This window comes from Urocitellus parryii, chromosome 4 (assembly GCF_045843805.1).
Source record: "Urocitellus parryii isolate mUroPar1 chromosome 4, mUroPar1.hap1, whole genome shotgun sequence".
In the NCBI taxonomy this organism is placed as follows: domain Eukaryota; kingdom Metazoa; phylum Chordata; class Mammalia; order Rodentia; family Sciuridae; genus Urocitellus; species Urocitellus parryii.
This window is the reverse complement of record NC_135534.1, coordinates 137,302,901-137,374,989: the sequence shown is the minus strand read 5'-3', so window position 1 is coordinate 137,374,989 and position 72,089 is coordinate 137,302,901. Positions and strand designations below refer to the sequence as shown.

Sequence of the window (72,089 nt, the reverse complement as noted above, 5' to 3'; positions counted from 1 at the left end):
TATCATTGCTATAGCTCTTCTGAATTCTGTCTGTCCACATTTTGAACACTCTTTTCCTTTACCTTCTTATCACATTCCTTTCTCTTAATGAACTGTATTTTATCCTCTTTTAGAACAATTTAGTTAATGTAACTCCAACCCCCACCATTCACATTTGTGAAATTATTACTGCTATGAATGACACAGTTGACCCCTGCTGTAAGGCCACATCTAGCTGACAGTTATGTATTGTTTTTGCTATAGGCAATTGCTGACCACACTGTTCCTATTTTTGTGGTAACTAACGCTGTAGATGTCATATTGGGCACTGGGTATTTATTTGAATACTGTATCTTGCTTGATTCAGTTGCTGCTACTGTTTGTTTCCTCCTTTCCTCTGAGGTGATGGGAATCTACAAGGATACTACAAGTTCACAGGGAAGAGACTCTGCTACTGAACTAAATTCAGCCAAAATACAGCACACATGGCTCAACACCAAAATTAGAAACACTCCAACTCCTGCTATATATATTTTTTAATATTTATTGTTTAGTTATAGTTGGACACATATCTTTATTTTATTTATTTATTTTTATGTGGTGCTGAGGATCAAACCCAGAGCTTTGCACGGGCTTGGCAAGTGCTCTACTGCTGAGCCACAACCTCAGCCCCTGTTATACTTTAATACAAAATAATGAAGAGAGAAAAACCTCAACTAATAACCAGGCCCAAAGCAGAAACAGCTCGGGTGGGACCTCAGGTCTCACACACAGATATATCCATCCACTCCTGCAGCAAAAACAGAATTAGCACAAAGACTGTGGATACCATATCTCAGGTCTCAATTGAGATGTCTCTACAACACTTTGACAAGAGAAAGCTGTGCACTATCAAGGACCACAAATACAGTGGAAGAGTAACCCATCTGAATAGATACATAAAATCCTACGTAGGAATACAAAAATATGAAAAAAAACATATGATGCCTCCTAAAGCTCATAATTCATCAGCAATTGATTCCTAAGATATTAAAATAGATGAAATATCAGATAAAGAATTCAAAATAATATTTATAAAAATGATCAATGAATTCCAAGGAACACAGAAAAACAACTGAATGAACTAAGGAAGACAGTATAGGATGAATGCAAAAAAAAGAACCAAACAAAAATACTGGAAATAAAAGACACAATAAATCAAATAAAATATTCAGTTGAATTTCTCTCTGATGGAATACACCATGCTGCAGACAGAATCTCAGCTGAAAGACAAATAGGACAATCTTGAACAGACAGTATTAAAGAAAAGAAAATAAATAACCATGATCAAAATATATAAGAATGATGGAACAACATTAAGAGTCCATTGGAATTGAAAAGAGCTGTGAGATGCAGGCTAATGGAATGTAATTCCTGTTTAGGGAAATAATAACAGAAAAATTTCCAAACCTTGACAATGAGATATGGACATCCAGATACAGGAAGCATTCAGATCCCCAAATAAACAAGACAAAAATAACCTCTCCATACACATAATTAAAATGGCAAACACAAATAACAAGGGTAGAATCTTAAAAGATTCAATAGAAAACCAAAGGTATCCTTCAAAATCAAAATAGAAATAAAAACCTCTGACACACACCTGTAATTCCAGTGGCTCTGGAGGCAGAGGCAGGGAGATCTAAGTTTAAATGCAGTCTCAGAAACTTAGCAAGACCCTAAGCAACTCAGTGAGATCCTGTCTCTAAATAAAATACAAAAAAAGAGCTGGGGAAGTGACTCAGTGGTTAAGTGTCCCTTGGGTTCAATCTCTGCCACAGAAACAAAAACAAACAAAAAAATAAGCAAACAAACAAACAAACAAAAAAAAACCCTTCCAAGATAGGCAGAAACTAAAAGAATTTCTTACTACTAATCCGGCACTACAAAATTTACTTAAATAGTCCACACAAGAAGAAATCAAAACAAAACTCCAGAGCTCACAAGTGAACAAATCACATTTGAAGAATAGAAACAAAATCAAATTAAAAATTAAAAATAAATCAAAATGGCAGGAATTAATAAACATATCTCTATAATAACTTTTATTGTAAATGGTTTCAATTCTCCAATCAAAAAACATAGACTGGAAGAATGGACTAAAAAACAAGACCTAACTCTATGTTGTTTGCAAGAGGCTCAGCTTACAGGCAAAGACAGTCACAGGCTAAAAGGAAAAAGGGAGAAATTGATAGTCCATGCAAATGTATCCTGAAAATAAGCAGAAGTAGCTACTCTCATAGCCAACAAAGCAGAATTCAATCCAAAATTAATCAGAAGAGACAAAAAAGTTACTTTATATTAGTAAAAGAAAAAAATCCAGTAACAAGATATAATGACAGTAAATAGTTATGCCTCAGATGTTGGTGCACTTAAGTATATGAAAGAGAGTATCTGAATTAAAACCTCAATAAGCCCCAGTACAATAATACAGAGTGATTTAAATATGCCTCTCTTACAAATAGACAAGTCATCCAAATATAAACTCAGTGAAGATTCTCTGAACACAAAAAAATTACAAATCAAATGGACTTAATAGACATCTATAGAATATTTCATTTAACCACAGCCAAATGCTCTTTCTTTTCAGCAGTTTATGGAAAATTCTCTAAGACAGACCATATTTTAGGCCACAAAGCAACTCATAGCAAATATGAAAAAAATGATATAATCCCTTGCATCTTATTAGATTATAATGGAATAAAACTAGAAATCTATAACAAAAACCATATAGAAACTATATAAACACATGGAGATTGAACATTATACTTTTAAATGATGAACGGGTGATAGAGGAAATTGGGGAAAATTTTTAAATTCTAAGAATCAAACAAGCATAGTGATTCAACATACCAGGAACTCTGGGACACTATAAAGGCAGTTCTCAGAGGAACATTTGTAACTATGAGGGCCCACATAATATTAGAAAGATTCCAAATAATCAACCTAATGATGCATCTCAAAGCCCTTGAAAAAGATGAGCAAACCATTCCCAAACAAGTAGAAGAAAGGAAATAATTAGATCATAGCTAAAATAAATAAAATTGGAAATAAAAAACCACAAAGGGTCAATAAAATGAAGACTAGTTCTTTGAAATGATAAACAGCCCTTAGCCAAACTAACCAAAAGAAAAATAGAGATCAGGTACAGTAGTACATACCTGTAATCCTAGGGACTCGGGAGGCTGAGACAGGAGGATCACCAGTTCAAAGCCAGCCTCAGCAACAATGAGGCACTTAGCAATTCAGTGAGACTCTGTCTCTAAATAAAATACAAAGTAGGGTTGGGGATGTGGCTCAATGGTTGAGTGTCCCTGCATTCAATCCCCAGTAACCATCCCTGACAAAAAGAAGAAGAAAAAGAAAAAAGAGAGAAGGCCCAAATTAATGAAGTTAGACATTAAAAGAGGAGAAATAACAACAGACAGACATCATAGAAATCCAAAGGATCATTAGGGATGATTTTGAAAGTTTATACTCAAATAAGTTTGAAAAGCTAGAAGAAATGGATATTCTAGACACATACAATCTGCCAAGACTGAATCAAGAGGACATAGGAAACCTAAACAGATTAATAACCAGCAATGAGATAAATGCATTAATAAAAAGTGTTCCAACAAAGAAAAGCCCAGATGGATTCTCATCTGAATTCTATCAGACCTTTAAAGAAGAACTAATGCCAATGTGACTCAAATTATTATATAAAATAGAAAGAGATGTAATAGTTACAAATTCATTTTATAAAGCCAGTATCACTCATACCAAAACCAGATATGAACATATAAACAAAACTACAAATATATCTGATGAACTTAGATGCAAACATCCTTAATAAAATATTAGCAAATCATATTCAACAGCATTTAAGATGATTGTATATCATGTCCAAGTTGGTTTTATCCCAGAGATGCAAGGATGGTTTAACATATGCAAATCAGCAAATGTAATTCATCACATAATTAAGGACAAAAATCACCTGGTCATTGAAAAATTCAGCACCTATTTATGATAAAAAAAAATTCAAGAAACTAGGGATAGAAGGAACCTAATTCAACATCATACAGGTAATATAAAAAAAAAAAAAACCCAAAGCCAATGTCATAGTAAATGGGGAAAAACTGAAAGCATTTCTTTTTAAATCTGGAACAAGATAAGGATATCCAATCTCACCACTGCTATTTAATACAGTACTATAAATTCTAGCCAGAATGATTAGGCAATAGAAGCAAATTAAAGGGACAAATATAGGAGGGAAAAAAAGCCAAATTATCACTATTTTCAGATGATATTACTATATATTTATAAGATCCAAAAAGCTCCACTGGAAGATTGCTAGAGCTAATAAACAAATCTGGCAAAGTAGCAGATTATAAAATCAACATATAAAAATCAACAGCTTTCCTATATACCAACAATGAATCTGCTAAGAATGAAATCAGGGAAACAACCCCATTTACAATAACCTCAAAAAATAAATTAAAATGCTTAGGAATAAATCTAACCAAGGAGGTGAAGTCCTTCTATAATAAAAACTATAGAACACTAAAGAAAGAAATTGAAGACCTCAGAAGATGTATAGAACTCCCAAGTTCATTTTAAATAATTGTTAAAATGGCCATAATATCAAAAAGCAATATACAGATTCAGTGCAATCCCCATGAAAATATCAATGACATTCTTCACAGAACTAAAAAAAAAAAAAAAAAAAATCCTAGAATTCATCTGAAAGAATAAAAGACCCAGAATAGCTAAAAAATTCTAAGCCAAAAAACAAAAACAAAAACAAAAACAAAACCCCACAATGCTGGGGACATCACAATTATACTACAGAGCTAAGTAAAAACAATAACAAAACAAACAAACAAAAAAAACTCATTTTTTTAAGATGGCAAAGTACAGGAGGTCATTTTCCCATCTGCTCTGTGGAATGAAACCAAGAAAGCAGATAGGCAGTTTCTCTGCAAGGTGGGTGAACAAAAAAAAAAAAAAAAAAAAGTGGAGGGACTTTACTGGAATTTAAAACTGGACATTCAAAGCAGATTAGGGACTCAGGAGGTTGGATATAATAAAATAAGGAAGAAATCCCCAGTGGCACAGCCACTGCTGCCAGGCCAGAAACACCAGCCAGAGTGGTCCCTCCATGAACATAGTAGAGGGACAAGGGAATTAACAGAAGCTGCATTTTTAAACACTCCATATCTTGGATATGGAGTGTTTAGAAACCAAGGACATTACCAGGCAAACCTGAAAGTCACACTGCATAATATCAGTGTGCAAGGAAAGAGGCCGCCATATCTCCTGGCAGGGTGCAGAGGACAAAGGAAGTAACTACTTGCAGCTGCTGTGTGGGGGTTGAGGGGGCTGATTTCTGGCAAACCTGAGTTGGCCCAGTAAACACACTGCATGATAGAGTGTGCTTAAGTGACCGGGAGAAAGTCAAATGTAGAGAGGATTACACAGGGGACAACTGGTCATGGAAACCCACCCAACTCTACCACTCCCCTCCAATCTGACTGCTTGTGAGACCCACTGGGAGAGACACATCTGGCTGGGAACTCAGAAGGACAGGGACAGGAGATTTTTTTGAGACTGAACCCAAGACCCGGAATAGAGGGGTCTGAAAGTGACACAGGGGACTGAGAATTGGGTCCCCGGCCACACAAGTGGAACCCAGGGGAGATCCCTGCACAGTCTTCCAGTGTGGACCAGCAAGTACTGGGCACTGGAGGTATGCTGCTTTAAAATCTCCAGACCAATTTGCATTCAGTGAAGAGCATGGAGCCCACCTAACTCTAACCCTGCCTCCAGGAATTCTGCCTACAGGATAACCTCTCTCACTCCAGCAATCCAGAGGACCCCACCTAAAACTGCTGAGAAGAGAAACTGAGACTATTTTGAACTCCAAAGGAAAGAATTCTTTAACTTTTCATCAAAATTTTTGTAAAATTCTTTTTCTGTTTAATTCATCAACACTATAGTGGAAGAAATGTCAGAGAAGGAGTTTAGAACGCAGACAGTTCTTCCTTATCTGTGAAGGATGGTAAAAGAAATGAAACCAGAGAAAATACAGGAAGTGAAAAATCATTTCAATAAAGAGGCAGAGATTCTGAAAAGAAAAAAAAAAAAACACCAACACCACCAATCCTAAGAATGAAGGAAACAATAAACCAAATTAAAAATTCAATAGAAGGGCTGGGGTTTTGGCTCAGCGGTAGAGCGCTCACCTAGCACATGGAAGGCCCTGGGTTCGATCCTAAACACCACATAAAAATAAACAAAATAAAGGTATTGTGTACAACTAAGAAATAAATATTAAAAAAAAATTCAATAGAAAGCATCATCAACAGACTAGACCACTTGGAAGAAAGAACCTCAGGCAATGAAGACAAAATATATAATCATGAAAATAGAGTTGACCACAGAGAGAACATATTTAAAAACCATGAACAGAACTTCCAAGAACTATGGGATAACATGAAAAGACCAAATTAAAGATTTATCAGGATAAATGAAGGTGTAGATACAAACCAAAGAAATGCACAATGTTTTCTATGAAATAATATCAGAAAAATTCCCAAACCTATGGAATGACATGGAAAATCAAATACAAGAGGTTTACAGGACGCCCAAATGTGCACAATTACCACAGACCTACACCAAGACCCATTATAATGAAAATGCCTAACATACAGAATAAGAATAGAATTTTAAATGCTGCAAGAGAAAAATATCAAATTACATATAGGGGGGAACCAATTCAGATCTCAGTTGATTTCTCAACCCAGACACTCAAAGCTAGGATGTCCTGGAGTAACAAATACCAAGCTCTGAAAGAAAACGGATGCCAACCAAGAATCCTATATCCAGCAAAATTAAGCTTCAGATTTGAAGATGAAATACAAAGATTCCATGACAAACAAAAGTTAAAAAGAATTTACAGCTAGAAAGCCTGAACTATAGATAATTCTCAACAAAATATTCCATGAAGATAAAATTTTTAAAAAGTGAAAACTAGCCAAGGGAAGAACTACACTAAAGGAATAGTCAATCAAAGGAGAAACTAATGTAAATTAACAACTAGAAATAAATCCAAATGACCAAGAATACAAATCATATCTCAAAAATAACCTTGAATATTAATGGCTAAACTCATCAATCAAGAGACATAGACTGGCAGATTGAATTAAAAAACATGACCCAACAATATGCTGTCTCCAAGAGATTCATCTCATAGGCAAAGACATTTACATACTAAAGGTGAAAGGATGAGAAAAAGCATATCATTCACATGGATCATGTAAACATGATGGGGTTTCTATCCTCATATCAGATAAAGTGGACATAAAGCCAAAGTTGCTTAGAAGGGACAATGAGGGCCACTTCATACTGCTTAAAGGAATTATACATCAACAAGACCTAACAATTGTATATATTTATGTCCCAAACAATGGAGCATCTACATATATCAAACAAACCCTTCTCAGTTTCAAGAATCAAATAGACCATAACGCAGTAGTACTGGTTAACTTTAACATGCCTCTGTCACCACTAGATAGAGCCTCCAAACAAAAACTAAATAAAGAAGCTATAGAAGTAAAAAAATACAATTGATAATTTAGATTTAACATATACAGAATATTTCATCCATCAATGACTGAATACACTTTTATCTCAGCAACACATGGATCCTTCTCTAATATAGACCATGTTATATAAGCTATTACAGATGTTGCCATACAATTGTAATGTCACCTTAGTATATTTTTAGCATCTGTAGGATGTTTTTCTGTTGTTTTGTTTTGGTTTTGGTACCAGGGATTGAACTCAGAGGCACTTGACCACTGAGCCACAATGTAGAGTTATTTTGATAGGTCCCTTTCCATTGTTATTTTTTACCTTGATTAGACTTGTTTATCAAATTTTAGCTATTTCTCCTCTATTTCATATATTTCTGCTCCTACTCTTTTTTTTCCTTCCTACTACATAATTTGAAATATGGTTGTTATTTTATCTTCTTTCTGATGCAAGTACTTTTATGTTAAATGTTCATCTGAATACTATTTCATCCCAGAAATCCTGATATTTTAAGCTTTCATTATCACTTCGTTCAAAGCACTTTTTACTTACTTTTTTTGTGCTTTCTTCCTTGACCTCTGAGACATTTATAATTGTACCATTCAATTTTGAAATAGTTGACATGTTAGGATGGGGTCTGTATATCTTAAGGTGGTTGATTTCTAATGTAATAAATGTAATACATCATGCAGGAAACACAGTCTGCATGACTTCAAATTCTTAAAAAAGTAATGGAAAAATAAAGAAAAAAATTGCATTGCGCTACCATAAAACCAGACATATAGACCAATGGTACATTAGAAGACACGGAGACAAACCCACTTAGATACAGTCATCTGATCCTTGATGAAAAGGCCCAAAACACACATTGGAGAAAAGTCAGTCTTTTTAACAAATGATGCTGGGAAACTGGTTATCCATATGTGGAAGGATGAGACTAGACTCTTATCTCTCACCCTGAACAAAATTCAACTCAAAATGGATCAAATACCAGGGCTGTGGTACAGCACTTGCCTGGCATATGTGAGGCACTGAGTTTGATCCTCAGCACCACATAAAAATAAATATATTGTGTCCACCTACAACAACAAAATCAAATACCTATGCTTTAGACCAGAAACTATATAATTTCTGTAAGAAAACATTCCAACAAATAGGATGACTTCCTCTAAAGCCCAGGAAATGCCAAGAGTTAATAAATGGAATGGCATCAAATTTAAAAGCTTCTGCACAGCAAAGGAAACAAATACTAATGCGAAGAGAACCCCTACAGAATGGTAGAAAAATCATTCCTAGCTACTCTTCAGGGAGAGTTTTAATACCCAGAATATATAAAGAACTAAAAAAAAATTAACAAATGAGCAAATGAATGAAACAAACACTTCTCAAAAGAATACAAATGGCCAACAAATATATGAAAAAATATTCAACATCATTAGCAATTAAGGCAATGCAAATCAAATCTACCCTACCGTGAGATTTCATTTCATTCCAGTCAGAATGGCAGCCATCAAGAATACAAACAATAATAAATGCTGAAGATGATATAGAGAAAGAGACATTTATTACATTTCTGGTGGGACTGTACATTATGTATAACCACTATGGAAACTAGTATGGAGTTTCCTGAAAAGACTAGGAATAGAACCACCATACGATCCAGTTATACCAATCCTCAGTATTTATCCTAAAAACTTGAAGTCATCATTCTATAGTGATAGATGCACACCTATGTTCAGTGCAGCAATTCATAACAAATTATTGGACCTGCCTAGGTGTCCATCAATGCATGGAGAACATGTGGTATATATACACAATAATTTTATTCAGCTATAAAGAATGAAATTATGGGGCTGGGATTGTAGCTTAGTGGTAGAGCACTTGCCTAGCCTGTGTGAGGCACTGGGTTCAAACCTCAGTACCACATAAAATAAATAAATAAAAGTAATGTGCCCATATACAACTAAAAAATTATAAAAATTTATTATGGCTTTTTGCAGGAAAAAGGATAAACTTTAGAACATTAAGCAAACTCGGGTCAAGGGTCATGTTTTCTCTCATGTGGACACTAAAGAAGAAAAAGGAGAAGTAAAATGGGGGAGGGATCTCATAAAAATGGGAGATTAAAGTACAAGAGACCAGAGTGAGAGAGAATTGGAGGGAAAAGAGGAAATACTGGAGAATGATATTGTATACATTATACATACATTATATAATATGTATGTACAAGTATGCAACAAATTCCACCATTATGTACAACTATTATGCACCAATAAAAAAATGTGGAAAAAAATTTAACTATCTTATGTTCTAACAATCCCACTACTGGTTACATATCCAAAGGAAAAATAATCAGTATGCTAATGATATCTACAGTCTTGTGTTTATTGTAGCACTATTCACAAAAATGAAGATATATACAACAGGACTCCATTTAGCCATAAAAACAATTTAAAAATATAGAAAGTAGGTAATTGCCTTGGGCCAACAAGTGAAGCTGGAAGGTATGTGGAATGGCTACTAATGGTTATAAAGTTTATTATGTGATGAAAATGCTCTAGAATTGACCCTAATGGTTAGATACCTGTAAATATACTAAGAGCCATTGGATTATACACTTCAAATGGGTGAACTGCATATTAATCACAAGTCAATAAAGCTGCTAAAATGGCACAAAAGTTTATAGAAATGTGAAAGTACTTCTTATCCCATTATCCTTCTCAGAAATGTCAACATTTTTCTAGAGTTGATTATCCATAATTTGTTATGTACCTTCTGTCTTATTTTGTGTGCATATTTTAATGAATTCACTATGTATTACTCTGAAATTGTTCTTATCATCTACAAAATACTTCTTGAAGCTCTTTCCAGTCAATACATTTCAAATGACAGAATTCCATCATAGGGATTTTTTTCCTACCATCATGCAGAATTTAGATTATTTTTTAACACTTTACTATTTGATCTCTCCTGACCAAAAAAAACAAAAAACAAAAAAAAACAAAAAAAAAACTTTTTATGTACACATCTTTGGGCAAATAACCTAGTTTTGTAAGATATATTCAAAGAAGCAAACTTATTGGCAACACTTTATATTAACAGAGAATAAAATCCATTTGCTAATAGAATAATATGGTCTACTATGTGCCTGACACTTTTTTTGGCATTAGGAATACAATAGTTGGCAAAATAGATACATTTTCCTACACTTCCCGTTTTATTTTTTTAAAACTTCCTGTTTTATTTTTTTCCACAATTTCACTTCTTACCAAACTTTGAATAACAGTACACGTGAAATGAACAAACTACCATTATTCTAATGATCTTTTCAACCTACCTTAAGATAAGGTTGAAAATCAAACAAGATAATTCATGGAAAGTACTTAGAACATTGCTTGACGATAAGCAGTACGAGGTAGATACTATTTATTATTTCTCATTTTACAGGTTAGAAACCTGAGGCTTAGAGATGAAAAATAACTTGTTTAATGCTACATAGGTAGAAAGTGGCAGTACAGTCTTTAAAACCATTTCTAACCACAATGACAGACACTGTCTTCTGTTCTTATTGTCAACCTATATTTACATATTGCAGTACATACAAAATGTCAAAAATTTCCCCTTTAGAATTTACTACCTTTTCTGAATTTTGGATTTACTGTCATCACCAACAAAAAAATATACAAGTAAGGACAAGTTACTAAATTACAAAGCCAACATTCTGGATGCAGTACAAATGTTAATTAACTTAGTCATTGATACTTAACTACAAAACAAATTGCTTTATTTTTTTAACAATGAAAAGTGACAGCAACACTATAAATTACTTGTGACAAAGTCATCAATGGAGAATAATAAAAACAAAGCTAATTAACAGGCATTGCTTCAGTTCAAATTAGTAATTTCCTTTAAACAGGAATACTAACATTGATCTAGTGGTTCTCAACCCTGTCTGCACATGAAAGAAAGTTGTGTTTAAAAAAATAGTAATATCTAAGGCCCACCTCAGAATAATTGAACACCTCTAAAATGGGGCCCAGACAAAGATTTGTTAAGTGCTATCAGTGTTGAGAACTACAGGTCTAAAGTAATAAGCAAAAAAAAAAAAAAAAAACATGCCCTCAAATCAATTCAAAACCAACAAAGTGGTCATGATAAATTTCTTTCCTTTTATATTGGAAAAGGAGGAGGTGACCAAGAACTGACTTTTCATTTTTCTTTATCCATTTTTGATTAACCATAGTAGAGTTCAACAAATATCAAATATTGGAAGTTATTTAAACCCAAATTGAAATTCTTATTACTTTTCATTTTTACAAAACTATAAAAACAATACTAGCTTTCAAAGAATCCCCACATTTTAAGTTTGCATAGATGTTCAAGTCAGTTATTTGTTCAACTAAGAAGAGTCAGTAAGATGTATTAGAAATTATTTTATTAATAAGTTATTATAAAATGATATTCATGAGCCACAAACTTTTGGTGCAGATGAAAGATTTGAGTATTTTCCATGCATTCCTAAGACTTCTAGAATCCTTTTTTGTAAGATCAGTTTCTTAAAAGTCAGAACCTAAACAAAACTTGCTTCTTTAAAAATATATACGTAAATATTTTGCCTACCACTCTGCTATATTGATGACAAATCCCTATTAGTAGGTCAGTAGTAACTACAGGCATTTATCTTCAAAACAACCTTTCCTCATTTTTCAGGTTTGGAAATGATACATCAAGTAAGGAAAACAACTTTTTCCTAAAAAATACATGAATTCACTTAGAGATGTCTCCTCAAATTCAGGAAATCCCATTTCTTCAGCTCTTTATGTCAGGACTCCATGTCAATCTCAACCACTTCATTCTTGCCCTCAAGTGCTGCTTCTGACTGGTTGTTTCCACTCACATCTTCGATGTCTGACAGATCAATAGGTGGTAAAGGATTTCTCCAGTACTGGAAAGTATTATACTGCCAAAATTCTTCATTGTGCTTTAAGAAAAAGAGACAAAAATACACCAGTAACTCAGAAGGTTTCCCCTCCAAGAAACAAATTTCCTTGTTTTAAAAAAGCAAACTCAATAGACCTTGTAGTATTTCACTTTGCATTTTAAATGTATGCATTTTAAATTTTGTCTAATGAAAATACTTCATGTATTCAATTAAATCTGCACATTTTAGTATTTATGGGTTGTGAAAGTATTTGCTAATAGGGTAAATTTTTAAAAATTTCATCCACAAGTAGCTTTCTAGAATTTTCTAATTTTTCATCCAAAGAAAATGTTTGGCAGGGTGCGGCGGTGCATGCCTGTAATCCCAGCAGCTCAGGAGGCTGCGGCAGGGGGATCAAAGTTCAAAGCCAGCCTCAGAAACTTAGCAAGACCCTAAGCAACTCAGCGAGACCCTGTCTCTAAATAAAATATAAAAAAGAGGTCTGGGAATGTGGCTCAGTGATTAAGAACCCCTGGGTTCAATCTCTGGTACCCCCATCAAATGTCTAAAAATGATCTTAAATTTTAAATTTAATAAGAAAAATAAGATTTTATACACACACACACACACCCTTATAACTTAGTTTTGGTCTTTATTCTGAGGCTTGGTGTTTTAAAGCAGTGTAGGATATAAACATGGTGAACATAAAGAAAATGTTAAGTTGATCATTAAAGATATCCTTTCATAGAAGGTATAACTTTTAAATCAATATATCAAAATTTATCAATCCAAATGATGGCCTCTTAAAAATTTAACAGCTTACTCTAAATGACTAAAAAATTAATCCAAGTAATAGAAGTTAAAAATTGGCACAGAATTTTAAGCATCCCCAAAATACTCTCTGTAAAGAAAGTGGCACTGGAATTACATGAAGGCTTACAAGGTCATAATTCTAAAAATTAACACCATTCTCAGATCAATATCCAAATATATTCTACTATGTTGTGCTTTTATTTCAAGTTTATATTTGTTATAGCAGCAGTGTCTTAACAAAAATATCATGGGAATTACATATGTACTTTAAAATTTTCTAGTAACCAAAGCCAAAAAGAAAGAACCAGGGGAAATAATCATAACTTTTTTTTATAATATTTTTGGTACTGGGAACTAAACTCAAGGGTGCTTTACTACTAAAATACATTCCCAGTCCATTTTATTTTTTATTTTGTGACAAGAACTAAGTTGCCGTTGGCCTTGAACTTGTGATCCTCCTGACTCAGCTGCCCAAAATGCTGGGATTATAGGCACCACCATGCCCAGTTACCTTAACATCTTATTTCACTTAATATATCTAAAACATTAACATACCCAATATTTTTAAAATTAATATAATACATCCTTTCTAGGTTTTCAAACCTGGCATGCACTTTATACTTCCAGCACTATTCAGACCAGCCACACTTCCAATGCTTGTTGGCTATGGGTATTTAAGGATGATTGTACTGGAGAGCACAAGTTTACCAGAAAGTCTCAGAGGGAAGTTCATTCTGTGCCTTAAAATTTAAGGCTTAAAGAATCAAGCCTTTGGGGAATTTCTTAATATTGGGAAAAAAGATGTAACAAATCAAAAATTTATAAACTTTCACTTCAATAAACAAATGAGGTTAAAGTTCTAGTTCTCTTTTGGAAAATCCATTGTTAAAATTATCAACTTGTAAGCACAGATTAAAAAGGGTGTGTGTGTGGGGGGGTTTGTTAACATCAGTGGAACCTAGAGGATAAAAGCACAAACTTTGCCAGCAGACAGACAGACCTGGGTTTGGATAACTCTGAACTTGATTTCACTGGTAACTTTGGAGTAGGACCATTGTGGGAATTTAAGGGTAGCCCAGTTATTGCTCAATACTGCTAGGTATTACATTCCCAAAATGAATATAAAACATTAATCACCTTCTCCTTAGTGAAACATTCGTTTACTGTTAAAACAGCTATAACAGTCAACACTGATAGAGCAATGAATTTGCCTAAAATGACACTAATATGAAAAATGCGTATACTTAATATCTGACTTTTTAAGTTCTCCAATAAAAACCATATCTGAAACCAATGTAGGAAATATTCTAAGGTTTCAGCACAGAAAAGAAGGACCTTGTTGCACACAGTGACCCATGCCTGTAATCCCAGGAACTCTGGAAGCCAAGGCAGGAGGACAGAGGTTTGAGACCAGCCCCAGAAACTCAATAACACCCGAAGCAAATTAGGGAGACCCTGTCTCAAAATTAATAAGATCTGGGGATGTAGTTCAGTGGCAAAATGTCCCTGGGTTCAATTGCCAGTACCCTACCCTCCCTCAAAGAAGTACCTTATTCTGCTGGTACTGCATCTTTGATTTAGAAAGAAGGTATATGAAGTAGTATTTTCTAAATGAGACCCCAGGGGTGAGGATAGGAACTTAAGCTTTATTCTCACCAACAGAAACCAGGCAGTTATTACATTGAACTGAACAAGCTTTTTCCATCTCCATCTTTTTTGCTATTTTCCCTTGAAATAAGCTATAAACAATAAGCCTGGATCTTTGGAAGCAAAAAGTTAAGAGGGAGGCACAAAAAGCACATCCATCTCTTAGATTTGCAGAAGAGATGCAGCCTAAGGAAGAGACTTAACAAAACGAAGGAATTTGAGTGTTCAGGTTTTTGCTCAAAGAAAAACCGACAGGAGACTAGTCTCAGTGAAGAAATCCCAAGAGCCAAACTTCTTCCTTCCATGAGCTTGCAGCAACTAATGGAAATTGAGCACTGCCGGATCTAGTCAATTGTGTAACACAACTAGCTGTTTCTAGGAGATTCTAAGCAAGTGCCTTTATGTCACTCTACTTTTTTGCCTGTTATTTTCGTATTTCCCTCTTATCAGTTCTATGGCATATGACACTTACCACATTGTGGTAGGAAAGACAAGCCTTCATATGGGTGAGGTCTCAACAACCATCTGAAGAGTATGATTTTTAACTACAAAGGACCTATCTCCATAACCAACAGGTCTGGATGACTCATTGTTTTAAGGAAGGTGATTCTGAACATCTAAAAGCATTTTGAAGAAAAAAGCCTAAATAAGGCTGATGTTTATTCTAAATTCCAAGAAAATTGAAGTAGAAGTACTTACAATTTCTAAAATGGTGATCATAGTGATTAAGTCTAAAAGATAATTTCTCTCACAGGAAAAAATAATCTTCCCTAACTATAAAATTTGAACAAAGGAAATGCATTTTTTTTTTAATTCTGCAAGGTAGTTAATCAACTCTGTCACAAAACATTTAATCCCACAGAACAAAGTTGAGTGGTTACTATACTGTAGTGGTTGAAGACTGGTGAATTCTGAGCCCCTAAACTTGATTCTTCCACTAGGGACAACTCCCCTAGTAAGTCATCCCAGAACTGGGAAAAAGCAGATTCCTAAATCTAGATCAAAGTTCCCAACATATAACATGAGCCATAAAATAAACATTTTCTAGTAGTTATACTAAAAAAGAAAAAGATGAAATTAATATACTTTAATAGCATATAAGTTATTTCTTGAGCAATCAATAGTTTATCTTTTTTTTTTTACTAAATCTTCAAAATCTCATGTGTTGCACGTATAGCAGCACATACTGTTTTGAACTAGTCACATTTCTAGTATTTCATAGGATCACACAACTAGAGGCTGGGCTATCTGGACAAATCAGATTTTTTTAAGTATTCTTAGATGCAGGGAAGCGAAAAAGGGGAAACTTCCCCGTGATTCTCATAAATGCTTTACTTTGATGCACAAATGTCAACAATCCGTCTTCACATGATGGGGTTTAACACTGAACAGTTAGAAAAGGGTTTTCCAAAGATACAAAAGGACTTCCTCTCAGCCCAAAGGGCTGTACCAAGCCTCCAATATGCCCAATCAACAGATGGCTCCCAGCCGGCCACTCTCCCTCCGGTCACGGATTCTCTTCCTGGTTAACGCTACGAGGGCTCGCACTCCCTTTCCCTGACGTTTGTCGTTGAGCTGCACCCCTTGGTTCAGTCAACGTCTACAACCTGCCCAGGCCACGCTTCCACTTCTGCACAGTGCCCTGGCAGACGCTACCTCCACCTGGTCTACCAATGTTCCTCTCAGACTCCTCCAATACTGCCAAGGCAGGCTTTGGGCGCCGCGTGCTGCCCGGGATCCGGCTTTTTGCCTTTTAGGGGGTGTTAACGGACCCAACTTGAGGGTGGGGGATCCGATCCTTTCTGGGCGCGCAGTGGCTAGGAAAAGGGGAAGCCCTTCTCCCACCAGCCCCCAACCCCTACCTGGAGCGGTGCGGCCCCCCAGTCTTCCCGCGGGGGCCCTGTGCGCCCCGCCCCGTCGTCACCACCGCCCCCCGGGGGCCGGGCGTCCCGGGGCTCCTCCCCTGGCCCCCGGGGCCCTCCCGGCAGCAGCGACAGCGGTGGCTCGCCCGTCTCCAGGCCGCGGCCCTCACGCTCCCCGCCGCTCGGGGCGCTGCTGTCCCCGCTGTCGCGGCGCTTGCTGGGCGAAGCCGAAGGCTCTGACATGGCCCCTGCGTCGATTTTGCGCTTTCGCGGTAGCCCAGGATGCGAGGGCCCCGACGGCGGGATCCAAATCGGCGACGGCGGCGGCGGCTCCTCCGTGAAGTCGCAGAGCAGGAGCCGCTTCCAAGGCACGTGGAACGTCAGCGGCTCAGCCGCACGCCGCTTGGCCATGGGCCTGAGGGTTCGGGCGGAGACGGCCGGGCGCGGGACCCAGCGCCGATAGTCTCAGGGCGGAGCGCGGGACGCGCGAGGGAGGGCGAGGCCGACCCTGATTATGCTGCGTCTGGAAGGGGGCGAGGGGAAGGGGGCGGGGCAGCCCGGGTGGAGTCGAGTGTCGCCCTCTTGCGCGGCCTTAGCCGCCTCAGAGGTGCGGCCCGGACGTTGGGCAGCAACCGCGAAGCGACGGAGATTCGAACCTGCGCACGAATGTGCGCGCGCGCACTCGGGCCGACCAGACGCGGCCTCTGGTTGGTGGAGGCTTGCTGCGCGCGCTCCCGAACGCCCTCGCGGCCGGAAGTGCGCGTCCCGGAGGGAGGCGGGAAGGCGGCGGCGGGCGGATTAAAACCCGGAGTGGTTGTCTGCAGGGGGCGTGACCTTTTCTCAGGCGTGGGATAGCGGTTTAAGACTCTGGGCTGCGCCTTACATTCGACACCCTCTTACAGGAAATTTAAGACCTTCCGAAAGTATGTGTTAGTAGTATTCCCTTCCTCGTGTCAGTGACCGCGGGACGGCGCCTGGAGGTTAGGACGCAGGTTATGCAGATGCCAAATAACTCTAATGTTAAGAGGCTTCACAAGGCGTACGGGCCCAAGGAAGTATTAAAAACTAACATGCAAAGAATCCAAAACAGTGTTCTAAGATACCTGCTGTAGAAAGTGAAGTCAGCACCATTCTTCCAAGGTCTCTTGATTAAAAACTTGAAGTGGCCGACAAGATGTGCAGCTCATCCCAAACAGCTGAATAGTTGGCAAGAACCAAGCCAGGAGCACAGCTTAGCTCCTCTCTTCCAACTGAAACCTAAGATTGGTTCTTATTTTGTTGGAAGCCTGAGGTCCCTGCCTTCTCTGCTATGGTCAGACTGGGATTGCAAAACCATTAACAGGAAAATTGTATATTGTCAGGCGAAGTTACATGGAAACAACCGCAATATATTTGCCTTGATATTTTAATTTCAGTAGTTTGATAGACAGTATAAGTAAACAACAACAAAAAAAAGGAAGAAAACGAAACATTAACAGCTTTGAAGGGAGAAATTTATAATCCCCATAATTGGGATTGAACCCAAAGGCTCTTTATCACTCTATCGTGCTTCATCCTCAACCATTTTTCTTTAGGGTCTTGCTAAATTGCAAGGCTGGCCTCAAACTTGAGATCCTCCTGCCTCAGCCTCCTGGTGTAGCAGGGATTACGGGCATGGGCCACTGTACCCAGCAGAGGAATTTATAATCTTATGGGGGAAAAAAATGTGTGCAAAGATAATTCTATGCCAGGTGGTAGGTACTGCCTAAATATTAATTACTACTTGTGCCTACCACAACAGGGGGTTGTGAAAGGTTAGAGTGATTGTTTACTTATTAGCAGAAATGGGGTAATGTTTAGGGTAGTAAGAAATAGGTTTTGATTTTTCTTGTCTCTTCTTTGATAAAAAGTTTGCCATTTTCAAACTAGTGATCCAGATCAAATGAAAGAGCTTAATCCTAGCTGTCGGTTTAAAAGGTTTGAAGGGAACTCAGCTCTAGGAACAATAGAACGTAGTTAAGCTAATTGTTTATTGTGTTCCTATCCCCTGACCTTCTCTTTTTTAAAATTGTGAAATTTATCAATATTATGCAATAGATTGTATAAAATATGCATGTAACTTAAAGAAAGATACTAAGACAGCCAGGGCTCAGTGTCAGAAATAGTCATACCAATACCAGAACATGACAAGCTGCCTGTGGTGCCTTTCTCACAGTAGCACTCTTTCCCTCACTCCAACTAATTCTCTTTTTGAGTTATCATTCTTTTACTTTTTATTTGTAATTTATAATACAGATGTACATCTGTATATGTTTCTAAAACCCTTTTTTTATTTTGTTGACTTAGAAAAACAGCTTTATTGAAGTCTGACATATAGTGAACTTCATGTATTTAAAGTGTGCCACTTGACATATGAATACACCTGTGAAACCATAAACAATATACATATCACTCTAAAAATCTTCTCTTGATATTTGTAATTTCTCCCTCCTTCCCCGCAACCCTTGCCCTATCTGTAACCACACATTTACTTTCTGTAATTACACTCCCTTTTAGAATTAATACTCCCTTTAGAATTTTAATTATAATTGCACTAAAACTTTGGATCAATTTGGGGAGAATTTTCTTTATGATACAGTGGCCCTTCCCTATTCAGGAACATTATATAGCTCTAATTATTTAAATTTCTAAATGTCTTTAGCAGAGTTTTATAATTCTCACCATAAAAAAGCTTACACATTCTTTTTAGGTTTGTTTCTAGGCACCTTTTAATAAATTTTGTAGATAGTACCCTTTTCCCCTCCTCTAAATGACATTTTCTGAGTTATTGTTGCTGCTCTAGGTTCTTAAAAGACTCTGAAAGTATAATTTTATTTTACCCTTAGTTATAAATAGCACCAGAACCATTTATTCAAGGAATTAATATGCAATTTATTCACTGAATTAATCTGCAGTGGTTGCTCTAAAAATGATATGTCTTTAATTTTTTGCAGTCTACTTAAAGTTGACATCGTACCATTCCATGTAAAAATGAAGCACTTTCTTACCCCTCCATTCTGCATGAACCTTTTTTTTTTTTTCACTGCTGAGGATGGACCCCAGGGCCTTGATACATGCTAGGTGGGTACTCTACCACTGACCTATATCCCTAGCACCTAGATTCATTTTTTCACAATTTTTGTTCTTTTTAGAAATACATGACAGTAGAGTGTATTCTGATATATTAGACATACATAGAGTACAACTTATTCTAATTAGGATCCCATTCTTGCGGATGTACATGATGTGGAGTTTCAAGGGTGGTGCATTCATATATGAACATAGGAAAGTTATATCAGATACATTATGCTGTCTTTCCTATTCCCATTACCTCTTCCTTCCTTTCATTTCCCTTTGTCTAATTAAATGAACTTCTATCCTTCCCCCCGCCCTTATTGTGTGTCAATATCCACATATCAGAGAGAACATTCAGACTTTGTTTTGGGGGAGGTATTGGTTTATTTCACTTGGCATGATAGTCTCCAGTTCCATCCATTTACTGGCAAATACCATAATTTCATTCTTCTTTAAGGCTGAGTAATATTCCATTATGTACTTATACCACATTTTTGTCATCCATTCATCTGTTGAAGGGCACCTAGGTTGGTTCCATAGCTAAGCTATTGTGAATAATTGCACTGAAACTTTAGACCAATTTGAGAATTGTTGAGCTTCTATAAACATTGATGTTGCCGTCACTGTAGCATGCTGATTTTAAGTCCTTTGGGTATATACCAAGGAGTGGGATAACTTGGTCAAATAGTGGTTCCAATCCAAGTTTCCTGAGGAATCTGCATACTGCTTTCCAGAATGATTACACCAGTTTGCATTCCCACCAGCAATGTATGAATGAACCTTTTTCCCACATCCTCACCAACATTTATTGTTACTTATATTCTTTGATAATTGCCATTCTGACTAGAGTGAGATCGACTCTCAATGTAGTTTTAATTTGCATTTCTCTAATTGCTAGAGATGTTGAATAAGGATGGAAGGAGAATAGAAGTTCATTGAATTAGACAAGGGGAATGAAGGGAAAAGAGGGGTATGAGAATAGGAAAGATAGTAGAATGAATCAGACAAACTTTTGTATATTCATATATGAATACCAAGCAGTGAAACTCCACATCATGTACAACAAAGTAGGATCCTAATTAAAATGAGTTATACTCCATGTATGTATAATTGTCAAAATACACTCTATGTCATGTACCTAAAAAGAATTAAAAAAAATCAAAATGAATGGCATTTTAAAAAATCACTTATTTTCTTCTCTCATGCCTAATCTGTTGATTCCATGCACTATATTTTTCATCCTACACAATGTACTTTTCATCTCTAGAAGTTCAATTTGGGTCTCTTTGTCTTTTATTTCTCTAGATCATGTTTTTGAACATATGAAATAGACTCAGGCTATTACAGTATTCTTCTCTACTAATCCAAAAATCATTGTCAGTTGTAGATTGGTTTCAATGGATTGATTTTTCTCCTCTTTATGGTTTGTATTTTGTAACACATCTAGTAATTTTTTACTACACACTGGATGTGAATTTTTGTTTGTTGGGTGCTAAATATTTTTATATTCCTAAAAATATTCATGAGCTTTGTTCTAGCATGCTGTTAAGGTACATACAAAGTTTAAATCTTTTGGATCTTGCTTTTGTCCAGTTGGATCTGAGCATTATTGACTCTCTAGCTAATTAGCCCCCACTGCTGAGGTGTTGGTCAGCTTTTCATAATTATGACAAAATAATTGAGATAAACAACTTATAGGAAGTAAGGTTTATTTTGCCAGCCTTGTTGTTTTGGGTCTATGAGGGCACCGTACATCAGGGCAGGATTGTGTGGTAGATGAGGTATATTCATCTCATGATGACTGGGAAGTAAAGGGCGGTAGAAGGGGCCGAGGTCCCTTATTCCTTTTTAGGGATAATCCCCAATGAACGCTAACGTTCTTCTACTAGGTTCTACCTCCTGAAAGTTTCACCACCTTCCAGTAACACCACATACTAGGAACTAAGCCAGCACATGGGCCTTTGAAAGACACTTATCCAAAATGTAACATGCATGAGGCAAGGCTTTTCTCTGTATCACATCCAGTGCCCTAGAAATTGTGACATTTTCCAATATGGGTATGGAAACAAGCATTGCAGAATGTTTCTAGAAGGATACTATTATCAGTAGTTGCCTATGTGGTGGGTTATTGGGGAACAAGAATGAAAGGCATATGGAACACATTTGGGCTACTTCAAATTATCTCACTGGTACCACTGGTATTACTGGTGTCTTGTGGGTTACAGGTTTTGGGTTTTTTTTTTTTTTCATTAGAAATTAATACCCAGAGTTTCTGGCTTCTTCTGCTGTCTTCTGTTGGGAAACAATTTTCCATGCGTTTCTTGCACTTCTTCATACCTTGTAAGCAGAGGCATTGGCTGATTTTATTCAACATTAGCTTTTTAGAGTTGTTTTGTATGGTATAGGGTTGGAAGAGAGAGATCTTTCAGGAACACAGCGCAGGTTTGTTTATTGTCCAGTATAATAATGTCTTTCACTAGGGAAAGTCAGACATGAGGACTGCTTGTTCATTATAAGATTAAGCTTTCTGGAGCTCATTATGAATGATTAAGATTTCCAAAGTGTGGGGTTCCTCTCCTGTAATACCACCAAAATGCATGTGCAGGCATCACCTGGTACTCTTGAGGTGTTCTGTGAGATTAAAGACTGAGGAACTAGTATAGAATTAATAATACTCTGGCTACTGCTATTGCTGTGTGTAGTAAACAGTCCTTTTGTCTTTGACATAGGAGTCTTCTGGAAACTGTGGCAAGCTAATATCCTAGCTTGAAAGCAGAGTAAAATCTCAGGCCCTTTATAATTGATACCTTCAGTCTCAGATGAAATGCCACATGAAAGAACATGACATCTGGTCTCAGCAGCAACCTCTGGGTCAGATCATACAATTTTGAAGCCTGGGGGAATTATCTCCTTTTGAGCACGCTGTAACTTGTAGATAAATTTTCTTTCACCCTATTTCCAGCCTCTCGAGAGATGTCCCCATATATATCAGTGACTATGTCTCTTTGCAAAGCTGTCTTTTAACAAATAATTTTGTATTTTCTCTGTTCTTCTTTCTCTATTTCTTTGTAATCTATTAATCATTATTTTTTTTACATCTATCAGAACTGACATTGCAGGGTAATTAAGTCAATTCTAAAGAGGGACAAACCTCTCAAAGGAGAATGGGACACAAGATATTTCATGTTTGGCAGAAGATAAAGAGGTATAGTGCCTTATAAGCTGTAAAGAAGAATCTGCAAAAATTTTACATTCCTGTGGATTGGGGGTTAGCAACTCAATTTACAGTAACTGGAAGTCCCAATCAGAAGGGATGTTTATACTCATAAACATTTTTCTGGGTCCTCAAGGGAGAAACTTGGGGGCACAGCAGTCTTTGTTTAGAGAACACCCTGGCAGGCATGAATGCATAGAATAGCTTCTACTGAGGTAGGGGTAGGCACAAAACCATACCTGATTCCTTGGACCATTCTCTGCTATAAGCAAAAGCTTTAAGCCACTGACGGAGGATCAACAAACATTTTCCCAGGACACAGATATTGCTTTTGGAGTGGAAGCAAAACTCCTTTGCCTTGGAATGAGGGGTGGAAACTGTCCCATTTCTAGGACAAAGGCAAAGGATACTTTATTTCTGTGAAAAAGCAGAAGCAAATACCTTCATTTTAAGGAGAATGGTAGAAAATCATTTGATAGGACTGTTGGTGGAGCAGGAAATTCCTGTGAAGTCCAACCACTGATAGGTCGAGAAAAAGGATAGGACTGCTAAGAAAATCCACTTCTGAGACTAAGACACACAGAGCCTTCCTAAGACTGAGTCTGGGCTAGAACAATAAAGTTCATGGTACAATAACAAATAGTCTAAACTTCATATTAAAAAGTCCTAGAAGAGAGAATGGGAAAGAATATCTGAAGAGTTAAATGGACAAAAAACTTTTAATAATGATAAAACACCAAACCACAGATCCAACAAGCTCAAGGAACCCCAACAGAATATCAGAAACAAAACCACATACACCTAGGCACTTAAGACAACAAAAGCTGAGCTAATTCATTGCTAAAAGACCTGTGACATAAAGGAAGTTTTTCAGGTAGCAGTATGATGCCAGATAGAAACTTGGATTCATATAAGGAAATGACTGTTTTGTAGCAAATTATGCTAAAACTTGATAGTGTAGGAATTCACTATCAGCTGAATGGCTCAGGGATGCCCCTGTAGTTGAAGTCAAGATGTTGGTGTGGCTGTAGTCATGAAAACTCAACAAGGTCCTAGTATCCATCTCCAGTCTCATTCAGTTCACATGACTGTTAGAAGAGGCCTAAGTTCTTCTCCATTTGGGATTCTTCACAGGGCTATTTGCTTATCGTTGGGTTTCTCTCAGTACAAGTGGTCTTAGAGAAAAGTGGAAGCCACAATGTCCTTTAATTAGAAATCACATGGGCTGGGATGTAGCTCAGTGGCAAAGCATCTGCCTTGGATTCGCAAAGCCCTGGGTTCGACCCCCAGCTCCAAAAAAGAACCCCACCAAAAAAAAAAAGAGAGAGAAAGAAATCACATATTTTCCACCAATTTATTCATTAAAAGTCAAGTACTACAGGGCTGGGGATGTGGCTCAAGCAGTAGCGCGCTCGCCTACTACAAGCCCACACTCAAGGGAAGGGGAATTAGACTGTTTTGAAGGGGGGATTAACAAAGAATTTGTGAACATATTTTTAAAACACCACATACTAGAAATTATTTTAAATGGCTGGGATTGTAGCTAAGTAGTGCTTGCCCCAGCATGTGTGAGACACTGGGTTTGATTTCAGCATATAAATAAATAAAACAAAGATCCACTGACAACTAAAAAAAATATTTTTAAAAAATGATAAACATGAGACATGTTCATCATTTTTATTACTTTAAAAGAATTTATTCAGAAGCAAAAGTATTACCAATGTGTTCTGGGTTTTACTCTATGCATAAAAGTAAAATGAATGATTTTTGTGAGGTTTCTATAACTGTACACGAAGTGGTATACTGTTATTTGAGGGCAGACTGTAAGAAGTTAAACGTGTAAACCCTACCTAAACCACTGATGAGTGTATTTTTTTGTTGTTTTGTGTAAAGAGTTCGAACTAATAAGCTAATAGTGGGGATGAAATCAGGAAAACTGAATTCAAAAGGTACAAAAAAATGGTACAAGCAGAAAAGGAGCAAAATGGATTTGAATTTAACCATATCAATAATTACATGAAAATGTAAATAGTTTAAATATTTAATTGAAAGACAGCCAATTGAATAAGATAGCAAGACCCAGGTATATACTGTCAATATGAAACCCAACTTATGACCATGTGGCATCGTGGGAATACATCAGCCCCAACCTGGAATAGGATCATGCAGGAATTCAAGGGACAAAGGATCTTCACCTTTGCCCAGATGACAATTCCTCCTCAAAACTTCAGGGCTGCTTCCCCTCATTACCCTAAGGGGGCTAGCTGTGGACCCAGCAGGACAGACAGAAGACCAGTGTTAGTGTTAGCTTGGGCTCCCTCTCCATCTTTGCTGTGCATTCTGGGAGCACTGCAGAGGACCCCCCTTTGGCATCAATGGTACATCATCTGAAAACGACATTATGCGGTATAATGCAGTTATATTTGGACCAGAAGAGGCCAACTTTGAAGAGGCTACTTTTAAAGTAATAATAGGATTTTCTTAAGAATAGCCAAATAAACCACCATTTGGTTTTTATCTAGAATATTTCATCCAAATGTATATGCTGATGTGTTTAGACATCTTGCAGAATTGATGGGAGTTTCCTGTAAGTTTAGTCTCTGGATGAATCAAATCCAAACAGTTCAGTCAGTAGCCAGGCAGCACATCTTCATCAAGAAAACAAAGTGAGAAGTTTCAGCCATAGTTAAACGAAGTTGGAATCTACCAAGGTAGACAACTATGTATAGTTGTATATAATTTGCTTATCAGTAGAAAGGCTAACAAATTTTAAATGCCACAGGTTGTAAGGGTTCTGCAAGGAAAAAAAAAAATCCTTCCTTTAGTTTGCTTGTATTTTGTGAATGTATTGCTGTATAAATCCTGCTTGTAGTTTTTCCAAGTGTATAATGCTGGTGTGTTCACGAGAGTATACGCACACCATTTTGTAACCTGTACTTCAAAATACTGTAAACCTTATTTTCGAATTATTAGATTTTTAAATTGGAAAAAAACACTTGTTTTTTATATTTGAAGTTGTTAAAATACATAACTTCAGCACAAGAGACTGTCACTTATCTCCTTGTCTGTGTGAAATGGATTAATAAATGCCTCATTTTCAATCATCTGATTGTTTCCTTTTAAATTTCTTCCTTTTTTCTTCCTTCTGTCCTCCACCCACCCCACTTTTGGGTGCTAGGGATTGAAGCCAGGGTCATTATACCACTAGGCTACATTCCCACTCCTTTGTAAATTTTTAAATTTTGAGATAAGGTCCCACTAAATTTTGTCCAGACCATAAATCTAAGTTTGAATTTATAATCCTCTTGCCTCAACCTCCCAAATCAAATAGGATTACAGGGATGTTCCACCATGTCTGGTTTACTTCCAGTTTCAAAACAACAAGCTTACGTTTTATCATGAAAGTCATCAAATTTGATTTTAAATTCCAATTATAATCTCCAACTTTATTTTGAATAAACTTATTAGTTTCAGTCAGTTACAGACATAACCAGTTTCTGTCCATCTGTCTTAGGCCACTTTTTTTTTTTTTTACTTTTACTTATCCATTTATTTTTATGTGGTGCAGAGAATCAAACCCAGGGCCTTGCACATGCCAGGCGAGCGCTCTACCACTGAGCCACAAGCCCAGCCCCACCACTTCTTTCTTCATGCATTAGCTACCATTAAATTGCACCTTTTGTGGTTTACCATCAGTAGAGAAGTCATGTAACTGGTTGGTAGTACTTTAATGAAGAAAGTAAAACCAAAAGCATTAACAAAAAGTCTCTGCTCCACTGGCAATGGCTGCATTTGAGTAAAGCACATGTTTGTAAGGAAATTTTATGTAACTTATTTGAAAACTGCCTTTTAATGCCACTGAATATCTGGAAATGTTTTAACACCAGGGCCTGCTGAATTGCTTTCTCTTGTAGAGACATGATCATTTCTCAAGCTGTTTAGAAGTTGGACTGAATCTTAGTTTACTGGATAAATGTAAAACAGTATTTAGAAAGGTAAGACCAGGCTCTTCCAGAAGTGTTGTCAGGCAACGTGTACATCACCTAGTAAGTAGTATGACCAAACCTCCACCAAGAAAGGGTTCTGTGGAGAGCACTGAACCCTCAAACAACAAGGGTCTGTTAAGAACAACAGATGGGAAAAAGATGACAAGCACAGTGGTGAACTCCAAAGAAGTAAGTTTCAGATGGTTTACTCAAATTTATTGAGAGCTAACATGGATGGGCTTGAGGAAAAAAAAAAAGAGCAAGAGTAAGAAGAGCGAAGCAGCACAGTGAAGGGCACCAAATTCCCTGCTTCTACCAAACCACTGAGTTACTTTTTTTCCTTTGGTTTCTGGTTCCCCCATCGATAACTGTTTTCTTGTGATATTAGTGTTGGAGAAAAGAAAGGTTGCAGTGTTTACAAGGTAGTTGCGGTAAGTTTATTCGAGATCTGTGATACATCTTTGTATATTCCTGAATTATAGTTTTTTAAATTTTTAGTTGAACACAATACCTTTTATTTATTTTTATATGGTGCTGAGGACCAGTGTCTCACCCATGCTAGGTTGAGTGCTCTACCACTGAGCCACAACCCCAGCCCCTCATTAGGTGTTTTCTAATACTAATAACATCATACATCCTTATACAAAAAGTTACAATGTCACTAGCTGACATAGTATGCCCTTTGTGGAATGAAACATTTGTTATGCAGTGCATGACTGTACTTCCATTGTTGCTCATTCTCTTCTAAGGAAGATGATGATGGGATGTTAAAATAGAGTAGCAAGACCTGGTGGCCATTCAAACGTGAGCAAAGGAAAAGTCACCTAATAGTGCAAAGCCTAACACCTGGCTCCTGCCACAGCCCAGCTTGGCTAGTAATGATGAGGCTTTGGGTGCTGGTGTAGACAAAACTGGAAACGGTAAGGCAGGTCACCAATGTGTGCATGGACAGAAAGCGAGGATTTCTGATGCTGGACACTCATTGGATGCTGAAGGTAGAAAGGGGGGAAGTGCTTAGGCAATGAACCTCCTGGGGACAGAGTCAGTGAAGAAAAATGATAACAATCAAATTTCCTCCCCAACACCATTGCTCACTGTCTCTGCTACCAGGCACTTCCACCTTGGTCTCTTGGCAGCTATTCTATAGCATCTGATACATTAAACTTCTTGGCCTTGTTCCTATAGGGAAAAAAGTCACCTCCATTCAATTGAATAGGATTTGGACAATGGTTGCAATAGGAAAAGGAAATGAATTGTCAGGGGCTCAAGATAGCCATGGAAAGCGGAGCTGGCAGGTGTTGCAACAGTGAATTAAAACAGGAAGTCAAAAGAAAAGTAAGAGTCAAGATTTTAATCACTTGCTGAAACAGTATGAGAGACTAACCCAGAAAAGGCACTTTCATTTTCCATACTTCCCCTAAAATGGTGCACTGAAGTCAGGGGCTCTGAAAAGGCTCCTGTGTTTTGTACACAAGGTAGGGATGGGGAAAGGAGGAAAGACTAGGAGTGGAAGTGCCAAGCCAGAGTACAGTGGCTTCAAGTCCTCTCTCTCTCTCTTTCTCTCAGAAGGCCTCAGAATTGAGGAAAGTAAACCCTGAAGATCTAAGTGCTTTTCCTACTAACGGCTGGTCCTGGAACCCTTCCTACTGTTTGCCTTTATAGCTCTTTTTCTGTAATTTAGCTAAATTAAAGATCAAGATTAATCTTTACCTTGGTGGATTCTAAGTTCATTACAGTGAACTTGAATGAAAAAAAGTGAAAACAATTAATACAAAGCCTAGCATAATCAAAGGGCAAGTAATCATATCACTAACTTCTAGAAGCACTGAAGACTAACACTGAAGATTAACAGGGTTCAAAAGTATGTGTACACAATGAATTAAAATTCCCATATCTGTGGTTATCACTAACTTAGATGGAAATAACCAAGCAAATATTGTTTCGTAGCAATTGGCAAACTTTAATATTCAAGAAAAATTAAGTCCATCATACACATTAAAAATATAGGAAATTTCATGCAGACATGAAGCTTCCAATTCAGCCTTTGTGGCAACTTATAGAAGGAGAATTACATATAAATACAGTACACTTTGTAGTTTCCAAACTTCATAATTTTATACTGTGATTTATACAGCTTCTCTTTATATTTTATATATCCCACCTCACTCATTTAACACAGCCTAAAATCTGCACCACTTCAGAACATGAAAATGAGGGGGGAAAAAAAAAAAAGCAAGCACACTGACCACTTTGCAAATAATTCTTTTGTGTTTTGAGCTAAATTAAGGGGGAAAAAAAATGTTAAGGCTTACATACTTTAGAAGCCAGGACTAAATTTAAGAAATACAAAGTTAAATAAATCCTCCAGTGACATTTCTATTATTGATTAATACCACATTTTCAAGTTTAGAATATATTAACTGCAAAAGTTACAAGAAAAAAAGTGATGCAAATTTGTATAGACATTTAAAAATAATATTCATGATATGAGGAAGAAATTAAAACAAATGAAATAACTTCAGAGTTAACTAAAATATATTCTGTAATTTAGAAATACAGGTAACATTATTAAAGAATAAAACCTGATAGTAAAAAAACAAAACAAAACAAAAAAACTTTTAGGCAATAAAACCAATCCACCAGTGTCAACTTGTTTTTGCCTTTGTGAGAAAAAGATCTTTTGTTTTGATACAAGTGATAAAAAATATTAGTCATCAGTGAATAAAAGGCATTTTTTACATTGTTCAAAAACAATATGTATTCCTTGCTATTCAATGGATGTTTTTAAATACTTATGTTCCTTTTAAGTTTCTTTTTCCCTTAAAAAAATAATTTTGGGGTGCTTTTCCCCTTTGCAATTAATTTCAAGTTCATTTATATAGGTAATGAGAATTCCTACCAAATAAATGCATGCCAAGTATTGAGGGACATAAACACAACATAGTTTTGTTTTTAAAAACCTTGGGTTTCAGATTTCCCTGACTTGACAAGTCAAATTAAAATTAGCTCCATGGAACCTTATCCTGCATAATGGGAGTAAAGATAAAAAAGCTCCCTTGTTGTTTGCGGAACCCGCCCCCAACCAGAAAGATGCTAAATCCAGTAATGATTCTTACATCCTACAGTCTTCTACGAAGGTCTGAACATTTACAATTAAGTTTTCTTATCAAAACCATGACACTTATGCTACCAGCACATTAAGTTCCTCTAATCCAAAATGCCAAAGAGATAACTTAAAGCAATCATAATCATTTATGAAAATATTCAATAAGGGTTCTTCTTTTCTCCAAGAAAAGTTTAAAACATTATTCATCTTTGCTTTCCAAGGTACAGGAAACAGAAGAAAAAAAAAACAGAAGAAAAAAAAAACTGCCTCCAATATAGATCTGCTAGAGGTAGTAATTTACAGCAGCATATATAATGTTTAAGCTCCATCTATCAGGGAACAAAATTGGTGTTAATATGAAATTACATGCATGCCAGCTACTCAAAGACAGACCATGGGCAGTAATTCATCCCTGAATTTCATACTCAAGATTTTCCATAGTAATACCATTATGACAGTTTTTACTAGTATATGATTAACTAAAAAAGTGCTTGCTTTCATAATCCTGATAATCTAAAGACATTATTGTAAACATCACACTGGCAAACTGTATGAATTTCTAGTTTGAAATCATACATTTCAAATGGGCAGATTTTAATTTTCCAGTCTCCTAGCACTACTTTAAAAAAAGGCTTTTGTGCCTTACTTAGAATGTTGAGATCCCATACATTTCAAAGTGATCCATGATGAGCATGCTTTCATAAAGTGTTCCATTTAGTGTGGACGAAAGACTTAATTTCTCAGTTCCATTTTACTGACCAGTGATACAATTAAATTTAGCATTTCATAAAAATGAAACGTATGAAGCTTCTCTAAATTCAGTTGATTTAGAAAAAATAAAGTCAACTAATTTAGATGAAAAAAAGAAATAGATACACATTTTATGTATACATTGCTCAGGAAGAAAGTGAACAAAATCATAATTCCAGATGATGAATGTAACAGGATCCTTAAACTTCTAAAAATAGCATATGCAATGCACATAAAATAATAAAAAGGAAATTATTATGGACTTCAATACTATCAATCATTAATATGGCAGATTTGCGACAACTTCATGAAGACACTGGAGATTAGGTTTTTTCTGCTGCAAGACAATTCTGGGCTTCAATGAAAAAGTATATGTGAAGATTATTTCCTCCATTTTTACTTGTGTAATACAAATCTGCATGGCATAGTATATTTCTGAAAAAAGCAATAGACATTATTAAGAAAATAGACACTATTTCTAAATTTTGTTAAGAATAAGAAGGCACCACTGATTTGAGGTTGTGTCCTGTCATCACTGATAGTTGATTTTGAGTTGTTTATTTCAGCATTTGTTCTTATTATATTTTTCTGGGTGATATCACTTAAGACCATTATTGTGGCTTACGGACCACAAACAAGACACATTCATAGTAGTATTTCATCATAGAGAGATCATTCACAGTATATGTTGACAACACAGATTCTTTTTCCACCTGCAATGCAAACAATAATGATGATGATGATGATAATTATGATCATAACAATCCCACTAATAAATTCTGGGCTTCACAAGTAGCAGGCATTATTAAGCAGATCAACTTATTACAATATAGCTACCCCTGTAAGATCAGTACTATCACTAATTGCACTTCACATAGAAGGGTCATGTAAGTGGCTCAAGGTCATACCATGAATGCTAGAACTATGATTCAAATGCAGACAATCTAACTCCAGAGTTTAACGCTACACTATTATAATACATTGCTTCTATTTTTAGCAAATCTGTTGGTTATATTTTAAATGAATGGAATACTCCTAAGTAAACAAACAACTAAAACACAATAGCCAAAGTGTCCTAATGATTCACATGATAAAAACAGGTCAAGCAGTATGAAGAACAAAAGAACTATATTATTTTTATACCTGCCTTCCCACACTGCTCTTTCTGTTTTTCCAGAGCATAGTCTACTGGTATCTATTAGTAAGAGTTTACCAACACCAATACTTTAATTCAGCTACCACTTACTGAAAGCCTATTTTGCCAGGGATTATAGATTTTCCTTAATATACATTATCCCAAATCCTTATAATCTTGAAAGCTATATTATCTTCACTTTATGGATAAGAAAACAGGAATATTAAGTAGTAAAGCTAGGGCTAGGATTGTGACTCAGAATACTTGCCTAGCACATGTGTGGCACTGGGGTTCAATCCTCAGCACCACATAAAAATAAATAAATATAATAAAGGTATTGTGTCCACGATAACTAAAAAAAGAAAAAAAGTAGTAGTAATAGTAGTAATGCTAGCTACTGCCATAATATCTAGATTTCTGTTTAAGGGCTTTAGAAGTTAAAATTTGGCAATATTTCATTCCATCCTTACCTCTACCTGGAATCCATATTGCAGAACAACATTTTTTATATCCTCGTAGCTCAATTCTATGGAAAGTTCATTTGCCAAATTTTCAAAGTGGTACAGCAGAGGACCTGTGTGTTAAAGATACTATGAATGAATTACCTGATATATAAGCTTGCACTTAGTAGCTATGTTACACTGAATGAACATCAAGCTCAATAAATTGAGCAGTAAATGAGACAAACATAAAAAGGAAAAGACCTATTTTATTCGTTGAGGATAATTATCTAAACCTCTGAAACTCTGGCCTAGTAACTAACATCTAAAACCTAGGCCTATACTCATGGTAAATGAGTCCCTGTGTGTATATCTGCCTGGCAACATGGGCCTGAATGCACCAAGTCTCTAAATTCCAAAGGTAATATAATTATAAATCTATAAATAAATTTAAAACTGCAGTTTCAAACTAGTTATCATACAAAAATAGTAAAGGATTCAAGCTAGCCCAGGTAAGAGTGTGGAGAGGCAGAGAAGTTATAGGGAAGGCTTCCTGTAAGGAAGAGGTGACACTACCTAGCTGGCTTTCATGCCCCAGCTCTAATAGAAAGCCCCAGCTCTAATACCTACTAACTGTGTCTATGGGCAAGTTACCAACTCTGCTTCATATGCAGCATGACTCTAATATGAGATAACAGGCAATACATTTGCATGAAAAAGGCACTAAGTCAATGACAGCTGTTATAGCTGTTTTTTTTTTTTTTTAACTTTCTCCACTTTACTATTCTAATTCCAGTTAGTCACAGAATTAACATAGGATTCAAATTAGGATTTTCCAATCTTTCAATCTCTCACATTTTGCCCAATTCATCAGCTTCATCCTACGAAATATTATCACTTAACACACTGTACCTGATACTAATGTAGACCATCTTTTCTCTTTAACTTTCATTAGACTAATTATAAATCCTGCATCTAGTTTTCTACCTCCACTCCTCACTGTATGAATAGGGGTTCCTTTTATCATGGAAGATAAAAGGAACAAAAGGGACAAAGTTTCTGCTCCCGGTTTGCCATCCTGTGGGTCATACTTAGAGTTGAGTCCCCCCATGTTTTTTTTAATCCTACATAAACCACTAGAAAAAAAAATTATCATGAATACTATTTAAATAATGTTAGCACTCTTTCCAAAAGATAAAAATACGTTCCTAACAATTTCCAATAAGCCTACATTTCTGTCAATAGTATAGTAAAAATAATCCCATAGTTAACCATCTACCTATCCTCTGATGTGCCCTAAAGTATCCCTAACCCTTTTCTTAAAGAAGGCAGAGCCTCACAGCAAAATCTTTCTGGCTTTTATCTATCTATCTATCTATCTATCTATTTATTTTTGGTCTTGGTATTGGAGATTTAACCCAGGGGTACTTTTCCACTGAACTTTTTATTTTGGCCTTCAACTTGCCATCTTAGCCACTGGGATGATAGGTGTGTGCTAGCTTTTAAAGCTCTTTCCAGCTTTTAAAGCTTATGCTGTTCCTGTTTCACTAAGAACCTCTGATAACATGGCTTTATTATGTGTACACATATATACTATAATGATTCATACATACCCAGGCCATATTTTACCTCTACTTATGTTTGTTGCTTTCTATCTAAAAAAAACACTCTCCAATTCATGCTTTTGCCCTGCTTCAAAACACTCCTGCAATCTATTCCAGTCTTTATCCCACTGCTATTCCTCTTAATACAGTGTATCTTACAATTCACTTAATGCAGTGTTGCACGGCTCATTGTAATTAGTACTGTTTTCTAACTAGGTCACAATTTAAATGTCAAGGAACATGTCTTAAGTTTCTTTGAATTCACTAAAATGCAATCTGCTAAATGTACATCATAAGCATCTATAATTGTGACAGACAAAAGATGTGATATATATTTTCTATAGTCTTCTATTACAAATGGTATTTTAACAAATCATCTCCACACATTTCAGATTTTCCCTTACAAGATTTATTGAAAATCAGAGAGAACAAACACTTTACTGAATTGATCTAAACTGCTAAAATGCTTTCCAAAAGATTTATAGGTTGACAGTCCCTTACCCTTGGGGCTAAAAATGTCCTTTGGACTCTGGAATATTTGAATATACATAATGAGACAGCTTAGGGAGGGGACCCAAATCTAAACACACAAAATTCATTTATGTTTCATATATACCTATATACATAGCCTGAAAGGTTTTTGTTTTTTGTAGTGTTGCGGATTGAATCTAGGGCTTCACACATGCTAGGCAAGTGCTTTACCACTAAGCTATACTCCACAACCACTAAAGGAAACTGTTTTTGGTGCACACCTGCATTTTGACTGATTGTTATTCCAAGTCAAGGTAAAATTTTCCATTTGTGGTGTCATGTAGGTGGCTTCAAAAGTTTTAGATTTTCACTCACAATTGCTATGATATATACTTGTCTCAAAGCCTTAATGAGCAGTGGGAATGTAATGGTACAGTTAGTCTAGAAAACGGGTTGGTATTTTCTTGTGAAGTTCAAGAGAACTTTTGGGGGTAATGGAAATGAAATATTTTCTGTCTTAATAATAGTTATATGGTTTATTCCATTTCCAAAATGAATCAAACTATGTATTCAATAGAGATAATTTTATAATTATGTCCATTATACATCCAAAAAACCCATCTGACTTAAAAAAACAATTTTTTAATAAACAAAATATTTGCTAGATTGATAAGGGGGAAACAATAGGCAATAAAAGTAATGTGAGCATTTCCTTGAAGTTGAGCATTTTTTCATTTCATTACCTAGTTGTCCATTCTTTAAATGAAACTTATCACAAATATCTGACACTGAACATATAAAGACAAAATAAAATATGGACACACATCTAAGAGTTTTAATTTTCTCAATTTTCATGTCTCCTGGTATTCTTGTTAGTGGCTATAATAAAAGGAACAAAGATATATTTTTCCTTGGCCATAGTTATAAGCTCATAATAGAAAGCTGAAGTAACATGAAAAAGTATAAAAATAGAGTCAAACTGATTTCTAATGCACTCATTGACAAACACTTGAAAATGTCTTACCTTGCACTTTCCTAGATGTGTAATATAAGATATCACATAGTTTTACATCTTCATTATGAACATTTCTCTATTGGGCTAATTATTTCTAGAGAACAGTTTTACTCTGGGGAATCTTATGACTATTCATCAACTCTACAACTAAAAGTTTTTTTAAATTTTTTTTTAATTAAAAAAAAGAAAAGGCAGGTACAGTCTAAGTTTTTGTTGAGTATGTCGACCATTAATCAGTCTTTATAGTCTTTGCTGGTATCTGATTATTTTTCTCTAACAGATTTCCACAAGTAAAATTAACTTAACAAATGCATATAATAGTGAATGTAATTATGTAATAGGCCAGATGACAAATATTTTAGGCTTTCTGGGCTATGTATAGTTTCTATCACTAATCTGCATTTCCTCCCCCAACAACCTATTTAAAAATGTAAAAAAACAGCACAGCAGTACATACCTGTAATCCCATCGACTTGGGAGGCTTAAACAGGAGATCACAAGTTCAAAGCCAGCATCAGGAATTTAGTGAGGCTCTAACCAACTCAGTGAGACCTTGTCTCTAAATAAAATATTTCTTAAAAGGGTTGGGAATGTGCCTGAGTGGTTAAGTGGCCCTGGGTTCAATTCCTAGTACCACCCCCCCTCAAAAAAAAACCCTGTAAAAAACAGTATTTTAAAGAATATTAAAGAGTACCTAAAATTCCCCTTAATAAAAACATTTATAATTTGGGTTTTGTGTGAATGTGTGTTGCTGGGGATGGAATCCATGGCCGCTCATGCATTCAAGACAAATGTTCTACCAATGAGCTGCATTCCCAGCCAAGGACTGTTTTTGGTTTTCTTTGAGACAGGTCTCACCAAGTTTCCCAGGCTTCCCTCAAACTCACAGCTTTTCTGCTTCAGCCTCCAGAGTAGCTAGAACTACAGGTGCCCACCATACTCAGTTTGCATTTTAAAACTTAATAATCCTTCCAACCCTGATTTGATGCAATTTGGGCAATATTTTCCTAATTGTACCTCCAGTGTAGTTTGTCAGTGTTTGAGTGTAGTTGGCAGTAACAGTTCTCCTCACATATGAATGTAATGATATTCTAATCTACATAAGCAGACAGTAAAGTCATTCCCAAGGGATTAATACACTCTTAGTTTACACAGAAAACCAAGGCCCCAGATCCATATGGCTGAAGTCAAAACCATGAGAATGTTATAAATTCACCAATTGAGACACAACTTTATCATGTCTCTTGGAAGCCACTCTCCCCATGACACCTGAACATTACCTTGTTCCCTCTTTCAAATGTGGAATAATATATTCATTCACAAACATAGCATTCACTAAGTAGCCACTATCCCTCAGGCTCTGTCCCAAGAGACAAGGAAGCATTAGATCCCTGTTCTCATCACATTTAGAGATGAAGGGGAAGGAAAGAGAAGGAAGCAGAGCCATAAGACAGAAGAAAGATCACAAAAAGTATACATAATCCTCAAGAGATTTAAGTTATTGGGCTGGGACTGCAGCTCCAGGGGTAAATCACTTGCCTAGCATGCATGAGGCCCTGGGTTCAACCCCCAGAACAAGAAAAGAGGAATATATGTTATCAGGAAAGCTAGAATTTTACGTAGGGAGTCCAAAAGACACAGATTTTCGTGTTGGAAAGATCACTCTGGTGAAACTATGGAGAAATGAAAGGGGTGTGGAGGGCTGCAGACAACTTGAAGACAGGGATACTAAGGAAACTACCATGATAACTGAGGCAAGTAATGATGAAATTAGAGCAATATTTTTTTAACTGGAAGCATTTTTTTTTCCTTCTCAGGGACATTTTCCAATGTTTAAAGATACTTTGGGTTTCATAACTGGGAGGTGGTACTGGAATCAAGTAAGTAGAGATCAGGGATACTATTAACCATTTTATGATGTACAGGACAGACCCCAGTTGAAGAATAATCCAGCCCCAAATGTCAGTAGTGCCACAATTGAGAAACTGAGATAAAAGGGTTTACTGGATGCAGATGGTGAGACAAAAGAGGAGTGTTATGGGTTGAATGTTTGTCCCTACTACCCTACCAGTTCAAATACGGAAGCCCCAATCCCTAGTGTGGCTGCATTTGGAGTAGGGACTCTAAGGAAGTAATTAAGGTTAAATGAAGTCATAAGAGTGGTATGATCAAACAGCATTAGTGTCCTTGTAAGAAGGGACACCGGAGAGCTCTCTTAGGCACTCTTGCCCTCTCCATGCCCATGCCAAATACATAAGCACACAGCCATTGGCAACACAAAGGGAGAATCCTCACCAGATATTAACCTGGCTGGCACTTTATTTTTGGAATTCCACTCTCCAGAATTATGAAAGAATACACTTTTATTGTTTGAATGGCCCAATCTGTGGTATCATAATTATGAGAGTACCAAGTTAATAAAAGAGGTACTCCCTAGTTTGTTGGAGGAATTCAAGAGAATGACAGAATAGGAAAGGTATGAACATCATTTTCTTGAAACATGGATTTTGAAGTATCTATGGTACATCCAAGTAGGATAATACTGGCTTGGAGTACAAAAATATTTGGATCAGGGACTGAATGAATAGGTAAAGTCAAGAAACTGGGTCAGAGGGACAGAGAGTAGGGATAGGAAGGGCAGCAGAATACAATGGACACTAGTATTGCTGAATGTATAACTAGTATTGCTGGCTGTATAACAACCAATGTGATCCTGCAATCTGTACACGTGGAAAAATGAGAATTCATACCCCATTTGAATCAAATGTATGATATGTAAGATCATTGTACTGTCATGAGCAACTAATAAAAAAAAAAGAATGAGTACATGGGGCTAGAAATATAGATCAGTTGGTACAGTGCTTGCTTTGCATGCACAAGGCCATGGGTTCAATCCCCAGCACCACCAAAAAAAAAAAAGAATGAGTACATGACATAAAGAGTGAAAAACCCTAATTTAACACCTGGAACACACCAATATCTAAGGAAAAACTCATTGTGAAATTATTATTTTTTATATTCTTTAACTTGTACATGCAAAGAATTTTGTGCATAAAGTATTAACTTTTTAAAAAATTATTTGTAAGGATTGTGTTTTTCCATTATTTCAGTTCTTAAAAATTGTTTTGAAATTCTATGGTTAGGAGTCTGAAAACTCTAACTTCCTGTTAACCATTGTCCATAACAAACATTGCAGCCCATCTACTCTTGGGCAACAGTATGCTTTCCAGGGGCCAATTTTATTAGTTCCAGAAGATTATAAATATTATTACATAACAATAATATCAATAAACAACAAAACAAGTTTTAAAAAACAAAGTTGTTTCCATGAAAGTTAAGTGCTTTAGAAATATATAAAATCTTACCATAACCATAACTCAGAATTGGGATCAAAAATTCTGATCACATAAATAACAGGACCATGTTAATCTTCAGCTACAAACTGACAATAAATGTCTGACTATAAACCTACCTCTACCATATATAAGCTATAGGACCTTTCTGCTAATCACTTAACCCAGTTTGAAGATTCAGTTTCTTCAAGTACTAAAGAATGATGACTACAGTGTATCAGCTGCTCTCATCTGTTCTTACAGAATTCTAAAGAAGTCTGACATACTACTACTGTTTAGGAGTCCTACTGGCAAAATCTCTAGAAGAATAAAACCATTAAAAAGGAAGCAGAAAATAAAACTAGCCTAATCCTGAAGACCATGGTGTCAAAACCATGTACTTTGTGTGTGTCTTGTGTCTGTGTGCGCATGTGTTGCTGGGGATTGAACCCAGGGCCTTGTGCATGCGAGGCAAGCACTCTACCAATTGAGCTATATCCCCAGCCTACATCTTTTCTTTTAAAGTACGATACCTCATCTTGAAAGCCTTTAAAAAAAATCTAGCCTTGCTGTCTTTCTGAACATAGATTACATATCTCGCTTAAAAAAAAAATGTATACAAGGACATGCATACTTTCCTTGATGTTAGCATTGTACTTCCTTTATTTTAAGGAAAAGCTGACAGTTTCCCTTAATTTCTGGAAGGGAGGGATCATGTCACAGTCATCCATTGATTTCTAGCATCAAGCAGGAGTTCAAGTTTTTTTTTTTTTGCATAAATGAAGTTATATTTCTATTCTTTTTCCTATCTATCTATCCACTGTGATACTGGGGACTGAACCAAGGGGGAGTCTATCACTCAGCCACATCCCCAGTCTTTTTTATTTTTTACTTTGAGACAGTACTAAGCTGCTGAGGCTGGTCTCGAACTTGTTATCCTCTTGCCTCAGCCTCCCAAGTATATGGGATTATAGGTGTGCACCATCATGCCCCACCTCTATTCCTTGTTAAATTCAAGGTAATCAGAAAAGTTATTACATGTATTCTTTTCCTGATATATAGGTGTACTAAGGAGGACAACTTCATGACAGAAGTAAAATATTTCTCCCAAATGCTTAAGAAAAAAAATGAAGACCACTCTCCTCTATCAGAATGGTCTCCATGGCATGGGAGTTAGGGAAGAGAAAGGAATGAATGCCTAACCATCAAATTAAAAATCAGTATAGTACATGCAATTATGACCATAGCAAGACTGACCTAAATATGAATGTACAATGTTTGGGCTTCCACTGCTTTTGGAGGCATCACCACTAGAATGTGTCTAAAGAGAACTGCAGATGTTTTTAAATGTGTACAACGTAATTCCAACTTTCACAAACATTTTGTAAAGTCACCAAATGTAAAATAATTATAAATACTCAGAGTTATGTGTAAATTTTAATAAATACTGAAGCACTTACCAAGATTTATCCAAATTCCACCTGGCTTGAGTATTTTCCATATGGTATCAATATAATCAATCACATTGTGAGCTGTGTCTATGAAGAAACAGGTGGCAATACAGTCCCAGGTGTCTAATAAAGAAAAATTAAATCACTGTATCTGTTATCTTGCTTTTTTCCTTTTGTTAATCCTTCAACAAACTGACCAGATAAAATATTTAACTGTAGTGCTACAAAAGCTAAACTTTTCTTTTTTTTTTTTGCAGTACTGGGGATGGAACCCAGAACCTTGTGCATGTTAGAACGGAGCTTCCAATGAACTACATCCCCAGCCCGTTTTGATTATATTTTGAGATAGGGTCTCACTAAATTGCTGAGGCTGGTCTTGAACTTGTGATCCTGCTGCCTCAGCCTCTTGAGAAACTGGGATTATAAGTGTGCACTCCCACCTAGTCAGAAGCTGAATTCTTTTGATCACCACTATAATCAAGATAACCAAATAATCATTTATGGGGGATATTTATAGTTCATAAATGTTTATCAATAATCTGAAAAAGTGACCAATTTGGAATTCATTCATAATAACATACATCACTAAAATCATTACCAAGTGATATCTGTAAGTTTTATCATCTATTTACTCTCCCCCTCCTTCTTCTGAGGGCCTTGCACATGTTAGACAAATACTATACCACTGAACTATACCCCAGCCTCCAGCCTTCATTTACAATATATTAAGACAATATAATAGTCATTTGAATTTTAGAATCTAATATGAACCTCTGCTAATCACCAATTCTGGTAGGTTTTACAGAGACTACAGGCAAATTATTGTCATTTGAAAAAAATTAATGACATCAAATAATCTAACCACTACCAAATCACCAAGGAAATGAGAGGCCAAGGGCAAGTGGACACCCAGCAAAGAATACTATTTACCTCTTGAAGGCTGTGGCCTAGCATAATGATAGGGACCAGAATGACATGGTCGTATTTGTACCAATGCTGGTGTAATGAACGTACCCAATCCCAGCAAGGATCACCTGCACTGTTATCTTAAACACTGGTCCAGAAAAAGGAACTCTTAGGAACTTATCATTCTTTCCTCCATTCCTATTTTTCCATTTGGGATGGCAATGTCTATTCTTTGTACCAAAGGCACATCCTATGCATCTTTCTCTTTTTAATAGAAATAAGTATCTTATACCGAGGCCTATTCCATATATTTTGGAAGCACAGAACTTGCTGCACATGTTCACAGCTAAAGAGGAATTCTGCTTCAGGTAAGACCCTCAAGTCTCACCCATGTCTGATTTAGATAATCTTTAGTATTAATGGTGGAACATGTGAAGACTTTGGGGACTGTTGGGATGGAATGAATGTGTGTCCGAAACAAGAAGGACATGAATTCTGAGAAGCCAGGAGAAAGAATTCAATTATATTGTGTCCTTCCAAAATTTATATTTAAACGTTCAACATGATGGTATTTAGAGATGGGGACTTTGGGGGATAATTGGATTTGGATTCAGTCAAGAAAACAGGGTCCCGATGACCAGATGGGTGCCCTTATAAGAAGGGATATCAGCTCACTTGTGCACACACTGTTGTCCACCCCCACTCCCTCTCCCTGACAATGTAAGGACACAGGGAGAAAAAAACTATCTACAGGCTAGGAAGAAAGCCCTCACAAAAGAATCAAATAAGCCAGCACCTTTAACTTGGACTTCTTGGTTTCCATAACTGTGTGATAATAAATTTCTGTGTTTAATCACCCAGAAAAAGAAAGTGACTTATTTGCTTAAATGAGGCTTTCCATTATTTGAGTCCCTTTTTTGAGATCTTGCTGCTAAACTTTTTTACAACAGTTCACATCTTTCAGTTCTCCCTTCCTAATGTCAGAGCATACAGGCTCAATCTCAGAGTTCGGGGAAAAAAAAAAAACAAAAATTTCCACATTGCTAAAAATGAATAAATAGATTAAAAATTTCTATGTTGTCCCTTGTTCTAAAAGCCTTCCCACCAATGGCTTCCTGTCTCTCTCACAGTACAACTCAAAGTCCTTGCAATGGCTTACAAGTCCACCTCACTAACCCTCTGCCCTCAAACCCCACACTGTGCTCAGTACTTAGTGACTCTCTCTACCCCCAACCCTCTCCTACTCCCTCTGCAACATTTTCCTCCAAATCTGCATGCATTGCTTATTCACTCATTTGAGGTCACCTCTGAACATTTTTAGTTTCTACTCTTAGGCCTTCCCATTTTTCTTCCTCACAATATTTATTTGTTCTTATTTATCTCTCCCTTCTAGTGTATGAATTTCCTGTGGACAGAACTTTGTTTTGCTCACTGTTCTCTTCTGAATGCCTATAATATACCTGAGGCAAGTGCTCAACAAATATTTGTTGAAAGAAGAATCTCACTGACTGCTCGGCATTTTGCTTTTCTTCTTCCTTTTAGTGTTAATCCCTCTCTTCTCTTTCCCCATTACTATCTCTCTTTCTCTAATGCCTAATTCAAATGTCTTCAACCTGATTATAAAGGTCTTCCATATTCTGGAACAACCTACTTTTCCAGCCATATGTCTCACTAAATCTCTTTTCCTGCCAATCTAGCTATGTCATTGTCCCAGATGACCTCATTCACTCTTACCTTTGTGTATCTGCCTGCCTGAAAGTGCTATTTCTCCCTATTATTCAAGTTTCGGCCTCTCTACAAAGAGCCTACATAAGCTTCTCACACTAGCTTACTTTCATCTTCACTACATTCAAGACACATTTGAACTGTTTACATGTGGTCTTATATTAACAGACTCAATAAATTCTGAATTTCTCGGTTACAGATGTTTCTTTATATTTAGTATCATTGCCTTGTGCATGACCTGGAAAATAGTCCAAATTGTCACTGAAGTATACTTCGTATTCTACCATCAAATGAATGACCAAAACATTGGCTCATTAAGTTTCAATAAAGCATAAGACCTTTAAAATACTTGCTTTGAACTTACTGCATTCTGAATAAATCTCCTGAAAATCTCCTGCTGTCATAGAAAAGTTAGAACCAGGAGGAAGACTGTGGGGGTCAACATCCGGGAAAAAGATGGGTCGTATCTGATCGGCTGATCTCCGGTTATTGCTAAACTGATGGATCCAGGGATAAAGTTTATATTTATTAATTTCAGAACATCTGTAAAATATGAACATAAAATTTAGTGTTAACATTTTACCAAAAATAAATCTACTTTGAATTATGATGTTTTAATGTAAATTTGCATTTATAATTCATTTGTGCCAACACTACCCCCCCAACTCATATAGGATAATGTGTGTGTGTGTGTGTATATATATATATATATATATATATATATATATATATATAGATGAGCAACCAATCATGGATTAAAAGACAGAAAAAATTAAATTCAGAGATATAAATATGCTATTCATTCAAACTTATAAAAATATATTTTTAAACTTCAAAACCAAGTAAAATCAGTCCAACTAATTTTTAAGAAACAGTACTGGCTTCAACTAAAATAGTCTGCTATTAATTTTTATTATTTTATACAACCCTCTTCAAAATTTTCCCTTTATCACCAACCCCCTAAAACTCATACTGCCATCAGAGACATTATTATTTAAATAAGGCAGCTATTTGTTTTCCTCTAACACACATTTTCTGACTTTAGAAATAACAACTCTTTTCTACTACCTTCTAACAGAGGCCAGAGAAGTTCTCAGGGATTTTTCCAATTCAGTCATGTAAGTGTGCCTGGCCATTTTATAATAACTCAAGGAAAACATAATCACAATTGCTTCACTAAATTCTTATTCCACTAAAGGAAACAAAAGGTTGAAGAAGTTTAAGAAATGATGAGAAAATTCTCCTTCCTTTGTTGTAGGACTTCAAAGATTCTGTACAGAAATCATTTCAGTTTCATGGAAGACCCACTTTTTAAAAAGTAACTTACTCATCTTGTGTCAACATTCTGTTAATTAGGCAATAAAATGGTAATCTGTATAAGTATTTTGAATTTAACACAAACACTGATGATCTACATTATAAATACAATGTATTTTTCTTAAAAAAAAAAAAGGTAAGTTAATCTGATTCTGAGAAATTACTATTTCCAGCAAAAAATAAATTAAATACCTGTTCAGAACAAAGTTGGAAGAAAAGAGCATAAAAAAACTCCATTCATTTCCTTGACAAGCATAACCTAGCATAGCTATTTCCCAGGCCAGTCTTCCTAGTCCAGCACCAGGTACCAGAATATTTACTTTAGAAGGATCCCTGAAATGAAATAAGGCAATTATGTCCAACCCCTCAAAGGAAAAAAAAAATTAAAAAGAAAGACAAAATCCATATTAACAACTAAAAACCTACTCAATTGTTCAATAAGAATAAGCTTGTTTCTTAAAATTGAAAGAATAAAAAAGAATAATCTGATTTCTTAAAACTGAGAGATACTTGTGAATTAAAAAAAAAAAAAGCTTAAGGACTTATCAAAGGTGTTCAGATATCAGACAAGAGTTTTATTCCCTAAAATTTATCTTTCAGAAAAAAAGGAGTCACTTTATAACTGAAGATCTATAAAGGTACTCATATTTCTAAAAGCTGTTACCTGAAAATTAACTTATTCCTATGATGAATTTAAACAAAATTATTCCATCAAGAGATAATAAAACAAAACATAACTTTATGCTGAATTCTATATGTAACACAGTGATTTGTAAAATCAAACAGATTAAATACGGGTCAGGTATATGTCTTACACCATATAGATTTCAGATGGAAAAACTTTCATGGGGAAAATGGGAAACTGCCTTGTAATTGAGCATATATGGCAGCAAATATATATAACACCAAAACACAGGTTCACAACTGAACTTATCTCTATTTGCTAGCACCACACTGCTATCATACATTTTCTTTGTTGTAAGTTCTAATCCTCCCACTTTGAAACTGCCGAAAGCATAAGCAAAACTAGGTCTTTTCTCAGGAATTCTGGCAAATCAACATAATCCTGAGAAATGCAAAATGTATTTCTATAGGAAACTAAAGAAAAATATATACAATCAGCTGGCATCATATCAAAAAGGAATCTCAAAAAAAAAAGAAAAAAACATTCAGAATAATTTTTTTTTAAAAAAAAAAAGGAATTTCACAATTGTATACATAAATTTGGGTCACAAATCAAATTAAGTTCCCAAACCTACTCCTATTTACAATTCCATCATTAAACCACATGGACTTAAAGTCTGGCATGCTCAATCAGAAGAACAACATTTTATTAGTAGTCCATAGCATATCCTACTTTAAATGAATAAGTAGGGGCTGGGAGTTGTAGCTCAGTGGTAAAGTCTTACTTACCTAGAATGTGTGCGTGAGGCACTGGTTTGAGCCTCAGCAGCACATAAAAATAAAGTTATTATGTCCATCTAAAATTAGAAATAAATTAAATTTTTAAAAAATTAAATGAATATACAGCTCTTTGGGACTTTTGCAGATATAGTATCCTGGTAATTTGCCTAAGGTGATTCAGTCCTACATAACTAAACATGGACATGTGTCTGTATGAACACCTTAACAAAGTCTGCTTGTTTCACTTAATTATATAGAAAACAATAAAAGGAAGTTTGTTAAAAATGGGTGACAAATAGACCTATTATAATAGTAAGGTATGTTTAGTAGTTATCTAGGCGAACGAACACCAAGTAGTTAACAGTATTCACTAAGATAAAATAAAATGGAACACTTTCTTCTTGTTCTAGATTATACACGGTGTGCTTGTGTGTTTATCTATACTATAATTTTAATGAAGAGGATGGACCTATCCTTTCACTTTGTTCAGGTCTACCTATATCAGTCATTTAATGAGAATATGAATATTTTTAATACTATACTTGAAAACTCCTAGTTCTAAGACTCAGTGCTCTTCCTTGTATAAGAATCTGCACAAAAACAGTCTACCTGGGCCTGAATCTCACTTTCTTCTCTACTAGACAGACCAACAACCCTGCTCTCCAGAATTACCCCCTTTTTTCAGTTTCCACTGCTCAATCAAAATTTGCATTTCTACCTGAATGCAGTTCTCAAGAGTTAAAAAAAAAAAAAATCAAGGTAATATAGCAGGGCAACGGGAAATTATAGGATTTGGAAATAAATTCAGTCTTTATTTTTAAAAAATCATTAGTAATCAATTTCTGCATAGCTGACGATTAAGTAAAAATATTACCACACCAAAATTAGAAATTAACTTTAAGGAAAAGTTGTATTTTGATAATTTATGGAAACTTTATGACTACTATTTTCAAATTTTCCCTAAACAGAACCAAAGAACTCTCTACCTCTACCTTGTGGGAGAAAATATATTCATATGACTCTGCTAAAAGACTATTATCAAGCCACTGAACAAAAAACATATCAAGGTTCTACCTTAAGAATTAGCAGAGACTATTACAAAGCTACATATTTTATGACAAAAGGACTTCAGTGGGCACATATGAGAAGAAACATTAAAACAAACCATCTATAGAAGGGGAAAAAAAAAGATCAAAAACTAGCAAAGAATGGGTGAAGATGAAGAGAATTTCCCCCTAAACCTGTTCATAGCTAGAATTCTTCCAGTGGTTCTTTATACATAATGGACATTAACATCATATTGGAAAGTTACTCTAATTACAATATATATGAAACTAAATACTTGAATGGTTATAAATCATTAAGGCATCTAGGGTATTTCTATAAAGGTATTTCTGTGGAGCATAAGAGATAAACAAATTTAATTATAGACTTTAATGATGAGATGATTTTAAACCAACCTGAAACAACTTTAAAAAACCAGGAAGAGTCCCTGGTGTGGTAGTGCACACCTGTAATCCCAGCAACTCAGGAGGTCAAGGCAGGAGGATCTCAAATACGAGGGCAGCCTCAACAATCTAGCAAGGCCCTGTCTCAAAATATAAAATTAAAAGGACTGGGGATGTAGCTTAATGGTAAAACACCCTAGGTTCGATTCCCTGTATCAAAAATAACAATACAGAGAATAGGAATATTATAGTATATAGCTCAGTAATTAAATGTAGCCTGTGTGAGATTATTAGCAAAAAGGAAACACGTCCACCAAGTTAATAAGATACAACTATGGTAAAGCAGTATATTTACTACAGATGTGAATTCTCAAATATATAGGGTGTAAGTGGAGTAAGTTTCAGGAATTATTCAAGACCAGAATGGATAAGAAAAGGAACATGTAAGGGCACACAGACAACCATGTCTAAAGAAGCCATGAACTATTTGCTATATTTGGGCTCCAACTATTTTGCTAACAATTTTTTGTTGTTGTTGTTGGGGGCAGCAGGGGTTCTGGGGACTGAATCCATGGGTGCTTTATTAAAGTAGCTTCACTCCCAGCCTTTAAAATTTTTTTTCTTCTGAGATGGCACCTTGCTAAATTGTATAGGCTGGCCATGAACTTGCTATCTTCCTGACTCAGCCTTCCAAATAGCTGCAAATTATAAGTATGAGCTACCAGGCCCCACTAAATGTTGTTCTTGATAGAGGTTTACTTTATTATATACACAATGTTCTTTGCTTTTAGGTAAATCAGAAAAGTCCCCAACACTATATCATATTCTTTTATCAACATGGTGACACTTGGCTGACCCCTAGTGGTAGGAATACATATAAGTTTGAAGTACCAAAAGTGGTTCTACCAATCACAGCTACCAATACAGTAAAAGGCACTAACCACATGTGCTATTAAAATTTGGATAAACTGATATGTTGTAAATTTAAAATAAATGGATTTTGCCAGGCACAGTGGCACATGCTTGTGATCCCAATGATTCAGGGGGCTGAAGCAGATGGACAGCAAGCTCAAGGCCAGCCTCAGCAACTTAGCCAGAACTTGTCTCAAGGGCTTGGAGTATAGCTCACTGGTAAAGCACCCCGGGTTCAATCCCTAGTGCCTTAAAAAAATTAAAAATTAAAAAAAAAATTTCAAAGACTTGATAGAGAAAAGAAATGAAAAATGTATCAGCAATCTTTGTGATGACAGGGTGAATAATGCTTTGGATATACTGGGTTATTAAAGCATATTGTGAATATTTCTATTTTACCTTTTTATGTGGCTACTAGAAAATGATAACTACATATCTGCCTTGCATTTGTGGATTGCACTGTTTCTAATGAAAACAGTGCTCATCAGATATATCATAAAAACATTACACTGAGCAGGGTCTGGCCATGTAGGTCAGTGATAGAGCATATGGCTGATCAAGACCCTGGGCTCAATCCCAGACAACAGAACAACAATAAAAACAACACAAACACACTGTGTAAAAACCAATTGTGAAATGGTACAACAAAATATTAGATAAAACTTGAAAACATACAGAAACGGGTTTTTGTAGGCTTTTGTTTTGAGATAGGATCTCACTATGTTACTCAACCCTCAAACTCTTGGACTCAAGTGATCTTCTACCTTGGTCTCCCAAATACCTGGGCCTACTGGCATAAAACACTGTACCTGAAACCTACAAGGTGTTTTTTTCTTTTCCTTTTGGCAGTGCTGGGGAACACAGGACCTCAGGTATGTTTGGCAAGAGCTCTACCACTGAGCTACATTCCCAATCCAGGCCCTAAGATGTGTTCTTTGGGAGCATATAAACATTAAGTTAGCACAGTAACTCAAGGTTCAAATAACAAAGCAAATACATGTTAGTAGTTATCTCAAAAGACAGGGAATGCTCTGAATGGTGTGCAGGGCAGTTTCAACTTTACCTGTAATGTTTCTTTGAAAAAATAAAAATAAATTTGAAGTAAATATGGTAACATGTCAAGGTTTAATAGACATTATTATGCATCATTAAAAATGGGTTAAAATTAGTAGTATCTGTTGCTTTCAAAAATACTGCCCCAACTGACCTTTTCTTCCACTCCCAATTCCCAAAGAACTTATTTGAGCCAGACAAGTTTTTGCTGATCTCAGAAAATACTTATTCATCTTACTCTTTAGCATGCCTACAAACCACAAAAACTCATTTAAAATTATTAGCTTAATCAGCATAAATGATCACCTCAATCAACTATGGTTCCCAAATATCCGGGACAAACTTTGAAATCACTTTATGCTGTCAGCACTTCAGTCACACACCAGTTAATAATCTCCAGAGACCATACTGCCTGCAGAGTCTAAAATATATAATAACTGGCATGTCAAGAAAAAGCTTGAAAGATAGAATGCATCTTGAATCTCTTTCCCTAGCAGTACACAAATCTTTCTAAATTCACTTCACAGTGATGGTACTAAAATTTATCAAAATCTCAACTAAAGACATTTAGATTATTTCTAATATTTTGCTATTATGTTAAAACTAATAACTTTGGCATGAATAATTACACATACAGAAGCATATCTGTAGAATAGCTTCCCTGAAAGTGAACTGCTAGAATCAAAAGATAAGCATTTGCATTTCAAGAAGTATTGCCAAAGTGTCCTCCACAAAGATTTCCACTTATTTTTTCCACCAGCAAAATTTCCCCATGTTGGGGCTGGGGTTGTGGCTCAGCGGTAGAGCTCTCACCTAGCATGTGCAAGGCCCTGGGTTCAATCCTCAGTACTACATAAAAATAAACAAACGTAATTTCCCCACATCTTTACTCATAGTTTTCTAACTTTTAAATCTTTGCAATGTAGTAAGTGAAAAATACTACCTTAATGTAGTTTTTACATTTACATTTTCTTGGAAGATTGAGCATCTTATATTTATTTTCTATGAACTGTCTATTTACATCACCTTTTTTATACTGGGTGATTAATCTTGAATGGTTTCTACTGGGTTATTCTTCTCAATTTATGAACACTTGAAATTTTTATTTGAAATAATTTTTATTTGAAATAATTTTTATTTAAAAAAGCATAGCTATCTTCATATAAATGCTTTCAGGAGGAGGGAGAAATCTATTTTCAGCCTTTAAACTACTAATATATTATTTGACAATCTACACTTCTTCTATTTTCTCTTTTATAATGGGTTCCTTTAGCTAACAGACTTTTTTCTTGACTTATAATTTATTTATTTTAATCTAAGTGGAAAGAAATGCTTCTTTTAAAGTTAGAATATTTTTACCTAATGCTCAACTATGTAAGAGGGGAAAAAAAATTCAACTACTCAACAGTACATACTTGTATTTCTTGAAGTACAGTGAAATGCCAAGACATCACAGATTTTCCCCCCCCCAAACAAAATATCACTCCAAATTCTTCTAAAATAAAGCCAATAAAATTAAGATATTAAAAAATACCATCTAGCCAGGCATGGTGGCACATGCCTGTAATTCCAGCAGGAGGCTAAGGCAGGAGGATCACAAGTTCAAAGCCAGCCTCAAAAACTCAGTAAGACCCTGTCTCTAAATAAAATACAAAATAGGGCTGGGGACATGGATCAGTGGTCAAGTGCCTCGAGTTCAATTCCAGATACAAAAAAAAAAAAAAAAAAAGCGGCTTTCAGGACTCATAAGAAAATATGGTTCTACATGATGTGATTTCTCCTTTCAGACAGGCCCAAAACATAATAATCTGTCTTTCCTTAGCAACTATACGCTTTATAGCACTAAATCTTATATTTAGGATAGACACTTAGAAAAATTATAATTTTTAACACATATGCTCTATTAAATGATGAGTTATATTGTACATATGTTGATATTTGAGGAGTTTTAAATACTGAACTCATACTTTTAATTAAGAAAATATATATTACTTGCTCATTTCAATGAGCAGAATTTTTTATAGCAAAGTCCCCCCAAGAAACAAACAAGAGCCTGGTGCAGTAGTGTGTGCCTATAATCCCCAATGACTCAGAAGGCTGAGGAAGGCAAGTTTGAGATGAGCCTCAGCAACTTAGCAATACCCTGTCTCAAAACAACAACAAAAAAGTTGGGGGTGTAGCTCAGTGATAAAGCACCCCTGGATTCAACTCCTAGTACCATTAAAAAAAAAAAAAAAAAAAACAGAGGCTACCAATTACCAACACATTTGGCAGTCAGCACACTTTACACATCATTTGCTTATTAAGTAATAGATCCCACACAGCAGTCAATTTGCATCTTCAAAGTAGTTTGTGCATATAAACTCAAAGTCTTAAACATGGACAAGGTAGACAAACTAATATAACAAACATGTTTACGTCAGAAAAATTACTTTAATGGTCACAAATGGTATGCTTTTACAGAGAGTTCAGTTAGAAAAGATCTTTACTGAAATTTCAAAAAGAAGATAGTCAAAAGTTAGGTGACATAAATTTGAGTCAAATTCTGCTTGAATATAAAGACATCAAATTCCAGGGCTGGGAATTCAATCGGTAGAGTTCTTGCCTCGCATGCTGGGTTCAATCCCCAGCATCACAAAATAAATAAATAAAGACATTAACTCCCATTTGTTATCTGCAGCACAAACAGGATCCTGGAAATTTATCTGAGACCCAAAGTTTATCAGGACTTAACTAAGCAACCTGGATTCTGAAGGGCTATAATTAATATCCCCTTTTCAAGTCCTGAGGTTGACTTTTTATCACAAAGCTATGACTTTAATTAATGCATGTAGTCTTTACTGTGTTTCATTAGCTTTCTTCTCAGAAATTCTTGATAGCACAACTAGTATAAGGAAATCAATCTAAATTAAACAAGTAAAACAAACAACACAGGAAGAAATATATAATTTTTCCATTTGGGCCAAAAATGGCAATTTTTTTTCCTCCAGTGAACTTCACTTAAAATTTATATATTCCATCTCTACTTTTGTAACAGTAATTACTTTCCGAAATGGAACTGAGTAGTTAGGGTACAGTTCTAGGAAGAAGATCTTACATCCCTTGAAACCTTTCAAATTTTGCACTCTGAAATGTTTTGCCTATCCAAAATATATTTTCTTCTTTTACTGTTAAAATAACACATTAGAACCAACTAGAGTTAATCCTTTCTTTTCACCAGTTTACATTCTGTCAATACTAATAGCACAAAAATCACAGTAAAACAGTACCATATACTAGTTCACTCTCTTTAGCAATGACAAATCATTTTAGACACGCTGACATCATTGGGTTGACATACACACTATTCAGTGGTCAGTGAGAATAAGGAAATTAAGTTTTAAATGCTAGAAATGGTGTTGACATAAGCATTCTACCTTTAGTCTTCGAAATTCAAACTCTGGTACACACCTATTGCAAAGATCCTTACCTTACAACCTACTTTCAGAAACAAAGGTATTCTGGATTTCAGGATTTATTTTCACAGATGCTAAATAACTAATTTCTATTACTTAGTTGAGCAGAGTACTGCATATATGTATTCAGAGAAAACATGAATTAGAAACTTTAAGATATTTTGATCAATAATGCTCATAAAAGTCCATAAAATTTCAAATATTGAACTTAAAACTATAAAATAAGCTAATAAGAGAACTGATCATAATTCTAATAGCTGTAGAATACTTAATTAACACTGTTGATAAACAGTTGTGTAATTCAGTGGTACAGCCTAGCATGCATAAGGTCCTAGATTTGATTCCCATCACTACACACACATACACATATTATATATATATATATAATTTTAAATAGCATGTATTAGAATTTATTAAATAAGACTAGCATTTAAAAATTTGTTACTTTTAGTCATTGCAAGTTAAGCTATGATTTTTCAAAACCATTCTTACTAAGGAAGGCTTCTTAAGGAGAAGAATTAAAAACAGATTGTTGTCAACACAATATTCCATAGATAAAAAGGCAAAGATCACGTCTAACAAACAGAAGTCCTGGACCAGATGGTCTCAAGTGAATTCTGCCCAAATCTACAGAGGAATCAACACCAGCTCTTCTCAGTCTCAAACTGAAGCGGACAAACATGCTCCAACTTAAGTCCATGAGGCCACCAAAGTCAGATAAAGACATGGCAACACTAAGAAAAGGTGTCCTTCAACAGATGAATGGATGAAGAAAATGTGGTATATATACACAATGGACTATAACTTAGCCTTAAAGAAGGATGAAATTATGGCATTTGCTGGTAGATGGAAGAAGCTGGAGAATATCATACTAAGCAAAATAAACCAATCACAAAGAATCAAAGGATGAATGTTTTTTCTGATTTGTGGATGCTAATTCACAATGGGGGAGGGAAGCCTAGAAAAGAATACAGGTACTTTGGATTAGACAGAAGGGAGTGATGGGAGGAGACAGGGTAAGGGAGTAGAAAGGATAATAGAATGAATCAGACATTTTTACTCTATGTGCATGTATGATTATGTAATCAGTATAATTCTACAAAATGTAGAACCAGAAGAATGAGAAGTTATACTCCACTTATGTAAGATATGTCAAAATGCATTATACTGTCATGTATAACTAATTAGAATAAGGGAAAAAAAACAGAACTCAAAATCTTGAAAAATAAAAAGAAATGAAAATTACAGGTCAGTATATCTTATGAATATAAATGTAAAATTCCTAAACAAAATATTAGCAAATCAAATCCAATGAATTAAAAGAATTATTTACCATAACTAATGGGACTTACTCCAGGAATGAAAGGTTAGAATTTAACATAAGAAAATCATTTAATGTAATATATCACTAACAAAATGAATAGGTTCACGGTTGTCTCAATAGAATAAAAAAAGGCATGACAATATTCATCATCATTTCATGATAAAAACCTTCAGAAACTAGAAAGGGGAAAAATTACTCAACATGATAAAAGGTATTTATGAAAACCCCATGGCTAATATCATATTCAATGTGAAAGACTGAAAGCTTTCCCAAGAACAGGAACAAAACAAGGAAATAAAAGGCATTCAAATTGGGAAGGAAAAGGTAAAACTATCACTTTTAACATATGATTTTACATATGGAAATCCTAAGGAATCTACAACAAAGCTGAAATCCCAGCAGTTTGGGAAGCTGAGACAAGAGGATCTCAGGTTCGAAGCCAACCTCAGCAACTTAGTGAAGTTCTAAGCATTTAAGCAAGACCATAACTCAAAATAAAAAATAAAAAGGACTAGTAATATGGCTCAGTGGTTAAGCACCCTTGTGTTCAATCCCTGGTACCAAAAAATTAATTAAACAAGGTTGTTGGGTATAAGATAGAACAATCAATTATATTTCTATTTACTACCAAAGAAAATTCTGAAAAGGAAATTAATAAACCAATTTCATTTATGGTAGCATCTAAGCCATTTAAATATCATGAGTAATGTAACCAAGGTGAAAGACTTAAACACTAAAAATTACAAAACACTGTTGAAAGAAATTAAAGATAAATAAATAGAAAGACATCCATCCTGTGTTCACAGGAAGATCCGACTTCATTAACAAAAAATTCGAACTACCCAAAGCCATCTACTTATTCAACACAAACCCTATTAATAATCCAACAGCCTTTCCTGCAGAAATTGGAAAAGCCTAGACTGATAACAACAACAAAAAATTAGATTAAACTGGACTTCATCAAAATTAGAAACTTGTGTGCATAAAAGGATACTATCAAGAAAGTGAAGACAATCTACAGAATGGGAGAAAATATTTGCAAACCATGTATATAAGTAATGCATGCAAAAAAAAAGGGAGGAGGGGAGGATCCTACAATCTCATCTATGACAAATTATATTCAATCCAGACACAGAAAAAGAGCATAAAAAGTATTAGACACTATATAGAGAAATAGGAACTTCAGGCATCCTATACCTTTTACTAAAATTTTGAGCACAAAATGCATAAACCTCTAAGCCCTAAAGATGAAAGTAAAAGTTTGTCAAATGAGTATTATACATTGTCAAGTATTTCTAGTAGTTCAAGTATTTGAAATTTGCCCAGCTTTGTAGCTTATGAATAAAACTAGTTTCTAGAAAACATTATCTCTAAAATCTTTCTTTTAAATTCTGCAGGACATAAAATTTTTAAAAGGAAGTAAACTATTAACCATACTACTTCTGAATCCTATACATCAGATATTTGAACGTACAGAAGCAAGAAGTTTTTTAAAAGTCTAGTACATGGTTAGAATAATTATAAATTCAACTATCCTTCCAACTGTGCTTGCTTACTGAGCTGTTTCTAGGTTTCACACCACTAACACGAACAAATTCGAAAAAAATATAAAATCAGAAATCAAGTATTGCCAGAACTGTCAACAACAATGAAATAAAATGACAGCTTTGAGTGATACATGAACCATGAGTATACAATGAATGACTCTATTACCATTTTACTTTCTAATCAGAAAGCAATTATAGCACAGCATGTCAAAAAATTATTGGCCACAAGTAGATATACAGTGAGTGATTGTCACGATATTTATTCAGCTGAAAACAATCTACAGGGTACACAGACAAGTCAGTATTCAAACAAGGTAAATCAGGAGCCATTACATGTTAAAAGCTGACTAAACAACAAAATACCTTATACTACCCTTCAGATGACAGTACCCATATGCTAAGAGTTTCCTTTGGACACAGTTCCTTTACTGCTGAAGAATTAACTATATTTTATGCCTTGAGAGACCAAGTATTTCTTCATGTTGCAAAAGTTTTCCTATTACTCTACTTCAGGAAGGTGCTGAAGTAAATGTGTATAAAATAAAAGGTAAAAAGCAATTGAAACCTCAGAAATTGTTTCATTTCCTAGAAAAGAATAATATTGTTGCATTACCATATTTCCAGATGCAAGGTTTATGGACAACTTTTTCTTAAATGGTTGTTTGAAGCAGCTGATACATGCAAGTATATCAGAAAGTTAAAAATATTCACTAAGCCCCCACACACTAGTAGCCTCATGGATGTTAGAAAATGCCTTTTTCTCTAGTTAATGTTATTTACCTCTTTTGTTCCATTGTTCTTTTACATACAGTGTCTGGCATTTGATCAAAAAACTAGGAGACATGCATAGAAGCAAGATGTTATGAGAGAAAGCTTTGAAAAGAATATAAAAAGAGTTGGGGGCTGGAATAATGAGAAAAAAAAAACAATTTGAAACCTACTAGAGGGAATAATAATTTTATACACACACACACACACTCACACACAAACATTGTAATTGTAGTTCCAAAAGAGAAAGCAATAAAAAAAAAAAAACGATAAAGAAATAACATGAAGAGACAATAGCAAAGATTTTCGAATTGATGATATAGATTTACCTAAACACCAAGAACAGCAAACCATAGGCAGGATATATACAAAGAAAATCACATCAAAGCATCTCAGAGTCAAACAGTTGAAAAGTCAGGGTCAGGTATACAGTGGGAAGAATGGCGGGGTAGCTGCTTAATAGGTATGGAGTTTTATTTTGGTTAAACGAAAATACTTTGGAACTATATAGAGGCTCATGTACAATACTGTGAATGTACTAAATGAACTTAAGAATTGTTTTATTTTTGATGGTGCCTCAACCCAAGTACCACTCCACTACTGAGCTACATGCCAGACCTGAATACTTACTCACTCACTCTATTTATTTATTTATTTATGGCTACCAGGTATGGAACTCAACCACTGAGCCACATCCCCAGCCCTATTTTGTATTTTTTATTTAGAGACAGGGTCTCACTGAGTTGTTTAACGCCTTGCTTTTGCTAAGGCTGGCTTTGAACTCTCATTCCTCCTGCCTCAGCCTCCAGAGTCACTGTGATTACAGGCGTGTGATACCATGCCCGGCTGAATATTTACTTTAAAATAGTTAATTTTTATTCAGGAAGTTGAGGGAGGAGGATGACAAGTTCAATGTCAGCCTAGGCAACTTGGGAAGACTCTGTCTCAATAAAAATAAAAAGGGCTAGGCATGTAGATCAGTGGTACAATGCCCCTGAGTTCAATCCTGAGTACTACCTACCCCAAAGTTACTTTTGTTATATGTATTTCACCTCAGTTTTAAAAGGAGGCAGTGCATGGGTATTTAATGCTCAAAATAAAAAGAAAAAAAAATGGCCTCAACATATGAAGATATTCACCTTTCATGATAAGAGAAATGCAAATTAAAAAGTACAATGCCAAGTACAATTTCACACCCATTGGATTATCAAAAGTGTTTGGGGCTGGGGATGTGGCTCAAGCGATAGGGCGCTCGCCTGGCATGCGTGCGGCCCGGGTTCGATCCTCAACACCACATACAAAGATGTTGTGTCTGCCGAAAACTAAAAAATAAATATTAAAATTCTCTCTCTCTCTCTCTCTCTCTCTCTCTCTCTCTCTCGTGTCAAAAAATAAAGATATTGTGAAAAGATTAAAAATATTAAAAAAAAAAAACAGAATATGACAAAGGTAATGAGATATCACTACTCGGACTACTACACTGCATAGATTACCTAGCGCTTTCTAGATCTGAGATTCTCCTTGATGGCTTTGCTGAAGTAAATAACCATTGTGGGAAAAACCACAAGGGGACTATAGGTTGTCTCTAGGAGCTAAAATAGGCTTCTTGTTGACAGCCAGTCAGGAGTTAAGGTCCTCAATCCAAAAACCACAATAAACAAAATAAAATATGAGTGACCCTAGAAGATATTTTTCTAGTCAAGCCTCAAAGTGAACTCACAGCCCCAGCAGACCTGTTGTAGTCTTGTAAGATCCTACACTGCAGATCCAATTAAGCCACATCCAGACTCCTAACCCCCCAAAACTGTGAAATACATGTGTGCCACTTTAAGAAGTTTCTGGTAATTTGTTCTGGTAATAGATATTCAGAACACTACCCAAGCTACATATGCATTTATCTTTTGTTCAACAATTCTCACTTCTAAGAATTTAAACTAAAAATATACCTCTGGCCAGATAATCACAGTGATTCAGGAGGCTGAGGCAGGAGGATCAAAGTCAGCCTCAGCAACTTAGCAAGGATCTAAGCCCCTAAGCAACTTAGTGAGATCCTGCCTCCAAATAAATAAATAAATAAATAAATAAATAGGGCTGGGGATGTAACTCAAAGGTTAAGCACCCCTGGGTTGAATCTCTGATACCAAAAAAAGAAAAAAATATATATATGTGTGTGTTTGTATATATATATATGTATATACACATACACATATGGAACTTTATATGCATAAGATTATTAGTTGCAGCATTAATATTTGCAAGATATTGCCAACTACCTAAAAAGCTAAATGTAACAGATTATTTGAATAAAGTATGATACATCTAAATGAAAGAGTACTCTGCAACTACAAAGTAAAAAAAGTGAAGTGCAAAATAAATTATATAACATCTTTTATATATGCTAAAAGTAGATGGTTAAAATTATTTTTTTTCCAAAAGTAGCCTGCTTATTTTGGGGGGTGGGGGATGGGAATGGGGGAGCCAGGGGAGAAGCCAGACATTGATTACATAAATGAAATGTGGGGTGGTGAGATGGAGTATGGAAGGAAAAGGAAAAGGAAAGGGAATGACACTTCTGAGCATCACTTTTTGGTCAAGTTGCTTGTCTATGAATTGAAAACTAAAAAGAATCAATAAGAAAGAAAGACAACATCCCTAAAAGTAAACAAAATCAAATAAATCTTTAGGTACTGAATTTCAAATGAACAACATAACTGGGCTGAAAGTTGAAAGGAGGGCTAATTTGAGTTAAACTGTGAAGAATATTTTTACTATTTACCCTTAGTCTAGAAAAATAACTGCTAACAAATCCTAAATTCCTTTTAGTAGGTGTCTTTTTCACAAGAGGCAAAATTACAGGAATCGTGAAAACACTTTGTGTATACTTCAACAAATGAATGAATGTACTGATGTTGGAAGCTAGGATTCTCATTGTGGAAAAAGGTAAACCATTAGAAAAGAGAGGGAGACAAGAGGGAAGCCCCATCGAGTTTGGGAATGGCACTGGTTATCAGCATGATTTCATGTGCATGCATGGATGTGTGTGTGTTTAAATATGTGTAGCTCTGTCTTCTGAAAGGCCCAGAAGCAAATGAAATCGTAGGAACAATGAACAGACTGAGCTCGAGATTTTGGTTTCCATATACCATTTTCATTTTAAAAGGAACTAGGTCCTTGGAAGAATAGTCAATTCCATAAATGAAGTCAGGAAAAGTACAAGATGGGCCTGAAATCTCATTTTTACATACACACATCAAAAAAAAAAAAAAAAAAGAACAGGACAAAAGGAGAGGAACCAACTCAGAGGGATAAACCTGAGGCAATATGAACAACAAAAAATAAAAGTAATGGATTATAATCCATTGAATAAAATAGGGACCAAGAGTAGCTTGCAACCAAAAAATAGCTAAACAGAAAGGCATGGGAGAAGGAAGGGCTCTTCCTTACAGTACAGTTATAAAATCACAGCACAGTTTAGTCCATCAAGAATCAACAATGGAGGATAATTCTACAGAGGGAGAAAACTTGAGAGGACACAGAATATTAATTGCATGGTCTAAAAGTGCCTTGCCAGAAACTGCTTATTAGCTGAGAGAAGAGAAATAATAACTGAGTAATACCTTTAGAGGGTAATCAATATTAAACATGTCAATGGGGTGGTGGGGAACAACACTAAACATATCAATGATGGGTTGAAAGACACTGTATGTCTCTGAATGTGATCTCTCTGACAAAAGCAAAATACAAAATAAAACATATAGCAAGCTATCTTTTGTGTTATTCCAAAAGGAAGCGATTAAAAATAACTTCCTTGTATTCTTCAAAAATGTCAATGTTTAAAAGTCAAAAAAGGCCAAGAACTGTTCCAGATTAAAGACTAATATATTGAAAATGTAATGTAATACAATATTCTAGACTAGATTCTAGACCAGATGGAAAAACAAATATTATAAAGAGCATTATTAGGGTAACCTATGAAATGTGAATAAACAGTTAAATTCCATAACAGTATATATGGTTAAATTTCCTTAATTTGATAACTAAGAAAGCATGCTTGTTCTTAGAATAAACTCTCAAGTAAGCAATTTTAAAAAGCATGATGTATACAAACTAATCTCTCAAATGATTTAATGTAGATGTATATGTGAGTTTAGACACACAAGGCAGTAGAGGAAGGGAAGGAAGAAATGGAAATCATAAAACAATCTGCTAAAATGCTAAAAATGGATAGGTTTAGTAAAGAGTATATGAAAATTCTAAGCACAATTCATGCAACTTAGCTGTAATATTTATTTCAAAATAAAAAGCTAAAAAGAGAAAAAAAGCATGTGTATGTGTGTGTGTGTGTGTGTGTGTGTGTGTGTGTGTGTGTGTGTGTATGCATATATATATCTGAAAGGATGAGATCAAACTTAAAAGCTGTCACTCAATGAGGAGGGAAGGAGATGAGGAAAAGGAGCTTCTCTACAAAGATCCTTAAGTCTCTCATCAACCAATCTCTCAACTAGTTCCGTCCAGTTGTTCTCCAACTACAGAGCCTCTAAGTCAGGGGTCCAAAACTGAGATCAATGAATCCAAGGTGTGTGTATACAAAATTTAATCTATGGAGGGGATGGGGAAGGGGGGAGCTACACCTTAAGATAATTAAATTATCTTTGATATTTTCAATTATGAATGCAGGTAACAAATGATTGTAGTTTTAGCAGCACCTGTGACTTTATTATCAACAGAGATCATTTATTTTCACTTTACATCAGTTGCTGAAGTTTTCAAGATAATGTACACATCATTCAGCATCTTCTTAATACAGTAATTACACCTGCTGCTAGGCTGTATTTAATATAATATGTTGTAAAAAACACATTATATCACAAATTTGCTTTTTAAATATTTTGATAACTTTCAAAATAACTGGTTTGTTTGCAATCCTATGCATTTTATTTATTTACAAATACTATCTGAAAAGTAGAGAACGGGCTTCAAACAGTCCAACAATTCCACAGCACACCAATGTTAAGAACTTTAAGACGTAGATCCCTCATTTGCTTCATTACTAAGTAATGAGAAGAATTAAAAGTTTGCAGCTTTTTACATGCCATAAAGCATATTATAAAAAAATGGACATCACTGATAATGAACATTCATTCTCATTTGTTTTAACTCTTAAAAAAGCATTCAAAATCTGATCTGCAACCTCATACAGACAAATTTTCTGCTTAAAAAATATAATGCTCGCATGCAAAACATGAAGGCACAGGGTAACTATAAAATTGTATCAAGACCATGAAATGTCTTATAGAGAAACTGTTTACACATCTTAAGGAGATTGATCATAAACAAAGTACTATTTACCATTTCTCTTTTGGAAAATTTTTTAAAATTTCTTTAATGATTGGCTGGTAGCAGGCATCTCTTTCTGCTTTCCCAGTTTCACTCCAGTCTCTCACAAACTGTTTCAATGTAGATTTTAATTTATCCATGTCAAATGTAGATGCTGGCATAATCTTTCCATTCCCCTGTTTAAAAAACAGAAATTAATTAGGTACTGAGTATCAATTTTGAATAGGGTAAATAGGCATACTACTAAGGGGCTATATGGTTGTTTAATGGATAAATCACTAGCCTCTCACCTCAATGGGGTTCAAGTGCAGCTTGAGATCCTAAATGAAAAAGAGTTTGGTGGTCTCACTTCTACCCTCAATAGCTTAAGGTTCATTAATCATAAAACCACAATATAATTAAGCAGTCTTTACTCAGGAGAGGACCAGAACTGAGCTGCTATGGAGACCGAACATCCTATCTTCTAAGAGAGGGAAGAAAGTCCCTCCAGGTCATTGATGGGGCAGCATGGAGAGGCTCACACTGGAGTGGCCCAACTGTATCTATCCTGTGGATACAAAAAGAGGACTTCAGTTTCTATTACTGCCAGTCCCTTGAGATTTAAGTGAAAATAATTTCTAAAATAAAAGATGAATACCAATAGTTACAAGATACTGAAAAAAATTAGTTTAGCAAGGGAAATTAATTTTAGTTAGCTAGAAAAGTCATTTATAAAAATTAAAGTACCTAACCTCATATGCCAGAACATTTAAAACACTATGTCAGAAGTATATCAAGGGCTGGGGTTGTGACTCAGCGGTAGAGTGCTCACCGAGCATGTGTAAGGCCCTGGGTTCGATCCTCAGCACCACATAAAAATAAATAAAGGTATTGACAACTACAACTAAAAAAAAAAAAAAAAAGTATATCAAAATGCCTAGTATTAAAAAAAAAAAAAATCAGTGAACAAATCTAGTTCTCTGGCATACTGCTCTATTAAGCCAAATCTAATGACTCAACATAGAAATGAAAACATTCCCTAAGTAGAGCAAATGACATGTACAAGATTATAAAATTGAAATCTAGAACGATAACCTAAAGACCTCAAAATATAGAAGTTAAACCCTAAAATAAAAGCAAGTAGAACAAACTTTCACATACATCTTCTCCATATTCTTTATTTTCAAACATATGTATGCAATCATTCACAATGGTCAGTAGTATTTCTTGATTATGATCAATGCATTTCCGAATCTTGTCCAAGTGAAGAATAAACTGAGGAAGTAGTTTCTGTTGATTATCTGGAAGTGATCGAAACTGTCTTTCTGTTCGGTTCACTCGCTCATGCATACTGGTGCTAAAACATAAAAGGTGTTTTTTAAATTGGCGAAAGAATTCTCATCAGAGGCCAATCTTATTTTTTAAGAATGTCTTTCTATGTAATTATTCCCTTATTATGTTGCGTACGTTCTATCATTTACCTCATAGCTTCTTAAGGAATATCAACTTAGAAAATTTTGTACATTTTTACTTTATTACAAATCCTACACAGAGCAATGAAACAAAATGCTTTGTATCTAGTAAAATGCTTTATATCCAGCAGCAAATGCTTTACATCTAGTAAAAGTAAATATCGTCACCAATTAGAAGGGAAGGAAACAAATAGCATTAATGTTCAATTAGTTTTATGACTTTGATTTTTAAAGTTAATATTTTAGCAAATCAAATGAATGCCTTAGATTCTTCCATCATTAAATAGCAAAATACTGTTGTGAAAATTTTTTATAATGGGCTGGGGACTTAGCTCAGTGATATAACACTTGTCTATCATGCACAAGGCTTTGAGTTCAATTCCCAACCCAGTACACACACACACACATACAAAAAAAAAAAAAAAAAAAAAAGCACAAAATATCTTAGAATATACAGAAAATGTGGTTTGAAACTAACAAAAAGTTAATCAAGCCAGGCGCAGCGGCACATGCCTGTAATCCCAGCAATTTGGGAGACTGAGGCAAGAGGATTGTGAGTTCAAACCCAGCCTCAGCAACTCAGCGAGACCCTGTCTCTAATAAAATATAAAAAAGGGCTGAGGATATGCTTGGTGGGTAAGGATCCCGATCCCATGAGTACAATCCTTGGTACCAAAAAAAAAAAAAGAAAAAAAAGAAAAAGAAAAGCTAATCAAGTTGATTTTGAAAAATATATGGAGTCTTACTACAAAAATATTAAGCAAATGTAAAATTTGAAATTTTACAGGGTTTCATGACAGTATTCATAATGTGTATTCCAAAAGTTTCCAAATAAGTTTGTCACTTTGGGAACTACTTATTAAAAAAAATAGAGAATATAATTTTTAAGTTAAATATACACTCACAATGAAATGTCACTTTATATCAACCCAGATGGGTAAAATGTAAAAACCCGACTATATCAAATGTTTATATAAAACCAAACAATATATCGCTTAAGGACTGAACTTATATGAAAAAAACTATAAGGAAATCAAAAAATTAAAATTCAGGAACATTCTTTGAGGGAAATAGGGATAGGACAATGTTAAAGAAAATCAAGGTTCACCAGGATTCACTGCATTGTTCCTTTTATTTTCTAGATACAAAATATCTTAAATGTTTGTTGTCATTTACTCACTACTAAATGAATACGAAAAATGCTTTTTTCACTTGGTTGCCTTAATCTTTTTCTCTGTACATCAAAACAATTCTTGCATTTTTACCTTTATATGCCAAATTACTAAACAGTAATAAAGAAGTTCAGAAGTTCTTGACAAAATCTGGCCCTGGTTTTAGAAACTTATGTGTAGTGTATATAGTAGCTGCACTGCTATTGGCTTTTTTCCCCAGGAAACAGTATAACAGTGAGCTTTGAAGTCAAACATTATCTGTATTGAAATCAAGGTTATGTCACCCATTTGCTAAGTGACCCTGGTCGAGTTACTTCCTTCCTCTGTGCCAACTGTCTCATCTAAAACAAAATAATAAATAACAACAATGATGATGATCATAGAAGCTACCATTTGTGGAGCTTTAATAAATGCCAGGCACTATACCAAGTATTTAACTCACATTAACCTGAAGAAAATCTTCACAAAAACCCCATGAGGTGGATATTCCTCCATCTACCCCAATCTGTTTCATTGAAAATGGAACTAATGCATGCAAAACTTAGTAAACATTCAAAAAGTAATAGGCACATCTAATTTATATAACCAACATTCACTTGTGAAAATCTGAAAAATGCAGAAAAGTAAAACTGTTCGTGGAAAGAAGGTTAATAAATAACTCCCTCTTCTAGTGGAAAACTTTTGGCATATTTGTTTGGTTGTTAAAACAAAGTCATCTAGCTCCTTTTTAAAAAACGGAATATTGAAATCTAATTGGGTATATTTATGGGGTTAAAAAGTGATGCTATACATGCACAAAGTAGAATGATTACATCAAGCTTATTAACAAATCTGTCACCTCACCTACTTAATACTCCTCCTGTCTAACTGAAACACTGTATTCTCTGACCAAAATCTCCCTCATTTTCTCCAACCCACAAGTCTGTGGTAACCATTCTGTTCTCTATTCCTGTAAGACTACTGTAGATAAGTTATGTCTCTCTGTGGCTGGTTTATTTCATTTACCATCTTTCTACTTAAAATCCCATACAAACAATAGAAGATCACTTGGAAATGGTAAGGAATGCAGAATCTCAGGCCCTGCCCAAGACTTACTGAGTTGCAGTCTGCCAAATTCCACAAGTGATTCATATGCACATCAAAGTTTGAGAAGAACATGTAATTCTTCATCCTTATCAAAAAAATTTTCCCAGATTAGGAAAAAGTTCTCATATATACCATGATTCTAAATAGCTTAGTAAATCTTGGTTGCCCAGATACTGGCTATTTAGATACTTTTGTCTTTATGACGACAGGTCTGAAAGTCTCGTCAAAACTCATGCTAAAACTGTAATCCCCATGTGAGGCAGAAAGAGTGAATTATGGTATCTGGAGGGAGGAACCTTGGGAAGTAATTAAGGTTAAATGAGGTCATAAAGGTGGAGCCCTAATCCAATGGGATTGTGGTTTTATAAGAAAAGGAGAAGAGACTTTAGTCAAGTCCCAGTTCCTTTCACCATGTGATGCTTGTCATTGCCTCTGGGGCTCTGTGGACTGCCATCAAGAAGGACCTTACTATCTTGAACTTCCCAGTCTTCAACACTGTGAACTATATGCTCTTTTCCACATAAATTACTCAGCCTGAAGTACTCAGTTAAATTCAGAAAATGGATAAAGACAATCTTTTAGAAAAATCAGCATAAATTACTAAAAGTAGAATTAACAGGTCTGAAATAATAAATATTTTTTAAGACTATACAAAATGATTTTCAGAAAGATTGATTCAATTTACATTCTTATGTATTTGACTTCAATAGGCAAACAGCAGAGCTGCAACAGTTTAAAATTCACTGTCTGGGTGGGAAGAAGGGAAGGAGGAAGTGTTGGGGAGTGATACTAGACAAATTATATTGTTATATTGTGTGCGTGTGTGAATGTTTTAAAAAAAACGATTATTATATATAATTATAATGCACCAATAAAAAATGTGGAAAGAAATAAATTTAAAACAGTGATAGCCCCCCCCCCAATAAAATTTACTGTCAACCAGGTTAAAATGTCTTCAGAACACCCTTTCAATAATTCCTCACTTCAATCCCCAGCACCACCAAACAAAACAAAACAAAACATGAAAACTATATTGGGCTGAGGCTGTAGCCCAGTGGGAGACTGCTTGCCTAGCATATGTGAGGCACTGGGTTTGATCCTTACCACCATATAAAAAAATAAAACAAAGGCATGCTGTCCATCTACAACTACAAAAAAAAAAAAAAATTTAAATACTTATATCTAAAAAGAATTCCTTGCCAACAAGATGCTCCCAACCTTCCTCTTGCCATTCTCAAAATACAATTAGGGCTAGGGATACAGTTCAGTGGTAGAGTGCTTTCCTAGCATGCATGAGGCAGGCCCCAGATTCAATCCCTACTACCTAAACAACAAAAACAAAAACAACTCCTAACCAAAATGATTTTAGCCCAGGCCTACGAAAACTTGGATTTCTATACGCAAATATTGATGAATATACACCATAAATATGCCCATCACAGTCAAAGGTGTCATCTCCAAATCTTAGTCACAGCATCAACAAGCTCAAACTTTCTGATTCTACTTCACAAAGTTATCTGCAATTACTCTACCTCTACCGCTCTATCACAGGCCCCATTGTGTCTCCCAAAGATTACTGAGAATCCTGCTACCTAAGAATACTGTCCCCAACTGCACACTGCCCCAACATAAGTCCTCTTTGACCCTCTCACCACTTCTAATAAATTCTTCTAAAATACAAGTCTCATTTTGTCACTACTGAATTTCTAGATTTCAGCATATGTAAAAAGTAGTCAATAAATGTTCAATTACCCTCCCAAGACATTTTTTGTTCTCCTTGGAAACTTATTACTATGGTTGCAGATGAGGTGAGTTATGCTGTCAATTTTCTTCATATAGAAGTGAAGAAAATACAGGGCAGGATGATATGCAGGATAATCCTTAACCCCTGGTTACTTGTTACAGTTTAGATATGAGGTGTTCCCCAAAAGCTCCTGTGTTAATGCAGGTGAAATGATCAGATTATGTCAGCTATAACCTAATTATTATTTGTCCATCAGATGGGCATTTATCCCTCTGATGGACAAATAATTTAAAAGGATCAACTAGGTGGTAACCATAGCAAATGGGTTGTAGCCAGAGGAAGTATGTATCTTAAGGTGTGCCTTTGGATTTACATTTTTGTATCCTTGGTTCCTTCTCTCTCTCTCTCTCTCTCTCTCTCTCTCTCTCTCTCTCTCTCTCTCTTCCTTCTCTCTCTCTCTCTCTCTCTCTCTCTCTCTCCTTCCTAGCCACCATGAGCAGGTTTTTACCTCTATACCCTTCTGCCAGAATGCTTTAATGTCACCTGGGGCCGGAGTGATGAAACCCACCAACCATGGGCTAAACCTCTGAAACCCGAGCCAAAATAAACTTTTCCTCCTTTAAGTTGTTCTTGTTAAGAATTTGGTTACACTGGAAAAAAAGCTTACTAACACACTAATGATGTGCAAACCTGCCCAAAAATACACTAAAGGACACTCTTAAAATTGGTGGTGTCTGGACTGAGGAACAGTTCAGTGAAAGAGCATATGTTTAGCATATGCAAGGTCCTTGGTGGCATCTTACAGGAACATAAGAACATAGTATCCTTATTACGCTATTATAATTGAAGCTAACTTCATTATACTGGAAATACTTATGTTATGGCCCACTGGCAACTTGGTTGCCTCTGACTGGAACACAGCCAAACCCATTCATTTATGTTCCTTCCATGCAAGGGCAGAATCCCCAGTAGTTGTACAGAGGATTTTTTTTTTTTTTTTTAGTTGTAGATGGACAATAACTTTGTTTTATTTGTTTTTAAGTGGTGCTGAGGATTGAACCCAGTGCCGTAAATGTGCTAGGCAAGTGCTCTACCACTGAGCCACAACCCCAGCCCCTGCCCGGCCTTTTGAAGAAACTATCTACCCTGCTTTAAAGGAACAGTTACAAACAGACTCCTTGGTTCTAAACCAAGCATCAGAAGTCCACATCCATGAATCAAAAGATTATTGCTGCCCTTTGATCTTTATTCTAAATCTTTTACACATTCACTAGAAGAAATTTTGCAATAAAACCAAACACTTCAAAATGTGAAATTGCTATGGGTCTAAAACAGGACTAGGAATCAGAATTTTTTTAAAAATATTTATTATTTAGTTATCGGCGGGTACAGCATCTTTTGTTTTTGTATGTGGTGCTGAGGATCAAACCCGGGCTGCACGCATGCCAGGCGAGCGCGCTACCGCTTGAGCCAGATCCCCAGCCCAGGAATCAGAATTTAACTCAATGATAAAAAGATTTCCATACACAATCCAATACAGCCGACACTAGCCACGTATAGCTACTAAGCATTTGAAATAAGGCCATAAGTCAGGGCAATTAAGTTGTGAATTTCATTAAATTTTAATTAATTTAAGCTTAAATTTAGTCAGATATAATTAGTGACTGCAGTATTAGACAGTGCAAGTCTACAATACCATTAAAAAATCCAGAGTGTTTTCTGCTACACAATGCTTTCCATATTCCTCACTTCTAAATGATATTTTTAAAAGCATATTTTTGATGCCATACTATTTTTCAATCCAGGGACTTAAGTGTTTCATGCAGAGAGTACATGCAAATAAAGGGTTTTTTTTTGATAAATGAAATTGTCCTCAATCCCACAATAATCTGGTAAAGAAGAAAGGTGAGTGCTGGGAACAGAATCACAACTACTAGTACATGCACACAGAACCATTTTCTCTATATTGCCACACTTAAGACTAGTTCCAAGTGAAAGTCCTTCACCCCAAAGGCCCAACCAATACATAATAATAAAAATCAGTCCTAAAATGGTTTTAACATAATAAAACATTTAACCAATTAAGTCTTCTATATTTCAAGATGTTTCTCAATATTCTTTATTTATTTATTTGGTGGTTGAACCCAGAGGCACTCTATACCACTGAGTGATACTCCTAGCCCTTTTCTTTAAAAAATTTATTTTGAGACAGGTCTTGTTGTCAGGTGAGCCTCAAACTTATTGTCCTCTTGCCTCAGCCTCCCCAGTCACTGGTATATAAGCTTGAGACACACTGCCCAGCTTATAGATATTTCAATAGTAAAATGAATCAGATTTTTCTGCATCCATCACTCAGCTACCTAATGTCAGCTGCTTCCTCTCATGGTATAGAAATTCTAGGCACAATCTTGTAACAAATCCCCTCTCTGGTGTTCAGGCTTATTCCCTTGATTGCTACTCAATCTGGAGAAATGCCCAAATTTTCTTTTGGGTTCTCCAAGCAATTCAGCCCTAAACCCTAGATTTAATCAATCTTTTTTTTTTTTTTAGTTGTCAATGGACCTTTGTTTTATTTATTTATTTGCACTATTAAGAATCAAGCCCAGTGCCTCCTCACACATGCTAAGCAAGCACTCCACCACTGAGCTACAACCCCAGCCCCAGTGTATTATTTTGTCAAGACCTTTGAGCTTTTTGTCAAAAGGGATGAATGTAGCTCAGTGGTAGAGTATGTATTTAGCATACTCAAGGCACTGGGTTCAATCCCCCAAAAATACCTGTTGTAAATGTATTAGGTCTTAAATAACTTTTAATAAAAGCAAGCATCTGAATTCAGAATAGTAACAAACTAGTGTAACCATAAGCCAAAAATTAACAAGACTATTTCAGAATGATTAACGTATTTCTTTGCTACTATATTTTGTTAAAAATAGAACCTTAAAACACTATTTGCCAAGCACAAAAATAAATAAGGCTCAGTCCCTGCCCTTGATGAGGTTACCAGTTGAACTGTAATACTAATGGGATGAATATTTAAAAAAAAAAAAAAAGTTTGTACTGCACAGGAAGATCCCATCTGAGTTTACTTCCTAAGAAGTCTTATCTATCTGGCTCCAATTGAAGCGAGATAGGTGGAGTCTCATATCACTTATGAATAAATGTGTTATCTTTACCTGAAAATCCAGTTGGTCCAAGTCCCTCTCAGATCTTGGAATTATAATTTTGTGATTAAGCTATATTTTAACATCTATCTAGAAGAAAGGTTAAAGTTAGGAAGTTGTATTATGAACGAGGAACATATAGGTCCTACCACCATGCCTAGCCCACGAAGAGAATTTGATACAAATTTTCAGAATAAAAGAACATAATGCTGGCTCTTTCAGTGCTTTTTCTCATCTCCCTTACTAAATTAGCAAATTGTGGATATAAGGAATACCTCTGCCAACCAGTTAAGAGTCATTGAGCGGCATCATTCGATCGCTCACCACAAAAGTGCATTTAGGTTAACAACAAGGAGGAGGGTGAGGGTGAGCTGGAAATCTGTTCTTACAATAATTGGCTACAGTTTGGGAAAACAAGTCTACGGTATCCTCTATCCCACGTGTAGGTGAACTTGCGCTCTCCATACGTTCAGTTTGGAAGATATCGAAAACAAATACCATATCATGCTTTGCACTGGGCAATTTTTCTACTATCCTCTTCTATCTGAAACTGTGGCCACAGCACATCTAAGGTCACCCCCAACGCCGAACCTTTAATGGGAAAACGAAGGCAAAAGAGCTAATCTGATCTTGAGGTCAGGAGACACGAGGCTGAGCAGAGGACGGCGCGGCACCACACGCGGGTATGCAGGGCTGGGAGGGGCCAGGGTGGTGTGAGAGGACTCCGGCGCTGGGGTCAGCTCCGGCAGCCGGGTCCAAGGACCCGACGCGCTGGGCCGGGGTCCGCCACGGGCTCCTTACCCGTAGTAGCGGAAGGCATTAATGATCTTCCAGAAGTGCTCGCGCTCAAGCCTCTCCTCCTCCTCCTCCGTGCTGCGCGCGGCTGCCGCCACCGAAACCGCCGCGGCCGAGCCCAAACGCCCGGCGGAGAACTGCACTTCCACCTCCTCGCTCCCACCGCCACCGCCACCGCCGCCTCCCCCGCAGCCCTCGGGCAGCTGAGAGGCCGGCGGTGGAGGGCGCCGCCGTCGCTGCATAGCTGCCACGGCCCTCGACCTGGCTCGCTTGCGTCTCGAAGCGACTGAAAGCGTGGTGGCGGCTGCCCGGCCTTCCTCTAGACGGCGCCCGCCGCGGACATGCCCCCAGCTCGCGGCGCGCCCCGCCCCCGCCGCCCTCAGGCCTCCATCCGCGCTGGGCTCCGCCAGGTCTTCAGGAGTCCTGGAACATGCGCGCAGGCGCATACGAGAGTACGACGGTGGACTGTGGCCGCCTGCGTTCATTTGCTGCTGGGCTTTGGCGACGACGCGCTGACGTCAGGACGACGTTTCCAGGGGGCGGGACTATAAGCCAGGTGGAGGAGTTGGGGTGGGACTTGAACAGCTGGCACCTGTGAGCTTCGGCATGGGTGGACCTTAATTAAGAGCCTGCCAGGGCTGGATTCTGGAACAGGCAAGTTAACTCAGGCTGAGGTACTAGCAAGTAAAGGAAGAGGAAAGAGAACAAGTTAGATTTTGAATTTATTTGGAATTTCTAACTCAAAAAGTCTAAAAGAAAGGTTTTGAATCCATCTAAGTTTAAGTTTTTTTTTTTTAAAGAGAGAGTGAGAGAGGAGAGAGATAGAGAGAGAGAATTTTTAATATTTATTTTTTAGTTCTCGGCGGACACAACATCTTTGTTGGTATGTGGTGCTGAGGATCGAACCCGGGCCGCACGCATGCCAGGCGAGCGTGCTACCGCTTGAGCCACATCCCAGCCCTAAGTTTAAGTTTTAATGAACTTCCTAAATGAATTTCTATTAATTACATAAGCATAATCATCTTTCCAATGTTGAATGAGCTGCAGGTCC

At 36.0% G+C, this 72,089-nt stretch overlaps 2 protein-coding genes across 2 annotated transcripts; both read right to left on the bottom strand.

Moving 5' to 3' along the window:
* Positions 1-10,992: 10,992 nt before the first annotated feature.
* Positions 10,993-17,480, bottom strand: C4H9orf40 (chromosome 4 C9orf40 homolog). The gene is made up of 2 exons (XM_026389283.2): positions 16,837-17,480; positions 10,993-12,574 (listed from the first exon to the last, which is right to left on the bottom strand). The coding sequence occupies exons 1-2, from the start codon at positions 17,245-17,247 to the stop codon at positions 12,416-12,418; spliced, it is 570 nt and encodes a 189-aa protein (XP_026245068.2). The 5' UTR covers positions 17,248-17,480; the 3' UTR covers positions 10,993-12,415.
* An 11,585-nt stretch (positions 17,481-29,065) lies between these two features.
* On the bottom strand, positions 29,066-71,615 carry Carnmt1 (carnosine N-methyltransferase 1). The gene is made up of 8 exons (XM_026389285.2): positions 71,045-71,615; positions 62,770-62,965; positions 61,642-61,805; positions 44,574-44,714; positions 43,429-43,607; positions 40,443-40,556; positions 32,591-32,694; positions 29,066-31,698 (listed from the first exon to the last, which is right to left on the bottom strand). Exons 1-8 carry the CDS (start codon positions 71,521-71,523, stop codon positions 31,597-31,599), a joined length of 1,479 nt encoding a protein of 492 aa, XP_026245070.2. The 5' UTR covers positions 71,524-71,615; the 3' UTR covers positions 29,066-31,596.
* Between the last annotated feature and the right edge of the window lie 474 nt (positions 71,616-72,089).

Excerpts from the sequence above, each read along its gene's own strand:
- Carnmt1 (XM_026389285.2), bottom strand. The coding sequence starts at position 71,523 with ATGAACGCAGGCGGCCACAGTCCACCGTCGTACTCTCGTATGCGCCTG. Across the intron at positions 61,806-62,769 it reads ATAAAGAATATGGAGAAGAT|GGGAATGGAAAGATTATGCC; the intron begins GTATGTGAAAGT and ends TTTTTTAAACAG. Across the intron at positions 31,699-32,590 it reads AATATGGATTCCAGGTAGAG|GTGGAAAAAGAATCTGTGTT; the intron begins GTAAGGATGGAA and ends TTTGCATTGCAG.
- C4H9orf40 (XM_026389283.2), bottom strand. The coding sequence starts at position 17,247 with ATGGCCAAGCGGCGTGCGGCTGAGCCGCTGACGTTCCACGTGCCTTGG. Across the intron at positions 12,575-16,836 it reads GGGGGGCCGCACCGCTCCAG|CACAATGAAGAATTTTGGCA; the intron begins GTAGGGGTTGGG and ends TTTTTCTTAAAG.